This window comes from Erinaceus europaeus, chromosome 10 (genome assembly GCF_950295315.1).
Source record: "Erinaceus europaeus chromosome 10, mEriEur2.1, whole genome shotgun sequence".
Taxonomy (NCBI): domain Eukaryota; kingdom Metazoa; phylum Chordata; class Mammalia; order Eulipotyphla; family Erinaceidae; genus Erinaceus; species Erinaceus europaeus.
Window position 1 is genome coordinate 75,165,515 of NC_080171.1, and position 72,089 is coordinate 75,237,603.

The window sequence follows — 72,089 nt, forward strand, 5'->3', positions numbered from 1 at the left end:
TACGATCCCAAACAGCCAGGCTCTTTTCACAGTGCTAGATGGAATAAAGACTCGTCACCCGACCTGTGCTGGATTAGCACAGTCAACGGCCAAGCCTTTCCCGCTACGAGACAAGTTCTCAAGATCTTCCCGCACAGTCATCACCGCCCAGCTATCATCCACATTGGTCTCCAGCTCCCACTGATTCTGTGCTCGGAGAAACTAAGATGGAACTTTCGGAAAGCAAACTGGCGTCTGTTCAGTTATCTTACCAACAAATCTATTCCTGCAATTCCAATTAACTCTATCCCCTCTGAAGATTCCTACAGGTGCTTCCGCCAAGCCATCTTCAAAGCAGCTTCCCAAGCCATTCCTTGTGGGAGACGTGCTAACTATACGCCTTGTCTTGATGCTGAATGTGAGCAACTACTAAAGCAGTATGATGAGTCAGGCGACCCAGATGTGGCGGACCATCTCATTGCCTCCCTGGATGCAGCACGCCAAGCCCGCTGGCAACAACTCACGGAAAGTCTGAACTTCACCCACTCAAGTAGGAAGGCCTGGAAGCTTCTTCACAGACTGGGTGCCGGTAGCCAACCTCCTCCCGTCTCCCATCCTCCCATATCTCCAAACTCAGTGGCCAGTCACCTAACTCAAGTTGGACGTGCTAAGATCGACCGAGTCTGGAAAAGAGAAATTTCCCACGAGTGGTCATCCCACTTCCAGTTATCTTGTCCATCTCCAAAAATCTCTCCCTTTACACTGTCTGAACTGGAAGACGCTTTGAAGAGGGTTAAACCGGGAACAGCTGCTGGCTATGATAACATCACCCCAGAACTCATTCTTAACCTGGGCCCCGCCGCAAAGAAGTGGCTCGCTTCATTCCTGTCCCACATCTTGGAATCTGAGTCTATGCCCAAAGTTTGGCGTCGTGCGAAGATTATAGCGGTTTTGAAACCAAAGAAAGACCCAACACTGGCCGCCAGCTATAGACCAATTTCTCTCCTTTCCATGTGTTACAAACTCCTTGAGAGGTTGCTTCTGTCACGTATTTCTCCTCTTACAGAGAAATTCCTATCACCCGCCCAGGCTGGTTTCCGCCCAGGAAGATCTACCTGCGAACAAGCCCTGGCCCTCTCAACTTACATTGAAAATGGATTCCAGAAGAATTTAAAGACGGGTGCTGTCTTTGTTGATCTCACAGCAGCCTATGACACGGTCTGGCACCGTGGTCTCCTAGTCAAGATCTCAAGATGCCTGCCTCCATGGATGGCCAACACTATATCGTTTCTTCTCCAAAACAGAAGTTTCCGGGTACATCTGGGTGACAAGTCTAGCAGATGGAGACTTGTCTCAAGTGGCCTCCTCCAGGGCTCTGTTCTGGCTCCTACGCTATTTAATATTTACATCAATGACCTCCCAGAAACTTCTTCAAGGAAGTTCATCTACGCCGATGAAATCTGCTGTGCAACTCAGGCATCAAAGTTCGACATCCTCGAGGAAACACTCACGAAAGACATGTCTCTGATATCTGATTACTGTAAAAAATGGCGACTAATCCCTAGCACTGCAAAAACGGTATTATCTGTTTTCCATCTACACCATGCCTCGGCCTCGGGTGAGCTTAATGTGCAGCTTGGCGATACGAGAATCCGGCATGAAGCCCAGCCAGTCTATCTTGGCATTACTCTCGATCGCACTCTGTCATTTCACAAACATCTCATAAAAACTGCAGCAAAGGTGGGCGCGAGGAATAACATCATTGCAAGACTGGCCAGCTCCTCATGGGGCGCAAGCGCTTCCACACTACGATCATCATCTCTGGCATTATGCTATTCCACTGCAGAATACTGTGCCCCAGTATGGTTCCGTAGTCCCCATGTCCACTTGGTCGATTCCAAATTATATTCCTCCATGAGGATAATTTCTGGAACCATCCATTCCACCCCGGTTCCATGGCTGCCAGTTCTTAGCAACATCGCCCTGCCAGATATTCGTCGGGATGCGGCATCATCTAAGTTCATTTCCCACGTCTATGCTAGACCGGACCTGCCAATATACGTGGATATCTTCGCCCATCCTGTCCAACGCTTGATGTCTCATCACCCAATCTGGTCCCCTATGCCTACACTGAACTTCTCTGTTCCAGTCTCTTGGAAACAGAGTTGGCAGTCAGCTGAGGTAAAGAACAAACACCTCATCACAGACCCCTGCAAGCGTCAACCCGGCTTTGACCTAGCATGTTATGATTGGGCTCTCCTCAATTGCTATCGAACAGGCCAAGACCAGTGCGCCGCTATGTTCCATCGCTGGGGAGCCAGAGACGACCCGAACTGCCCCTGCAGCTCCAGACAGACTATGACCCACATAGTCAACGACTGCAACCTCTCCAGATTCAAAGGAGGTCTTGAAACTTTACATCAGGCTCAACCTGATGCTGTTGACTGGCTACGGAAGAAGGGCAAACGCTAGAAGAAGAAGGGGAAGTGAGATTACTGAGTTAGGTTCTTCAATTTCCTGCTTTTTATTCTCTATCAAGATAAAGCTCAGACCTGAGTAAGATGGCATTCAAAGGACAGTGGGCAAATTCACTGACTTCCTCAACCCAATGCTGTGTGCAGTTAGGGAAGCAAAGGCTTCTGGCTGCCTCCTCCTTGTGGGGACATGTTATATTAGTGTTATATTAATGATATTATATTATATTAGTCATTATATTAAATGATAGCTTCATATCATATGTTAGGTTCAAAATCACATTCCTGGTCATTGGTATTTTACTTGGTTTACATCTTTTTTTAAAGCTCACTACTTTATTTATTTATTATTGGATAGAAACAGAAATTGGAGGGGTGGGGGAGGTAGGGAAGGGAACAGAGAGACATCTACAGCCCTGCTTCACCACTCATGAAGCTTTTCCTCTGCAGGTTGGACCAGGGACTTGAACCTGGGTTCTTGCATGCTATAATTGTACACTTAACCAGGTGCACCACCACCTGGCTCCCCTTGTTTGCCCTATTTAGCTTAGAAGAGGGGGAGACTCAAATGAACCAGTCAAGGTCACACAGCTAGAAAAAAAATTTTTTTTAAACAAGCATGATTTGAAACTAGCAGATCTTTTGATAGCAAGTCTTCTCATGCATTAGTCCTCTCTACATTTACCTTATTTCATGTGAGATAGGGAAAGAGTTTCACAAGGAAGAGAAGCATCAGTCCTCTTTCTCTCATTTACTTTATTTTTTATTTTCTAATATTGATTTATTTCCTTTTGTTGCACTTGTTGTTTTATAGTTATAGTTATTATTGTTGTTGTTATTGATGTCATCATTGTTGGATAGGAAATGGAGAGAGGAGGGGAAGACAGAGACGGGGAGAGAAAGACAGACACCTGCAGTCCTGCTTCACTGCTTGTGAAGCGACTCCCCTGCAGGTGGGAAGTCGAACCGGTATCCTTACGCCAGTCCTTGTGCCACCTGCACTTTACCCACTGTGTTTTTGCCCCACTCCCTCATTTACCTTATTTTCAATAAGATAAAATGTTACATGTGAGAGAAGCCAAGGCACCACTTTGATATATGTAGCACCAGGGAACAAACTCAGGAGTCTCAGGTCTCAGATATGAAAGTCTTACACTCTACCAGCTGAGCTATTGCCTGACTACCTTGTCTTTTTTTTTTTTTTTTAAATAAACCACAGCACTGAAGTTTTCTTCAATGTGGGGGTCGGGCTCAAATCTGGGCTGTGCACATGGCAAAGGGAATCACTATCCAAGTGAGCTATTTCGCTGGCTCCTTGTCCTATATTTATAAAGGTCTGACAGTTATTTTTGAGTAGCTTGAGCTTTGTGCATGCTGTACATGTATGGCTTTACTGCCAGGCTGCTTTTTTTTTTTTTTCATTCAGTTGAGAGACAGGAGTGAAGGAGAAGGAGAGATGCTACAGCACTAGAGAAAGCTCTGATGTCATAGTATTTCCCAAAGCTGGACCATGTATTTCTGGAAAGGCAGGTTCTCTAGCCACTGTACTTTCTCTCCTGCCCTAAAAAATACCAAAAATTGATGGATAAATAAAATGATCAAACGGATAGCAGGATGAGTGATCTTTTTATGAAACAAGTACAATAGTTAAGGCTCAAAATGACTTTGGGGTACAACCAAAGAAGACATTTATACCTATATAAAAACTTAACACTAGAAATAGACTTCCAAACAGAAACAGAATGTGAGAAATTGCTAGTTGGTCTTTTCTCAGTAGGACATTTATGGAGAATCTGTCTTGTCTTATAAATGGTCACAGAGGAAGAGTAATGTGTGATTAAGATTCTGGAACAAGACAGCCTAAATTCCAACAATCCATTTTAAAGCTATATGACAGGGGCCTATCTTTGGTGCAAATGGTAAACTATACAAATTACCATGTACGAGGATCCAGGCTTAAATCTCCCAGTCCCCACCTGCGGGGGGCAGGAGGGGTTTTTAAGAGCTATAGAGCAGTGGCTGCAGGTGTCTCTCTTTCTCTTTTCCTCTTCCTCAACCCCTTACCCTATTTTCCTCTCTATCATAATGGAAAAAAAGAAAAAAATTGCTCCCTGGAATGGTGAATGTCTGCACTGAATTCCACTGATAACCTTGGTGGCAATAAATAATGTGCGTGCTTAACCAGGTGTGCTACCACATGCCCCCATGGTGGCAATAAATAAATAAATTCTTTAAAAAAGAAAGAAAGCTGGGGTGGAGTGGGGAGAATACAGGTCCAAGAAGGATGACAGAAGACCTAGTGGGGATTGTATTGTTATATGGAAAACTGAGAAATGTTATGCATATACAAACTACTGTATTTACTGTCAACTGTAAAACATTAATTCCCCAATAAAGAAATGAAAAAAAAGTTCAATATAAAAAGAAAGAAAGAAAGAAAGAAAGAAAGAAAGCTATATGGCCAAAGGCAAGTTACTTACCATCATTGTTCTCCAGTTTCTTTGTCCACAAAATGGGAGTAGCAATAATTATGCATAACTTACAGAGCTGGAATTTTTTAAATTAGATATATGCTTGAAAATATAATTAGATACACTAGTTGAATTAGACCAGGTACACTGTGAACTATGCATTTCGTTGACATTAGCAAAACTATCTGCTCATCCTTAGTCAACTTGCATTTATCTGTGTCTATAAGGGTTTTAGATTTTTGGCTGGTGATGGTTTTCAACCCCTCACACCACACATAGATTTGTGCCCTTAATACTCAACCGAGGGAAAGAGAAGAAGGGAATTCATACCTGCAAAGTAGATGCCCAATCCAGGCACCAGACCAAAACTATACACATGCCATCTCAATTTTTACAAGTGGAAAAACACAAGGCTCTATGATGCTAGTTGACCCTACCTAGTAACATAGCCAAGCAAGGGAAGATGGAAAATTATTCTTGAAAATTCTAGCATCCATGATAGACACTTTAGTCTTAAGAAGTTTTAATATACCTATTAGTTGGGGTGAAGAAGAAATTACAGTTTAAGTAACATTAGTGGTGAGAAAGGGACTATAGTTTAAATATCTTTTAGGGTTTAGATGAGAAGTGAATTCTAGTGTCTACTGTAGAGAAAAGAAGTACAGTTTAAATAATTATTGGTACTGGGAAGAGAACAACACTTAGTCATCAAAACACTTGGCTTCACATTTTTACATATTACTGATGCGGAGAAGCTAGGATCCTGTTTGCAAACAGAGGAGAGAAAAAATATATATATATTGGGAAGGACAAGAAGAAAGGGGAGTTTTGATTTTAGAAAGGTCTGAGTAACTAACCTCCATCTCCCCCCATCACACATACACACACATACATTCCCAGTCAATGGTTTTGTAGTTTTTCCTTTTTCATAAATTTTAACTTTTTGTTTTCCTTACCAAAAGTTGTGTGTTACTGATTATTGTTTCTGAAATATATTATTTTGGGACTCTGTTTCAATAAGTGGGGGCAAGGAATGACACTGAAGTCTTCATCTTGCCCACACCCTTAACCTTCTAGACTGTCTTCCTATTCCACATGGAGATGAGTTCTAGCCTACAAATGCAAAGCACCACCATCTGTCCTCCCCCAAATCCTGAGATCTCTCTCAATTTAGCGCCAGTTCCTAGGTGAATCCTGATGGTCTGCAGAAACACTTCTAGGGAAATGAAAGGGCAAAGGAAGATCAACCAGTCAAACCAGTCCTTTCATTCAGGAGCAAAGGTGTGTCATGTACTACAATATACAAAGCACCAGGCATGACAAGAGCACTGACCTTATAAAGTAATTTTGATGATGGAGTTATGATAGCTCTTGCCACATGGCAAATGCACTGCAACTGGCAGCTGTAAAGGGCAGTGTGACATCAGGTTTAAATCATGGACTTGGAAGTTAGACTGCTTTGTTCAAAACCTGACCATGTCATTTACTAGTGCTGTGACCTTTGGCAAGTGGTTCAACCTCTCTATACTGAGTTATCTCCAATAAACTGGAGAGGGCAACAGAACTGCCTTCAAAGACTTGGATTAAATGAGTTAACATCAGAGAAGCCTTAGAAAAGTATCTGGAATGTAGTAAAGGTTTTATTAATTGTTAAGAGAATGAAGGTTGCATTGGAGGAAAACGGGTGGTAAAATGCAAAAATGTCAGGGGAAGATGACTAGAATCCCCTGAACTCAACTCCACTGGGACCCAGAGCCTTTATGACCAGCAACCTTTGTTTCTCCCCCTCACGGAGAAGGGAGAGTACTCCTTAAGGGATATCAGAGGATTTCATGAAAAACACCAAGAAGTTTTAATAGGTGTGGGTGTGGCTTAGAAAGGAAATGAAGGCGGGCCTTAGAGGTTTATAAAAATAAGTTGCCGGAAGTCAGCCGGGCTGTAGCACAGCGGGTTAAGCGCAGGTGGCGCAAGACATAAGGACCGGCATAAGGATCCCGGTTCGAGCCCCGGCTCCCCACCTGCAGGGGAGTCGCTTCACAGGCGGTGAAGCAGGTCTGCAGGTGTCTAACTTTCTCTCCTCCTCTCTGTCTTCCCCTCCTCTCTCCATTTCTCTCTGTCCTATCCAACAATGACAACAACAATAATAACTACAACAATAAAATAACAAGGGCAACAAAGGGAATAAATAAATATTAAAATAAAAAAAATAAATAAATAAATTGCCGTTGTGGGGGTGGCCTTGCAACCTGCCTGCCTGTGCTTCCACATGTGAGCTGGTCTCTAATGACTCACATGTATTCCTATATGTGTGCTCTAACTTTTCCTGACTAAACTTTACAATTCCTGAAAAATCATGCTTTTCTCCCCAATCCTTTGTTAAATTTAAATATGATGAATCTACAACCAAGGGGCAGTCATCTCAGTTCTCTTCCCCCACATACAGAAAGGCAGACACTGTAGATACTATTGGGGGTTTCTCACTGATGGTGACTTGAAAACATTCAATAGGATTTTACCTTTTTAAAAGATATATTTACTTATGAGAGAAAGGAGAGGGAGCCAGAGCATCCACCACAATGGAACATTCGATATTAAGGATCAAACATATAACCTCATGAATTGAGAGTCCAATACCTTATCTACTATGCCACTCCTGGGTTTCAACAACACTTTAAATGTGTCTTCTGATTCATCAATTCATTGCCAAGTATGTATACCAGCACTACTAGCTATATATGTGTGGTATGGAAAATAACTGGGGGTAAGAGAGAAAACTAACTCTAAAAACATCCAAAACCTAGGAAATACCATTTTAAATGGAAAAAAATATTTTAAGTCCATTAAGACCAGGATTAGTACACTATTGTTGTTTTCAAGCAACAGTATATTAAGGATGAAGTTTATATTAAGAAAAGAAAAATCAGTGAGCCATTAAATGAATAAAAGATGGCTGTCAGGGCCAGGGGGTAGTGCACCTGGTTACACACATTATAGTGCACAATGACCCAGGTTCAAACCCCTGGTCCCCACCTGAATGAGGAAAGCTTCATGAGTGGTGAAGCAGGGGTGCAGATGTCTCTGTCTCTCTCCTCTATCACCCCTCCTCCTCCCTTCTCAATTCCTCTCTGTCTCTATCCAATAACAAATAAATTAAAAAAATTAAAGAACTGAAGTTTATCTTTTAAAAAGATGGCTGTCAACACAAAACCCAATAAAGTCTTAGAAACCTTAGTATTATTGAATAGTAGCAACATACAGGAAATATTATTGTTGAAAAGATTTAATTATGTATCAACCTTATCCTAAATCATACCAAAATGGACTGACTTAAAACAAACTATTCTTACCTTGTGCTAGGGATCTGGAAGTGGCTTGACAGAAGGTCTAGATCACAGCTCTCATGAGGTATCTGTCATGGGTGACAGCCAGATGCTGACTGAACTTAGTGTCCACACCCCTTGGGACAGGCTGCAGGCCTCAGTCTTGTTGAGTCTCTACTGGTTTCAGTCCTCCCCATGAAGTCCTCCAGAAAGATGTGTGTCTCCTGGTGGCATAGAAGCTGCCTTCCTGCAGTGGGAACAGAGAAGCCACGGTATTTCTTGGATCTTTTTTCTGCACTGCTTCTACTATTTTTTTTTTTTTCAACTTTTGTAGCAAGTCCCTTAGAGACCTACAGAACACACTCAAAAGGAGGAGAATCAAGTTTTACCTTTTAAAATACATTTATTTTTTACTTATGGAGTGTGTGGGGGAGAGATTCAGAGCATCCTTCTGGCACATACAAAGCCAGGAATCAAACCTAAGGCCTGATACTTAAGAGTCCAAAGCTTTATCCACCTTGCCAGCTCCTGGACACTAAAGATTTCACCTTCAAAAGGAAGGCATTTCAAGGACCATGCGGGTGAGGTGGCACTTTCATTCAGCTATGCAGCAAAGTTCTAAGGAGAATCTGTTAAGTGCACCCCTGATCTACACATGAGGAACAATCCAGACCTGGTACCTATTCAGATTGGAGCTGATAATGACAGTCATGGACCTCAAAGGCATATAAAACAGAAGGAAAGGTTGATCAAAGGGACCTGGGATGTCATCTATACTCACTATATATTATTATACTATTTAGCAGACTCAGGAACTAGGTATAAACAGGAGATGTGATTTGTAGTCTATATAGCAAGGGACCAGGTGGTGGCTCACCTCGTTAAGTGTACATAGTATGAAGCACAAGGATCCTGGTTCGAGTCGCGCTCCCCAGTGGTGAAGCAAGTCTGGAGGCATCTTTCTCTCTCCTTCTCGTCTCCCTCTCCCCTCTCAATTTCTCCATCTAATAAAAAAAATATTAAATTAAAATTAAAAAATGGAAACAATGCCCATCAGGAGCAGTGGATTCATAGTACTGGCACTACGCCCTAGAAATAACCCTGGAGGCAAAAAGGAAAGAAAGAAAAATAAATAAAGGGTTCCAGGTGGTAGCACACTGGGTTAAGTGCACATAGTACAAAGCACAGGACTTGCACAAGGATCCTGGTTCAAGCCCCTGCTCCCCACATACAAGGGGAGTCACTTCACAAGTGGTGAAGCAGATCTTCCAATGTCTTTCTCTCCCCATCTCCATCTTCCCCTCCTCAATTCCTCTCCATCCTATTCACAACAGCAACAAAAATATAAAGAAGAGGGGAAAAGGAGCAAATTAAGTCTACACAGCAAGTAAGTAGTCAAAGAAGGACTAGAACTCAGTTCTCTTGGTTTCATCAACACAACATTTGCCTCTCTTAGTAAAGTCTGACTATACTCTTCAGTACATGTTCTACAGAACATACTCTTCTGTGAAAGTACTGAGATTTTACAGTGTAATAATGCACACAATTAGAGGCTTCAGATTTGAGGTCAAAGTAGGCATTAGAATAGTTGTCAAGGATATGGTTGAGTGCACACATTTTCATGTGCAAGAACCTGAGTTCAAACCCCCCACCTTTGGGGGTGAAGCTTCAGGAGTGATGAATCAGTGCCACAAGTGTCTCTTGTTCTCTCTCCCTCTTTAGCTCCCACCACCTCTCAATTTCTGTTGTAATAAAATATAAATAGACAGGAAGGAAAGAAGGAAGGAAGGGAGGGATGAATGTAAAATGGCCACATGGGGAGTGATAGATTCAGAGTACTAGCAAAAACCCTTGTGGCAATTAAAAAAAAGGGGGGGGTTGTTTAACTAGTTATATTTTTTTTACTAGAGCACTTCTCAGCTCTGGCTTGTAGTGGTGCCAGGAACTGAACTTGGGACTCCAGAGTTCCAGGCATGAAATAGTGCTCTCCAATATACACAATTTTTTTTTTCTTACAAGAGTACTGCTCAGCTTGTGGTGGTGCAGGGGATTAAACCTGGGACTTTAGAGTTTCAAGCATGAGAGTATGAATTTATCCCCACCCTGCTCTCTAATATACAAAGTCAAAACAATGCCTATCAAAGTCCCACTAATTTCTTTAAAGGAATAGAACAGATGCTAGAAAAGTGCCTGGAACCAGAAAATATCCAAAAATAGCTCAAACAATTTGGAGGGGGTTGGGGAAGAGCAAGCATGGAAGCTTTCTGACTTCAAATTGTACCACAAGACTAGAGTAATCAAAAATATGTGATACTTGTCTACCCCTCACCACTGGGTTTTTACTTTGGTGCCCTACTTACAATTTGATCAGGTTCTGCTTTTAGTTTCCCTTTCAGATCTTCTTAGTCAGCTTCTGTTGATGAGTGGGATCATCCCATACTCATCTTTATCTTTCTGACTTAGTTCACTTAACATAATTCCTTCTAGCTCTGTCCAAGATGGGTCAGAGAAGGTGGGTTCATTGTTCTTGATAGCTGCATAGTATTCCATTGTGTATATATACCACAGCTTTCTCAGCCACTCATCTGTTGTTGGGCACCTGGGTTGCTTCCAGGTTTTAGCTATTATGAATTGTGCTGCTATGAACATAGGAGTACACACCTCTTTTTGGTTGGGTGTTATGGAGTCCTTGGGGTATAACCCCAGGAGAGGAATTACTGGGTCATATGGAAGGTCCATGTCTAGCCTTCTGAGAGGGATGGGTCACAGTCCTTTGGTGGTGGGAATGGTGTTTATGTACACTCCTAGCAAAATGTAGACATATAAATCAGTAGTTAATTAATATGAGAGGGGGAAATCAATTGTATGTCTCAAAGTTTCTCAAAAGACAAACTGAATCTTTTTAATATATAGGCTATGTACTTGATATGCGGACTCTCTCAAAAGCCTAGACCAAGTAGGTTAGAAGCATCCAATAGCACAGCTATATACAAGATACTGGGCACTGTACAGCAAACCATAACAAAGGGACTTTTCAAAGTTAACCCAATTAACAAATAATGTGATGATAACATTAACTATCGATTGTCTTTTTGAACCCTAAGACAGCAGGAACCTCACATCTTCACTATAGAGCCCCTACTTCCCCCAGTCCTGGAACCCTTGGATAGGGCCCACTTTCCCGTATGCATATCCCAATCCAAACCAAATAATATTGCATCCGCCGATCACAACCTAACCAAAGCAACGATTGCCACCTCAACATGCTTCGCCTCAGACTGTATCCAGAGACTTCACGTGTGGAATGACAACCCTTCAACTTCATTACTCGGGTGAGACCTTTCCTTTTATAGTACACTCTAATTTCATCTCAGGTAGTTCACTTTCTAACAAAGTCCCATAATCTAGATATACACCAGTTTCTGTGAGAGAGAGCTTATGTGCACACGTATCCATAAACTACTGCAAAATATATACCTGAAAGCAGAAGTACACTAGAGTTTGCAGTGAGTACCTCCCTAACACTTCCTCTCTACTATTCCAAGCTTGGGATCCATGATTGCTCAACAAATTGTTTGGCTTCATATGTTAACTCTCTTTTCAATCGCCAGGTTCCAGATGCCACCAGGATGCTGGCTAGGCTTCCCTGGATTGAAGACCCCACCAATGTGTCCTGGAGCTCAGCTTCCCCAGAGACACACCTTACTAGGGAAAGACAGAGGCAGACTGGGAGTATGGACCGACCAGTCAACACCCATGTTCAGCGGGGAAGCAATTACAGAAGCCAGACCTTCTACCTTCTGCAACCCTCAATGACCCTGGGTCCATGCTCCCAGAGGGCTAGAGAATGGGAAAGCTACCATGGGAGGGGGTGGGTTATGGGGATTGGGTGGTGGGAATTGTGTGGAGTTGTACCCCTCCTACCTTATGTTTTTGTTCACTAATCCTTTTTTAAATAAAAAATTTTAAAAAATGTGATACTGGAACAAAAATAAACACACAAATTCTAGGGTTAGAATTGAGAGCCTACAGACAAGAATTACTAAAGTCATGGGCCACATGGAACATACCTAAAATAGAGTTCCTAGCTTCTTGCTACACGAAGACTTAGTTTCATTTGCTCTATTCTTACCTTTGGGTTCCTGTTTATTGAACAATTTGCTTTATATCTTACCACCTCTCAGCTAATAAGTTGCAGATGCTACTATGACACCAAACCTCCTCAGGCAGAAAATCTTACCACTGTTTCCCAGAACTTCACTCCTCCAGAGCTCTACCCAACTAGGGGAAGACAGAAACAGGCTAGGAGCTGGGGCCCTATTCAGAGAGTCCTGAGATTCTCAAACAGACATGATGGGCCTAGACCTCAAATCCCTCTCGCCTTGTTACCACTCATCTCTATCAGGAACAACAAAATAGACCCCTTTGTGGGCCCCCCATAGGACCTTGCCCTCAGCTTGGATAAACAGCAGTAGAGAATAGAGCATACTCTAAGCTACACCTGAGGAAGATGGGTCGATATTGGGGCAGCTTGTATGTTAACTCTCTTTTCAGCCACCAGGTTCCAGATGCTAGCATGATGCCAACCAGACTTCCCTGGACAGACAACCCCACCAATGTTCTGGAGCTCCAATTCCCCAGAACCTCACCCCACTAGGGAAAGAGAGAGGCAGACTGGGAGTATGGATCGACCTGTCAATACCCATGTTCAGTGGGGAAGCAATTACAGAAGCCAGACCTTACACCTTCTGCATCCCACAACAACCTTGGGTCCATACTCCCAAAGGGTTAAAGAATAGGAAAGCTATCAAGGGAAGGGATGGGATACGGAGTTCTGGTGGTGGGAACTATGTGGAGTTGTACCCCTCTTATCCTATGGTTTTGTCAGTGTTTTCTTTATATAAATTAAAAAAAAAAAAGAAGTAAAAGATATAATCTCTTATAGGATCCTTATACTTTAACAATTTATTGAATTAAGGAGGGAGATTGTGTATCTAATGATTCATACCTACACTGGTAGCCATTGGCCATCTATAGCTATTAAACACATGAAGTTAAACTCATCTGATTTGAAAATCATATTTTGAAGACTTAGTCAGATCAGGTTAATGTAAAAATTATCATTAGTGCAGCTTGGAATGTTCCTAGCCATGATCACAGAATGCAAGCTAAGACCTACAGGGATGCAGAGGTTACATAGGCTCCTGTGCTGAGTATGGGCCCCAGATCAAACCAATGGGATTTACAATTAACAACATTTATATACTTTCCCCATATTTGGGAACTACTCTCTTCTCTGATCCAGCTTTCTAGTCCTTTTTCCAACTATGACACCATCTCCCCAGACAATAACTTAGGTCACCTGCATATTAGATGTCAAGCTCAGGCAGAACTTAGTAGAGTCATGGGCCCCTTGGGATACACCTAAAACAGACCTACTAGAATTTTTCCAAAATGGAGACCCCAAATCTTCATCTGCGATATTCTTGCCTTTAGGTTCTTGATTAGTCAACAATTTGTTCTACTTTATATCTTAAGTCTTTTTCAGCCACCAGGTTCCAGATGCCATCATGATGGCAACCATACTTTGCTAGGCAGACAACCCCACCAATGTGTCCTGGAGTCCCACCTCCCCAGATCCCTACCCCATTAGGGAAAGAGAGAGACAGGCTGGGAATATGGTCAATGCCCATGTTCAGTGGGGAAACAATTACAGAAGCCAGACCTCTCACCTTCTGCACCCTATGATAATCCTGGATCCATATTTCCAAAGGGATAAAGACTAGGGAAGTTATCAAGGGAGGGGATTGGATATGGAGTTCTGGTGGTGGGAATTGTGTAGAATTGTACCCTTCTTATCCTATGGTCTTGTCAATATTTCCATTTTATAAATAAAAATTTAAAAAAAATAATTTCAGCCTGGAATACTATCTTTTCTCATAGAGTACCCTCAAATCAGTTGTACTGCTTTAATATTTAACTTCTGACAGCTTAAAAACATGATTATCAGAGGCTGAGACAGCATAATGGTTATACATAAAGTCTCTTATGTCTGTGCCTCTGAGGTCACAGGTTCAATTCCCAGCACCACTATAAGCCAAAGCTACAAAATTTATTATAAAATACAAGTAAATAAAATGAATTTGAGGCTGGATGGTGATATACCCAGTACAGTATACATGTTATAGCCTGCAAGGACCTGGATTCAAGCCCCCACTCACCACCTACAGAAGGGAAGCTTTATGAGCAGTGAAGCAGTACTGTAGGTATCTCTCTGTCTCCACTTTCCTTCTCCATTTCTCTCTACTCAATAAATAAATATTTACAAGATAACATTATCACCACAAATATATTTATTTAAAGCAACTATTTACATATACACACACATGCACTAAGCTCTAACACTTCTGTTCTGACTTGATGAACAACCTTCACAATGTAGAGATGCCATTTTTGGAAGTGGCACAGAGACTCATTTGCTTACATCCCCAATTTTACCTTGATTTATAACCGCTGACCTCTACAAAGAAATACAAATGTTTGGAGAGTAAAACTATACAAGAAATCTGAATAACAGAATGGAGTTGTCATTAATCATTGGCAATCTCTTCCTTTAGCCACATTTATTAATCCTTAAAGATTCTCAGGGGATGGTTTCATTCCAATCTTCTTTATGCACCATCTGTTCTGGCACACTCCTTATATTCTTACTAGCTTCTCAGAGATGCCACCTTTTACATCAGCAAAGCTCCTTAAAAGCATCATTTGGCTCCCAGCACCCATCCTCCTGGGAGCCTCTAGTCATCACAGGATTACCAACGTCAGAACAGATGTTCCATATTCTCTGGCATATTTCCCTCTGCTTGGTAAAGCTCTTCAATGCAAATTTTGAGGTGACAAAAAACAAACAACCTTTGAGTGCAAGTGTGTTCGACAAATGTTTCCTGTCTGCATCAGACAGTGCTCAGCAGTGTGGCTTCTGCACTTCTGGAGGCCTGGCTGTTCTTTGTAGCTCTGCTCAGACCACAGGGGGCAGAACCAGGCATGGACAGGCAAAGGATAGAGCAGGCACTGGGGAGCAAGGAGAACTTGTCACAATGCTGCATAAAGGGGGTAAGGCTGTGGACTGCGGAAGGATGGACTGTGTCCTTCACAGTGAGAAAGAGGCAAGGTCTGGGGTGTCAGGAAATTGTGCAGATGTGGTTGAGCTGGGCAAGGCTCACAAACCACCCTATTTCCATGCTAGTATGGCCCATCCCTATGTTATCTACATATCAATATTCTGCTTTGTCTTATAAATGACTGAAGGCCTCCTTCCTGATTCCTCCCAGGGTATTGCTATCCTAGCATTGGTACCTAGCAATCATTGCTGGGGAGGTGCCTTTCTCCGCCCCTCTCCTAAATACTTATGGGATTGTAAAGCCACTTCTTGTTTCTGTCTTGTCTCTTCCATGTCCCTACTGGAAGAAGGGCAGACATGCAGACCTGGAGGTGGATGTGGGCTATTGCAGTTAGCGCCACGTGGCTTAACCAGGTGTGCTGACTCCTGGCTCTGGGGTGCCCACATGAATAAAGATTTGTATTGCTACTGCCACAAGCTTGGTTCCTGGGTCATCTTTATCTCCTGCGCCCCTGAGTGAGTAGCAGCCCAGGCTGGCTCCCGTCAAGTTCTCTCCAACCCAGAGAGTATGTGCCCAGGGAAGAAGCACCACCATGCTAGCCCGGCACTGGGGCAGGCAGAAGGGAATGTGCTTTCAGGTCTGTGATAGAATACTACTCTGCAAGCAAAAACGGATGGATGATATTGTGTCCTTTGGGACAAAATGGATGGAACTGGAGATGATTATGCTTAGTGAAATAAGTAAGGAGATGAAAGACAACTACTGGATGGTTTCATTCATGTGTGAAATCTAGAGATCTGATCCACATGAATTTGAAGAAAAAGAAAAAAAAGACAGAACCAAGAAAACTGTTTCTAAGACTTGTGAGAACTATGGAGATTATTTTTCTTTTAATTTTTATTTATAAAAAGGAAACACTGACAAGACCATAGGATAAGAGAATACAACTCCATACAGTTCCCACCACCAGAACTCTGTATCCCATGCCCTCCCCTGATAGTTTTCCTATTCTTTATCCCTCTGGGAGTATGGACCCAGGGTCATTATGGGATGCAGAAAGTGGAAGGTCTGCCTTCTGTAATTGCTTCCCCACGGAACGTGGGGATTGATAGGTCGATCCATACTTCCAGTCTGTCTCTCTCTTTCCCTAGTGGGGCGGGGTTCTGGGGAAACAGGACTCCAGGACACATTGGTGGAGTCCTTTGCCCAGGGAAGTCCAGTTGGCATCATGTTAACATCTGGAACCTGGTGGCTGAAAAAAAAGTTAACATATAAAGCTGAACAAATTGTTGACTAATCATGAAACGAAAGGCGGGAATATTGAGATGGAGCTAGAAGGAATTATGCTAAGTGAGATAAGTTAGAAAGACAAAGACGAGTATGAGATGATTCCACTCATAAACAGAAGTTGAGGTGCTTATTTTTGGGTGGTTGGTGGTGGGTGTGGTGTGGAATTATACCCTGTAATCTTGCAATCTTGTAACCTATTATTAATCAGAAATACAAAAATAAAATATGATCCTGACCTCCCTGGGCAGATAACCTCACCAATGCTTCCTGGAACCTTTCCTCTCCAGAGCCCTACCCAACTAGGGAAAGACAGAAACAGACTGGGGGTATGGATCTACCTGTCAACACCCATGTCCAATGGAGAAGAAATCAGAGGAGCCAAAACTCCAGTCCCTTAGTATGAGAGTTCTTAAACAAATAAAAATGGAAATATCTCGTTCTCATTTTTTTTTTAAGAGACAGTTCTTTTTTTTAAGAGACAGTTCTTTTTTTTAAGAGACAGTTTTTTTTTAAGAGAGCAGTTCTCATTTTTTTTTTAAGAGACAGAGAAGCCAGAGAGAGAATGGAAAAGACCTAAGCACCAAAGCTTCTTTCAATACAGTGGGATCTGGGTTCGAACACAGGTCACACACATGGCAAATGAAATAGAGCTGTAGGAAAACTCATGATGTATTTCTCTATGCAAAAATGCATCATGACTTCCTGACAACCCAATATTTCTCATATCTCAGAAATTCTACTCTTAGGCATTTATCCAAAAGTCATGAAAACAGGAATTCAAAGGAACATACAGACCCTTATGTTCATAGCTACATTATTCATAATAGGTGAAATATGAAAGTAACCTCAATGTCTGTCAACGTATGACAGGATAGTGAAGTTCTGGGCTGTCCTGCCCTGACACTCAAAAAAAGACTGGTTCTGACCTTGCCCTCAATGTGGATCAATAACGGTAGGGACTATTACATTCTCTGAAGGGAGGCTGGACAACATACTCTACCTAGTAACTGAGGAAGATGGGTCCTGAAATTAGTGTAGCCTGGAATGTTCCTAGCCATGATCACAGAATGCAAGCTAAGACCTACAGGGATGCAGAGGTTACATAGGCTCCTGTGCTGAGTATGGGCCCCAGATCAAACCAATGGGATTTACAATTAACAACATTTATATACTTTCCCCATATTTGGGAACTACTCTCTTCTCTGATCCAGCTTTCTAGTCCTTTTTCCAACTATGACACCATCTCCCCAGACAATAACTTAGGTCACCTGCATATTAGATGTCAAGCTCAGGCAGAACTTAGTAGAGTCATGGGCCCCTTGGGATACACCTAAAACAGACCTACTAGAATTTTTCCAAAATGGAGACCCCAAATCTTCATCTGCGATATTCTTGCCTTTAGGTTCTTGATTAGTCAACAATTTGTTCTACTTTATATCTTAAGTCTTTTTCAGCCACCAGGTTCCAGATGCCATCATGATGGCAACCATACTTCGCTAGGCAGACAACCCCACCAATGTGTCCTGGAGCCCCACCTCCCCAGATCCCTACCCCACTAGGGAAAGAGAGAGACAGGCTGGGGGTATGGATCGACCTGCCAACAGCCATGTTCAGTGGAGAAGCAATTGTAGAAGCCAGACCTTCTACTTTCTGCACCCCATAATGATCCTGGGTTCATACTCCCAGAGGGATAAAGAATAGGGAAGTTATCAAGGGAAGGGATTGGATATGGAGTTCTGGTGGTAGGAATTGTGTAGAAATATACCCCTCTTACACTATAGTCGTGTCAATATTTCCATTTTATAAATAAAAATTTTTTAAAAAGACTGATCCCATGATCCAGGAGGTGGCACAGTGGATAAAGCACTGAACTCTCAAGCGTGAGGTCCTGAGTTTAAGCCCCGGCAGCACATGTACCAGAGTAATGTCTGGTTCTTTCTCTCCTCCTATCTTTCTCATCAATAAATAAATAAAATCTTTGAAAAAAAAAAAAAGACTGATCCTGAAATGAGTGCAGCCTCCAATAATCCTCAGATGTGACCATGAGCTATAAGCTCAGACTCATAGAGGTTACACAGGCTCTGATGCTAAATATAAATATATGTATATATATGGGCCCTGGAGCAGGTGGATGGAGGTAAATAGTTAATTTTAGCCACAAAAAATTTTTTTTCAAGAACAGAAATTATTCCCTGCCCTAATCCAACTTTCTAGCCCTTTTTCTCTACTCTGACATGATTCTCTCAGACAATATTCTTTTTTATTATTTATTTATTTATTCCCTTTTGTTGCCCTTGTTATTTTATTGTTGTCATTGTTGGATAGGACAGAGAGAAATGGAGAGAGGAGGGGAAGACAGAGAGGGGGAGAGAAAGATAGGAACCTGCAGACTTGCTTCACCACCTGTGAAGCAACTCCCCTGCAGGTGGGGAGGCAGGGGGCTGAAAGGGGGAGCCTTACACCGGTCGGTCCTTGCACTTTGTGCCACCTGTGCTTAACCCACTGCACTACCACCCAACTCCCTCAGACAATATTCTTTTCCAACCTCAGACAAGCTACCAAACTCAAGCAAAAGTACCATAGTTGTGTGCCCTCAGGAACATGCCTAAAACGGTTTTCCTAGCTTTCTTCTACCCTAAAATCCCTAATCTCATCTGCTCTGATCCTACTTTTTGGTTCCTGTCCATTAACCATTTTGTATCAATTTAGGTCATGTCACCTTCCAGACACCAAGTTACAGATGCTACCATGACTCTATCAGACTTCTCTGGGCAGACGACCTCACCAATGTGTCCTGGACCCCCAACATTTCATCTGTACTATTCCAGCCTTTGGGTCCATAACTGTTCAACAATTTGTTTGGCTGTGTATGTTAACTCTCTTTTCAGCAACCAGATTCCGGGTGCCAGCATGATGCCGACCAGACTTCCCTGGACTGACGACCCCACCAATGTGTCCTGGAGCTCCGCTTCCCCAGAGACCCACCCTACTAGGGAAAGAGAAAGGCAGACTGGGAGTACGGATCGACCAGTCAATGCCCATGTTCAGTGGGAAAGCAATTACAGAAGCCAGACCTCCCACCTTCTGCAACCCACAAGGACCCTGGATCCATACTCCCAGAGAGATAAGAGAATGGGAAAGCTATCAGGGGAGGGGATGGGATATGGAGATCAGGTTGTGGGAATTGTGTGGAGCTGTACCCCTCTTATCCTATGGTTTTGTTAATGTCTCCTTTCTTAAATAAATAAAATAAATAAATAAAAAGAAAAGTGTCCTAATTCCAAAGTCTGTAGCCAGCTCTACCAGCCACTCACCCAACAACAACAGGCCTGGAATCCCACATCTTTGAGTCTCTGCTTCTTCACCTTTAAAAAAAGGAATTAGAGAGTATGCATGTGCTTTTGGAAAGTGAGTGTAGCTTTCAGATGTAGGTCTGATTACAAAACATCAATGAAAAGAGCATTTAGTTATAACTCTCTCTCCTCCCTATCAATCACACTTCCTTTCTCCAACCTCACAGTCACCTCTAATTTGACCCACAAGAATTTCAACTAAGATATTTTACAATCAATCGATGTTTGCATTCATTCCACATTTCAATGATGAGACATGTGAACTTAAAGGAAAGGAGGTAAAAATACACCTAAATAATTCAATTATTGGGTGAAGTTCACCAAGCTTAGCAAGAACTTTCTTTAAAAAGAAATGAGGGGGCTGGGCAGTAGTGCAGTGGGTTAAGCACACATGGTATGAAGCACAGGGACGGCAATAAGGACCATGGTTCCTGCCCCCTGCTCATCACCTGCAGGGGGTGGGGAGGTGGGAGTGAGTCACTTCTTCACAAGAGGTGAAGGAGGTCTGCAAGTGTCTATCTCTGTCTTCTCCTCCTCTCTCCATTTCTCTCTGTCCTATCTGACAACAACAGCAAGCAGCAACAACAATAAATAATAAAGGCAACAAAAATGGAAAAAATAGCCTCCAGGAGCAGTGGATTCCTAGTGTAGTCACTGAGCCCCAGCTATAAGCCTGGAGGCAAAAAAAATTTTTTGAGATATTATTGACTTTTAGAATTTGTTACTGATGGTCAACAATTTGTTTGGCTTTGTATGTTAACTCTCCAGGTTCCAGATGTTAGCAGGATGCCAACCAGACTTCCCTGGACAAACAACCCCACCAATGTGTCCTGGAGCTCCGCTTCCCCAGAGCCTTTCCCCACTAGGGAAAGAGAGAGACAGGTTGGGAATACGGATCAGCCTGTCAATGCCTATGTTCAGCGAGGAAGCAATTACAGAAGCCAGACCTTCAACCTTCTGCATCCCACAATGATCTTGGGTCCATACTCCTAGAGGGTTAAAGAATAGAAAAGCTATCATAAGGGGAGGGGATGAGATGCAGAGTTCTGGTGGTGGAAATTGTGCAAAATTATACTCCTCCTCTCTTATGGTTTTGTCAGTGTTTCCTATTTATAAAAAATATATATAAAAAGTAGAAAAAAAGAATTTGTTATTCTTTGGCTATTAAAAAAAAGTGTTAACTTTTGTTTTCTTTTTATTTCCATGGGGGTTATTATAGAGGCTTGGTGCCAGCACAATGAATCTACCACTCCCAGAATCTTTTATTATTTCTTTATTTCTTTTTAAAAAATATTTATTTATTTATTCCCTTTTGTTACCCTTGTTGTTTCATTGCTGTAGTTATTATTGATGTCATGGTTGTTGGATAGGACAGAGAGAAATGGAGAGAGGAGGGGAAGACAGAGGTGGGAGAGAAAGATAGACACCTGCAGACCTGCTTCACTGCTTGTAAAGTTACTCCCCTGCAGGTGAGGAGCCGGGGGCTCAAACCAGGATCCTTACGCTGGTCCTTGCTTTGTGCCACCTGCACTTAACCCCACCTGCACTTAACCCACTGTGCTACTGCCTGACTCCCATTTCTTCATTTCTTCTATAGACAGAGAGGAATTGAAAGGGAATAGGGGTATAAATGAAGAGATAGATCCAGAGACACCTGCAGTACTGCTTCACCACGTGTAAAGCTTTCCCCCTGTAGATGGGGACCGGGAGCTTGAACCTGGGTCCTTGTGCACTGTAACATGTGCACTCAGCCAGGTGTGCCACCACCTAGTCCCTATTCTTTAATCATTTAAATTTTTCCCCTTTTATTGGAGGCTTGAACCTGGGTCCTTGCTCATTGTAATGTACACACTCTACTGGGTGCACCACCAATCCCTGATGGACATTTAAAATGATACTAAGTAAATTTTAAGTGTTGGAATTTTTTTTAAATTACCTCCAACTTTATTAGTAGAACTGAGTGCTCAATGAATGAACCACTCACAGAAGTCATTATTTTCCTTTTACTTTTTAACTTATATTTTTAACAGAATAGAGAGAAATTAGTGGGGGGGAGTAGAGAGGGAGAGAGATAGAAAGACATCTGCAGCACTGCTTCACCACTAGGGGAGTGGGGGCTTGAACTCAGGTCCTTGTGTATAATAACCAGGTGTCAGTGAAATAGACAAACAACAAAAACCTATAACCATCACCATGTGAAATGTGTATGTATAACTGGATAGAAGGAGAAAGGAAACAGGTTAAAATATTAACAGTGCATACACACACAAACACATCAAGAAAGCCAATGAATAATATAGGGTAAGAGGCCACCCCATCATCTGGGGCTCTAGTCAGAGAATCCTTGGATTCCCACAGATATTTTGGGCCTAGACCTTTAACATATCCCTCTCTCTCCACCATCACTGGTCACTTCCATCAAGAACACCATCATAAGTCCTCTTGTGGGACTCTCCAAAATCTTGCTCTCAGTGTAGAACAATGGTAAGGATTGCCCCACTCTCCAAAGGAAGGCTGAATCAACATAACTCTGCCACTCAAGGAAGACTGGACCTGAAATGAGTGTAGCCTAGAATGTCCTTAGCTATGACCATGGACTGCGAACTCTGACTGACAGGGATACAGGGGTTACACAGGTTCCTGTGATAAATATGAACAGATATGGGCCCTAGGGCAGGTTTATGAAGTTTACAGTTAACAGTATTTATATACTTTCCTCATATTCTGGTGCTACTCTTTGCCCTTATCTAGCTTTCTACTCCTATTTCTACTCCTATTTTCAACTCTGACACCATCTGCCCAGACTTTTAGCCCACCCACATGTTGGCTGTCAGACTTGGGCAAAAATTAAGTCATGGGCCCCTTGAAATATACTGAAAATAGACTTCCTAGCTTCTATCTACTCAAAGACCCTTAGTTCCATCTGCTCTATTCTTACCTGTAGATTCCTGACTATTAAACAATTTGTCCTTCTTTATATCTTACAGCTTTTCAGCCACCAAGTTGCTGGCAGGGAGAAACAAAGCCATTAGAACTGAAATCAACTTGAAGACAAGAGTAACCTGAAGATCAGAGTGGACTCCAGAACAGTGCTGTGAAAACAATCTTGAGATTTTAAATAACTTGATAGGCTTATATACCTATGTTCATAGCAGCACAATTTGCGAAAGCCAAAACCTGGAAGCAACCCAGGTGTCCAACAACAGATAAGTGTCTGAGAAAGTTGTGGTCTATATACACAATGGAATACTACTCAGCTATTAGAAATGATGAATTCACTTTCTTCACCTCCGCCTTCATGGAGCTTGAAGTAATCATGTTAAGTGAGCTAAGCCAGAAAGAGAAGCATGGATATGAAATGATCTCACTCATAGACAGAAATTGAGAAATAAGAACAGAAGGGAAAACACCAAGCTTGAACTATGTTTGATGAACTGAACCAAAGTAAAGGACTCTTGTGGGAAAGGGCGTTTCAGGTCCTGGTACAAGATGATGGATGAGGACCTAAGCTGGGGGTGGGAATGTTTTGCAAAAAAACTGAGAAATTTCACACATGTACCTACAACTGTATTTACTATAAACCATTAACCCACCCCCAAAATCTGTATCTATATATCTATATCTACGTCAACAGGCAAACTCACTTCTCGGGAAGTGCACTGCCAGCAGTGTGTCTGCAGGACTTCTAAACAGTGTGTTCACTGGGGCAGAGGCTCCCCTCTCAACAGCCAAGCCTCAAGGCATAAACACCCATGTCACAAAGCAAATCCAGTTCCCACCTCAACACTTCTAAGAGCAGCAGGGTTACTTGGACTGGAGTTGGTATACTGCACCAAAGTAAAAGAATCTGAGGTGGGTGGTTCAGGTTCTAGAAGAGGATGGCAGAGGACCTAGTGGGGGTTGTATTGTTATGTGGAAAACTAGGAAATCTTATGCATATACAAACTATTGTATTTACGTTCGACTATAAAACATCCCCCAATAAAGAAATCAAAGAAAAAAGAGCAGCAGGGTTGGCCATAATTCTTATTAGCAGCCATCTCTGCCTTGTCCTGATTATCTGCTGATTTGAGGTCACAGTAATCAGCCTGAAAGACACACAGTTGAGGAGGGGGGAGGGGCAGGGTGAAAAGAAGGCTAAGAGGCTCTAATTCCCTGCTAACACTGTGTCTTCCCAATCTGAAGATCACAGCCTCTGGTTTCAACCCATGTAGGACACTGGGAGCTTGCTGGCCATGAACACCTGTGCCCTGGGGTATTCAGGTCCAGGCTGGGACCCTGCTCCATCTTGCCAGTAACCAGGGTGTCTAGGCAGCCAGGAAGGACACAGTCCATTGTGCCTAGCCATGTTGAAGCCCAGTGAGAGGCGACGGTCCTGGGGCTACCAGTGCTGGGCAGCTGCTGAGGGCAGCGAGGCCTTGTCACAGCCAGCGGATAGCCAGCCTCGTGGCAGCATCTGCTCAGTAAGTGCCCGATCCGGCTCGCAGGCCAGCATCCCAGCCTGGACGGAGGGCAGCTACAACTACTACATCGAGGACGAGGAGGACGACGATGAGGAGGAGGAAAGGGGCGGCAAAGAGGGCTGGCAAGAGCTAGACAAGGAGGAGGCAGAGGAAGAAGCAGAGGAAGAGGACAGGAGGGAAGAGGAGGAGGAGGAAGATGCCCTAAGAGCTCAGTCCTCGGTACTGCGGGTAAACGTGGGTGGCCAGGCCTACCTGCTGGCCTCTGCCCTGCTGGCCTGTTACCCCCGGACCCGCCTGGGTCGCTTGGCCCTGGCCCCCAGCCGTGGTCGCCGCCTGGGCCTGTGCGATGACTTCGAGGAGCGCACTGGCGAGTACTTCTTCGACCGCGACCCGGCAGTGTTCCAGCAGGTGCACGGCTTCTACTTGTCCGGGGTGCTGGCGCTGCGCGGGGGGGCGTGCCCACGGGCCTACCTGCAGGAGCTGGGCTACTGGGGGGTGCGGCTGCGCCATGCCCCACGCTGCTGCCGGCTGGGTTTTGAGGAGCGAAGGGACGAGCTCCGGGAGCAGCTCAAAATCCAGGGGGAACTGAGGGCCCAGGCCCAGGCCGAGGCAGCTGACGTGCTCTTCCACCACATGCGCTGCCTCGGGCCGCAGCGCCAGCGCCTCTGGAACCTCATGGAGAAGCCCTTCTCATCGGTGGCAGCCAAGGTCATCGGCGTGGCATCCAGCTTCTTCGTTCTGGTGTCCGTGGTGGCTCTGGCCCTGAACACGGTGGAGGAGATGCACCCTCAGCATCCTCTGCAGCATCATCAGCATCCCCAGCATCAGCATCCTCATGGGCCGCTAGAGCAGGTGGAGGCTCTGTGCATGGCCTTCTTCACCCTCGAGTTCCTGCTGCGCCTCGTGTCCACGCCCGACCTGCGGCGCTTCGCCAGCAGCGCCCTCAACCTGGTGGACCTGGTGGCCATTTTACCCCTCTACCTGCAGCTGCTGCTCGAGGGCCTGGGTGGGGCGGGCTGGGCAGCGGGACCCGGAGGCGGAGAGACCTCCCCCGGACGCGAGCAGGAGCTGGAGACGGTGGGCCGCGTGGGCCAGGTGGGCCAGGTGCTACGCCTCATGCGGCTGTTGCGCATCTTCCGCATCCTCAAGCTAGCACGCCACTCCACCGGGCTGCGTGCCTTCGGCTTCACGCTGCGCCAGTGCTACCAGCAGGTGGGCTGCCTGCTGCTCTTCATTACCATGGGCATCTTCGCCTTCTCAGCCGCCGCCTACTCTGTGGAACACGACGTGCCCGGTACCAACTTCACTAGCATCCCCCACGCCTGGTGGTGGGCCGCGGTGAGTGAAAGGCCCTCCTCCCCTTACCCCTATTGGGCTACTGTTTGGAGGCTGGGGGGGGGGGGGCGCTTGCCCTGCCTCCCTCACTTCCTCCTTCTCTACCCAGTCGTTCTCCCTCTCTTCCTCTTCCTCTGTCTGATCGCTCTCTCCTCCTCCCCCTCCTCCTCCCCCCTCCCCCTCCCCCCTCCCCCTCCCCCTCCTCCTCCTCCGCCCAATCCACCCCCTCGTATCTTTATATATTTATTATGGATAGAGACAGAGAGAAATTGGCAGGGGAGGGGGAGATAGAAAGGGAGAGAGGGGGATCCTTCGGTAGCGCAGCGAGTTAAGCTCAAGTGGTGCGAAGCACAAGGACCAGCATCCTGGTTTCCCAGCTCCCCACCTGCAGAGGAGTCGCTTCACAGGTGGTGAAGCAGGTCTGCAGGTGTCTCTCCTTCTCGTCCCCTCTCTGGCTTCCCTTCCTCTCTCCATTTCTTTCTGTCCTATCTAACAATGATGACATCAATAAATACAACAACAGTAAAAAAACAACAAGGGCAACAAAAGGGAAATAAATTAAAAAGGGAGAGACAAACCAGAATTCCTACCTCCTGCACCCCAAAAATAATTTTTGGTCCAGGGGAAGAAATATTAAGGGAAGATAACCAGAGAGCTCTGAACTCCATCTCCATCAGAAGTCTGAAAGAAAAGAGGAATAAAGGAAGGACACTGAGAAGTAGTTAGTCATAGGTGTCGGTATAAAGGAAGACAAAGGAGGACCACAGGGGGAAAAAAAGAGAATGAATATAGGATGATCTCACTCACAGGCAGAAGTCAAAAAACAAGATCAGAAGGGAAAACACTAAGCAGAACTTGGACTAAAGTTGGAGTATTACACCAAAGTAAAAGACTCTGAGGTGAAGGGGAGGGTTCAGGTCCTGGGACATAATGGCAGAGGAGGACCTGGTGGGAGTTAAATTGTTATGTGGAAAAATGGGAAATGTTATGTATGTACAAACTATTGTATTTTACTGTCAACTGTAAACCATTAATGCCCCAATAAGTAAAAAAAAAAAAAAAGAAAGAAGGAAAAGAAAAAATGGGCAAGTATATATACATAAATAAAGATAGATCGTTATAGAAATAACAGTCAACCCATATCTCTGACCTTGGAAGAACTACTGTAGTTTCCAGCCTAGATCCTTCAATGAAGTTTCCAATGGAGGGGAACTCTGGTGGTAGGAACAGTATGGAGTTATACCCCTGTTGTCTTATAATTTTGTAAATCAGTATTTTGCAAAACACTAATTAAAAAAGGAGAAAGATACACAATGGAGTACTACTTGGCTATTAGAAAGGATGAATTCACCTTCTTCACCTCATCTTGGATAGAGCTTAAAGGAATCATGTGAAGTGAGATAAGGCAGAAAGAGAAGGATGAATATGGACAGCAGTTGAGAAATAAGAACTCCTAGGGGAAATATAAAGCAGAACTTGGACTGGGTTTGGTATACTGCACTAAAATAAAGGACTCTGGGAGGAAGAAGGCTTTCAGGTCCTGGAGCATGATGGTGGAGGAGGACCCAGGCTGGGGATGAGAGTGTTTAGCAGAAAACTGAGAAATTTTACATGAGGGGCCAGGTGGTGATGCAACTGGTTGAGCGCACGTTACAGTGTGCAAGGACCTGGGTTTGAGCCCCTGTTCCCCACCTACAGGAGGAAAGCTTTTCAAGTGGTAAAGCAGTGTTTTTGGTGTCTCTCTGCCTCTCTTTCTCTCTATCACCCCCTACTATCTAGATTTATCGCTGTCTCATCCAATAAATAAAGATAATTTTTAAAGTATTTTAAAAATTAATTTTACACATGTATCAACAACTATATTTACTGTAAACTATTAATTGCCTCAAAAAAAGAAATAAAAAATAAAAATAAAATGAAAGGGAGACAGAAAAAAAGAGAGAGAGAGACATTTGCAGACCTGCTTCATCACTCATGAAGCTTACCCCCCTGCAGGTAAAGACCGGGTTCTTGTGCACTGTAGTGTGTGTGTTCAACCAGATGTGTCACTGCCCACCCCCTTTTTCTTCTTATAAAGACAAAGAAATAGAGGAGGATAGAGGGGAAGGAAGAAGAAGAAAGAGGGAAAGAGAAGGAAAGACACCTTTAGCACTGCTTCAATGCTCATGAACCTCTCTGCTACAGGTGGAGAGCAGGGACTTGAACTTAGATCCTTGCACATGGTAACATATGTGCTCAACCCAGTGCACCACCATCCAGCCTGCTCAACAGAGCATCACTCTGGCACAAGTGATGACACCGAGTGATGCTCTGATCTTACATGATGCACTGATGACCAGCTTGCAAAAGCAGATGGACCAGCCCAGGGGGTGGTACTGTGAATAGACTCTCAAGGAGGAGGGTCTGAGTTCAACTTTCTGTGCCAGAGTGATGCTCTGGTTCTCTTTCTCCATCTCTCTCAAAAAATAATTAATTATTTTTGAGACAATTTATTTAATTAATTTATTTTTTTAGCTTTTTTTTTTTCCTCCAGGGTTATGGTGCCAACTCCAAGAGGCCATTTTGTTGCCCTTGGTTATCATTGTTGTTATTATTGCTGTCACTGTTGTTGGATAGGACAGAGAGAAATAGAGAGAGGAGGGGAAGACAGAGGAGCGAAAGATAGACACCTGCAGACCTGCTTCACCACTTGTGAAGAGACCCCCCCCCACAGGTGGGGAGCTAGGGGCTCGAACTGGGGTCCTTACGCCTGTCCTTGCGCTTTGCACCAAGGGCGCTTAACCCTCTGCACTACCACCTGAACCCCTCCCTTTTTAATTTAATTATTTATTTAAGAAAGGGGACATTAACAAAACCGTAGGATCGGAGGGGTACAACTCCACACAATTCCTACTACCCGATCTCCATATCCCATCACCTCCCCTGATAGCTTTCCCATTCTCTATCCCTCTGGAAGTATGAACCCAGGGTCTTTGTAGGTTGCAGAAGGTAGATGGTCTGGCTTCTGTAATTGCTTCCCCGCTGAACATGGGTGTTGACTGGTTGATCCATACTCCCAGTCTGCCTCTCTCTTTCCTTATTAAGGTGGATCTCAGGAGAAGCAGAGCTTCAGGACACATTGGTGGCTGACTCCCCCTTTCAAAGCTTTTTTAAATGTTTATTTCTTTTTATTTATTTATTTTTTTTTTATAGAGACAGAGAAATTGAGAGGGGAGAGAGAGATAGAGAGGGATAGAAAAAGATATTTGCAGCACTGTTTCACCACTTGGGAACATTTCCCCCTGCAAGTGGGGAAAAGGAGCTTCAACCCCGTCCTTATGCATGATAATATGATACAGGCTCAAACAGCTGTGACACCATGTGATTCCCAATTTTTTTAAAACCATTTGACCACACGATTAAGGTGCTACTAGATCCCTGACTCATGGAAATCCTATAAGTGAGTGAGTGAGTGAGTGTGTGTGTGTGTGTGTGTGTGTGTGTGTGTGTGTTATCATTGACACTTTACCACTCCAGGATAACTGGCTTTTTCCAGATAGAGGGAAACAGAGATAAAGAGTAGAGAGGGGGAATGGGGGGAGAGAGAGAACTGTCATCGAAGCTTCCTCCAATATGGTGAGCGCTAAGCTTAAACCTGGGTCAAGCACATGACAAAGCTGCACACTATCCAAGTGAGCTGTTTTTGCTGACTCATAATATGTGTTGTTTTAAGCTGTTAAAAAAAGTACATTCATTATAAAAAAGTATAAATATCATAATATATATATATATAAATTATTTTAAAGTAGTTCATTATAAAATAGTAGATAATTACTGCAACAAGTATGCAGTTTTCTGAGCTTCCTACACCAGGATTCAGAATAATAACATGATACACATAGAAATTAAAGAACAAGAGTTGAAGAGACAGCATGGTGATTGTGAGAAAGACTTTCATGCCTGAGCCTCTAAAGTCCCAGGTTCAATCCCCACCATAAGCCAGAGCTGAGCCATGCAATAGATAGATAGATAGATAGATAGATAGATAGATAGATAGATAGACAGACAGACAGACAATGAAGTGACAGTTCTAAGGTAAAAGAAATTACCTGGAGAAAAAGGACATCAGTTTTCCAAGAGAAAGTAGAGTTTGAACTTCATGATTTATTCACATACACTGAACCAACATAAGTGAGACTTAAGAAAAAAGGCAAGAGAAGATACACTGTGAAACATTAACACACATCTGGTCACCTTCTCAAGAAGGAGGCAGGAATGAGTTCAAAGGGAGTTGGGAGTCCCATGTCCTATGGTAGAGGGAGATGACATTTTGGTGGCAGATAAGATAGAAAACTATATCCTTGTGACAACATTTTTTTTTCAGTTAAAATCATTACTAAAAACTTAAAAATCAGATGAGTTTTTTAAATTTTTTATTATCTTTATTTATTGGATAGAGACAGCCAGAAATTGAGAGGAGATTGGGGAGATAGAGACAGAGAGACACTGTCTTTGCAGCACTGCTTCACCACTTGCAAAGCTTTCCCCCTGCAGGTGGGGACCAGGGGCTCGAACCCGGGTCCTTGTGCACTGTAATATGTGCACTCAACCAGGTGCGCCACCATCCAGCCCCAAGATGAGTTTTTTGAGTAGGAAAGGTGTAGACTGTGTCATCCAAGAAGTAATTGAATTTAACTTGGTCCTAGGAACCCCCAATCTACATTCATTTTAAAGCCCTTGACAGGCAAATTCTGAAATGAATTCATTGCTGGTGTTTATGGGGAACTTCATCCTCGTCATTCTTGTTACCTGCCACTGAACACCCATTTGCTTTAAGCCATTTGTAACATTCATCTTGTTTCATCTTATTTGTCTTTTGAGTGGTTTGTAAAGTTCATCTTATTCAGCACCATTTAAAAAAAAAGGAGGAAAAGTAAAAAATAACTTCATTTTTTTTTAAGGGAACTATAAGATTTATGCAAGGAAAAAACCAAGATCTGAGGGCTAGGCAATGGCACACCTGACTGAATGCACACATTATCATACTCAAGGATCTGGGTTAAAGGTCCTGGTCCCCAGTCCCCACCTGCAAGAGAGATGCTTTACAATTTTATTAATTGACTATTGAATGGAGTGAGTGAGAGACACAGAAAGAAACCAAAGCACGACTCTGATACATGTGGTGCCTGGGATTGAACTAGAGACATCATGCTTGGGAAGCCAATGTGTTACCCACAGTACTACAAAAATAGGTATTTTCAACATTAACACTGAATAATTTAGAACCCACAGGCTTGTTTGTTGTAATTCTGATACAAACCAAATCAGGGTTACTAATGGTGTGGTGTAGTGTGATATGAGTGTTTGGCAGCTACCTATCATGGAGAGATGAGAAATTGTACCCATATGTCCACAACTGTACTGTAACTCATTAACTCCCCCCCATAAAATGATAAAAAAATAAATTAAAGATTTCGATTCTCACCTCAGCTCCACTAATAATGAATACTGACCCTAAACAGTTAGCTGTAAAGCCTCATTCCTTCCTTCCTGACACCACTTCCTTATCTCTAAATGGGGAGGAGGTACAACATTATAGCTCAGTGATTCTTCTGTCCATGGGAAGCAGAGCACTCATTTGTACTACAGAATTTACAAGTTTTCTCTAGTACCAGGTCATTGTTAAGCTCCTATGAAAGTTATCCAAATGCCACTACTCCAGGTGATGAAAGAGCTGATAGAGAATGATCTGTCCCCAACAGCTGACATTTATTTTGGAGGTGTGTATAGCAGAAAGGAAAAGCAGCAAAGCCATGTGCTAAGGATTTATGGCATCAAGCTTTAGAGAGGCAAGTTTTCATTCATCCATATAACAAAGAAGGCTACTGAATATATGCTGGGTCTAGTAGATATGAAATATCCACTAAGTGTACACTTTTTGATTGTGGATATACACTTTGTCTGAATATTAATGACTAAAGTCATTATATGACTGAAGTTATGCTACTCAGTATCAGCATTTTCTGTCAGTTTTACAAGAAGTACCAAATCACCATTCAGTTCTTCTCTATATCAAATTTACCAACTACTACTTTGGCCAGACAATGTGGGTTTTCTTTTGTGCTCATTATCTTCTACAAGTACTATTCTCACAGGCCAAAGTGTGCATAATTCAATCTTACTTTTAAACCAGCCTTTACCTTTACCAATGGCATTTGCCCATTTTATTCTTTTTTGAATTATATATACCAGTAAATCTTAAAATGAGTTAAAGAAAAGAGTGGTGATGGGTCTTTGTTCCTGAACTAATCTACGAAAACAATAGTAGCAATGCCCATCCCCACCCCTACCTCTGAATATTTTAAAACTATTCTGGTTCCCAGGATTAACTGATTATTAGCCCAGTTTTTCTGTACTCTGATGACTTTGGATATTATTTGTTAAAGGTTTTTTTTTTCTCAGTACAGAGAAAAGAAGGATGACAATATGAAGCAGATAAAAATGTCTTGTTTCTTTATGCAGATGTAAAATACTAGGACTCATGTAACCTACCTATAAAAATCTGTCTCACTCATTCACTATATATTAGCACAACCAGTATGCCAAGTAGTATTCTAAACATCAGTGATACTGAGTGATAGGGGAGAAAAGTAGACAACAACAAGCCTGTAAATCAACATTTCCTCAGCAAAGTGATAAGAAGTTGGGGGGAAAAAAAAAGGTGAAAATTATCTCCATAGTAGAGTTACATGCTAATGTAGACAGAAAATAAGCAGTTTCATTGTGTGTCTTATATGGGATACTAGGAGATTGATTCAGATGTCAGAATATATATTTGATGGAAGTATCAGAGAAACTCTCTTGAAGAGAACATTGAGCTAAAATTGGAATGATGAGAAGAACTGAAATACACCTGACTAAAATAAATAAATACACCTGACTAAACAGACATGAGAATCTGGGTTGTAGAATCCTTAGAATAACTCTCACCCAGTGGTCTCCATGCATTTCTTATTTCTTCTGATCTCATGATTTTAAATCAGTTGTGCACACAGCCATGACAAATCTGTATTCACTGATTATCAGGCACTTATTTCCACAATAACGATGCATCATAAACCACTATAAAACTCAGTGGTTTAAAACACCAAGTGTTTGTCTAGCTCATGAACTTGCAAGTTAGCAATTTAGGCCAGATTCAACTAGAAGCTTCTCCTCATTTGGTCTGGTGTCAGTCATCTACATGTATGAGAGTTAACTGGCTTAAAGAAGTGAACATGGTCATGTCTTTTCACAGGCATGCATCTGAGACCAAAGTGAAGGGTGAGACAGAGTGTAATCCCAGTCACTTAAGTGCTGCTGAAGATTCTGCTCACATCCCCTGTAACAGCTATTGGCTAAAGCAGGGTGTGAATTACAGAATTAAGGGGTGGAACTGGAGGTGACTGTGCTTAGTGAGATAAGATGAAAGCCAACTACGGGATGGTTTCACTCCTATGAGAACTGGAATACATGACCCTGAAAAACAAGCAAACAAATTATTTCTAGGACTTTATGAGAACTATAGTAGTTATCTTTGGGAGGGTGAGGGCATAGAATTTTGGTGGTGATTGTAGTGTGGAACTTCGCCCTGTAACCCTACAGTTTTGCAACCAATTATTAAATAGGTTGGATAAATAAATAAATAATTTTTTTAAAAAAAGGGTTAGCCTGACCACTGTAGCATAGTTCTGCAAAGCTATATAGCAAAGAGTTTGAATTCAAGAAGGTGAAAATAAGGTCCAGGGCTAGGGAGACCAGCACAGTGATTCTGCAAAAGACTTCCATGCCTAAGGCCCCAAGGCCCCAGGTTCAGTCTTCAGCACCATCATCAGTCAGAGCTGAGCAGTATTATGGTGGCAAACGCTAGAAGAAGAAGTATTATGGTATTTCTCTTTGTCTCTCATTAAAATAAATAAAGCATTTTTACTTAGGTCTAGCAGGAGGTGGTGCAGTTCATAAGGTATTGGACTTACAATCATGAGGTACCAAGTTTGCTCCCTGGCAGAGAATGTATCAGAGTCATGTTCTGGTGCTCCTTCTTTCTCTCACGACCTCTCATTAATTAGTAAGTGAGATCTTGCTTAAAATTAGGTCTAATAACACAGCCACTGCACTTCAGTAAGACATTACTGTTCAATTAACACATTGGAAAGCAAACACACTGGACCTTTTAAGGTGTGGTAAAGAAAAATATGATGGGGGAGATGGGCATGGCATAATCAGTTAAGCTCATACATACCATGAAGAAGGACCAGGGTTCCAGTTCCCAACCCCCACCTGCAGGGGGGAATCTTCATGAGCAATGAAGTAAGTCTGCAAGTGTCTCTCTCCCTCTATCTCCCCTCCTTTCTCAATTTTTCTTTGTTCTAAGAAATGAAGTAGAAAGAAAAAAAGAGAAAAATACAATTGATACCTTCTTCTGTTGTTCCAGTGTTGTACTTACATGGTATTTTTACCCTTAGAGATAAATTCTCTAATCCATTCATCTCTAAGTTTTTAGTGAGCTTAAAGAGATTCACCAAATTGGACTAGATTTTAATAGCTTTTCCTCTCTCAACACCACAGATCCTGGAACCTTCTTCTATAATTTCACTCAGGGTTTTAAGAGCAACATGGTGATGTTCATTACTGCAGATTCACCTTCCACCGCAAAGCAAATCCCAGGTGGATACTCATGTCTGCAAGTGCTCATGCTTTAGGATAAAAAATAGACCCGTCCCACTCATCTATCAGCTGGAGGATATCTGTAAGCGCTGAAATAATGGGAAACACATGTGAAGTGCTAGCCTACCTGCCCCTGTCATACAAAGAAGCTACCCTATCTGATTAGCTGATAGTCTCTAACACATGGAAGCAATAACCTTTGTGTCCAAATTCATTTTGGAGGAAAATAAAACAAAAGGGAATTTTCCCCACTGGGGGGAAACAAGACTAGGGAACATACAAAAGGGTCTGCTGATCTATGTTAGGTGAACTTCTGAATGTCCAAGTAAACAGGTCCACTCCTGGCACCACTCCAGCCCTGCTAGAGCTCTGGGGATTTCCCTGTGTGGGCAGTGCCTGGTACAGCTCGACAAGAGCTCTAAGCTCTTGGATGAAGCAGTGACCATTCACCTCCAGTGCCACTATGGCTTTCAGCCAAATGGTGTGATTGGGCTGTTTAGAAACGGTTTACTTCTGAGCATTGTACAGCAGGTTAGAGCTGCTGAAACCAAATGGGAAACTGTATAATATATTCCTTCAAAACCTAACTCTTCAAAAAGAAAATTCACCTCCAACTGAGGTGTCAGGTCTTTGTGCTCTATGTCTGTGCTCCTAAAAGATGTTACTACTGTAACAACATTACTTTTTCCATAAATAAGTTATTTAATTATTTCTTATTTATGAGAGAGAGAGAGACATCAGAGTACTGGCTCTAGCTAATGGCAGTGCTAGGAATTGAACTAGAGACCTCAGAGCCTCAGGCATGAAAGTCTTTGGCACAGCCATTATGCTGTCTCCCCAGCCCTCCTAAATAAGTTCTAATAGTTTTCTAACAGATGTTTATTATTATTATTATTATTATTATTTTTACCTGCTTCACCACCTGTGAAACGACTCCCCTGCAGGTGGGGAGTCGGGGTTCGAACCGGGATCCTTATGCCGGTCCTTGTGCTTTGCGCCACCTGCGCTTAACCCGCTGCGCTACAGCCCGACTCCCCAGATGTTATTATTCTTAAAGGATGTTAGTGGAGCTTAGAAAATCATGGAGATTTTATTTTTCTTAATTGTTTGCTTGCTTTCTATCTCTGAAGAGAAGACTGATCTGGAAGATCAGTCAAGTTCAACCAGGAAAACAGAAAACAAAGTGGGAATTGTAAACAGGGGGACTTTATATAGGAATGGGATGCATGTGTGTTAAAGACTAGGGGGAGAAAGGACAAACTGGGCTAACCCAAAGATTAGTGACTGCAGGAAATACCCTAGAACTGGGAACTGAGGGAGGAAAGCAGAAGCAAGCAAAGCTGGCACAACCTAGGAGGAGAGAGATGGGCCCCTAAGATAGCATCCTGAGAGCAAGCCCATGAGTATAGAAAGATACCCAAGGCACAGCATTTGTGATTACTGGAAGATGCTAACAGAAATCAAAAGTCCATCTCACCTTCCAATATGCCCGTAGTGTATCTCATTGGCAGAACACAACAAGAAACTGTGAGGTGGCACAGTGTATAAAGCCTTAGACTCTCAAGCATGAAGTCCCAACTCTGATCCCTGACATCACATATGCCAGAGTAGTATTCTGATTCTCTTTCTCCTCCTCTCATTAATATTTTTTAAATGTTTAAAGAATATAATCAGAAGGTAGCAGTCATCAGGGAGATGTGGTTTGCAGATTTCTGGCTATAGAATTATAGAAAAGAATGCAAAAAAGGATCTGGAGCTTGATACTGAGAGACAACAGGTGTTCAACAGGTAAGAGGTGTTCAGTTCTGCTAGCTTTTTCAGAAAGTAGCATGAGATATGAATTGGGAAATGGCTATTAGGGACTCTTAAGATTTGTGGTTCTGTGAGCCCCTGATTTGGGGCATTCCCCAGTTATCTCTTTAAAATGTGCTCCTCATAGGGAGTCAGGCAGTAGCGCAGAAGGTTAAGCACAGCAGGTTAAGTCCAGGTGGCACAAAGTGTAAGGACTGGCGTAAGGATCCCAGTTCAAGCCCCCGGCTCCCCACCTGCAGGGGAGTTGCTTCACAGGCAGTGAAGCAGGTCTGCAGGTGTCTATCTTTCTCTCCTCCTCCTCTCTGTCTTCCCCTCCTCTCTCCATTTCTCTCTGTCCTATCCAGAAACAATGACATCAATAACTACAACAATAAAACAATAAGGGGAACAAAAGGGAATAAATAAATAAATCTTTAAAAATAAAATAAAATGTGCTCCTCGTTTAGCTCTCATAACCTGTGTGGACTCTGACAGAGCTATAGAGGGCAAGGAGAAAACCAAGTAGGCAGAAGAAGATTATGATTATGATTATGATAGATGCTGGACTTTTCTATGAATAGATTACTAGGTCTCCAGATTGCATTAGCTTTGCTATTCCTCCTCCTCTTCCTGTATATCTTATGTACATGTTGGCCCTTTGATATACAGTTGAGGAGGGCTGTTCAAGGTGACTAGCCCTAACTTTAATCTCACAGTGCTCCCTTCTACCTATCAAAATATTCTTTGAATTCCACTCAGGAATTATCTTCAGGATCTGTGACCTGTCCATTTGCTTCTTCCTAATGGTGCTAAGTCTTTACATTGTTTAAGAGTTAGTTGATTTATTATTTTAAAACAGTCCAGACCTCTAAGTGTGTCACCTAAAATTAACCTTCAAGTAAGTTCAGACCACTTGTTTCAAAGTCTTACCACTGAATCCTGTACAGATCATAATCTAAAAGAAGAATTCCTAAGATATTTGTAGCAATAGCAGTGTGGTTAACAATAGTTTGAAACTAAATCCTGTGAAGAACAACTTGCACTGAGGTATGTGATTATTTTATGCAGAGCACATTCATCTTTACCACTTGAAATACTCTGGCTAAATTAAGAAGAGATGTTATTTTGAGAAAAAATAAATTTTATTTCCTGGCATCATGAATAACCCATGCCTAATTCTTAGGTACATGGATTCCTGTATACCAGAATTTAATCTATATCTAGTTCATTATGAAAGAAAAAAAAAACCTTACTGAAAAGGAAATTCAAGGAAACAAAAGGGAATAAATAAATATAAAAAATATTAAAAAGAAATTTTAAAAAGATAAGGAAATTCATACAGAACTATTTTAAAGTTCTCAAGAGATATCGTATACTTGCTTCTCTCAAATATTTAGCATTCCTGAACTTGCTGATTAGTTAGTTGTCTTCTGGGGAAGATCATAGTCTGCCATTTGGGGCCTAAAGGTTAGGGGAAAACATGTCAGTTTTCAACAAAATGCTAAGTTTCCAGTTTCCAGAGCAGTTGAGCCAACCTGTTTCTTTAGGATATCTAGACAGATTACAACAGTTTTGGTCACATTTCCAAACTCAGCTCTTGCTAATCTGAGAAGTCCCTCTGTGAGGTCACTTGGGTCAGTCTGGGACTTGCAGTTTCTTAATATGCATCCTGGGAGCAGTAGTTTGACTGTGGAATATGGAGAAAGATGTTTCTCAAAGCCAAAGAGTCTGGACTTACTCTTGACAGCAAGGAACAAAAGGTAGAGCACTGGTTGAGTCAAGTTATCTACTAAACAATACATAAAATAGCTTTGCATTTTGAGTTATTTCTTTGGGACCAACAAGACAGAGCCTCCTAACAGAAGAGATCTTTCTCTAAAAACAGACACTCAAGATAAACAAAGATGTTTACACCATATTGTGCACATCAGATATGTAATCTTCCTCAAGCTAATTCTCCTTGTTTGTAATGTTTCCACACACAACTCAGTCAAAGTAATAAAAATTAAAATTGATATAAGTAATGATGATGATGATGATGAAGTTTAAACTGGGAATGAGGCCAAAGTCAGTAAGAAGATTGACCAGAAGTTTAAAATACATTCTCTCCTTTTTCATGTGCATGAGCCACCTTCAAGTCCAGTGTCTACCACAGTGGAGGAAGTTTTGGTGCTATAATCTCTCTCTGTGTGTCTCTATCTCTATGTCTCTCTCTCATCATTCTCTGTTTCTATCTTTAAAAAGATACTGTCTCTCCATTATTTTGCTTTGTCTTTATTCCCTTTCCTGGACCCCTTAAATGTGAGCTTATACCAAAGACTGTTTTGATCTCTCATGGATATTTCATATGATAAAACAACCCCTTCCTGTCTTTCACCTCTATATCCAAACTTCCTATAGGCCTTATCCAGGGAAAGGACAGACCATCATTGAACACTGGAGAGGTAGGACTATCAAGTACCCTACAACCCCTCCACCCAAACATGGACAGTTGTAGACTCATGTCAAACATTTGGTTTCTGGGCTGAGAAGATAGAAAGCTTGTCTTGAGACCTCAGAGGATCCAAGCTCATTAGCTGACAGCACCATATGCCAGAGAAGAGTAATGATCTTGTTTCTCTCTCTCATTAAAATAAACAAATCTTAAAAAAATAAAAGAAAAAAGAAAATAAAAAGCTTTGATGCACTAAAATAAAAGTAGTTATAGCCCACTGTCGACAGGAAACCTCACCAATAATATAAACCGTGCCTTACATGCTACATTTTTACAATAAACTGGAGAAATGAAAATCTTAATAAAATCATAATGAAGAGCAGATACATTTATAAGACCTTACTGCACTGACCAGTGAAGTAAGTTTATGTCATCTGTTTACAAGAATGTATACATGAGGCAGCAGAATTTTCATCATACTGTTTTTAGGATCAAATATCAACCAAGTAAATGTCCATACAGAAATAGGAAATTACAGTGTGTTGTATGCTTTACATTGGGTTGTTCTAGCTCTCCCCCGCCAAGAAAATTGGATCACTCCTGCTAATTTCGCTGGCCCGCTTGGCCCCGCCCCAAGGAACCCTGAGAGGGTTCCAGAGTTCCAGAGTTCGAGAGTTGGAGAGTTGCAGAGTTAGAGAGTGCTTGGCGCCATCGCGGGGCAAAGAGGCAGCAGAGTTCTGTTTGGTGATTAGTTTGGGTTAGTTTATGAATCGTTGTTCCTGAATAAAGAAATACAGCTTCCCTGCCCAGCCGTATGTCTCTGGTCATCTCTGTTACCCGCCCGTGAAGCTAGCCCGGCCAGCTAGAGCATCCGAATTTTAACAACAACAGTGTTTGTGAGACATGGAAGCTACTGTTCAGTCCACCCATATACCTGGACATGGACCTGAGTCAAGTTCTTTTACTTTTGGAGTGGCCAGTGAAAAGAAACACACTCAGGATGCACCTGCATATGTGGTACACCTGCTACAGTGCACACATTATCATGCACAATTTCTCAGGTTCAAGTCCCTGCTCCTTACCTGCAGGGGGAAGCATCATGAGCGTTGAAGCAGGTCTGCAGGTATCTCTCTCCCTCTTTCTTTCGCCTTCTTTCTCTTCCTCTCTCTCCCCTATTTCTTTCTGCCTCTATCATACTAAAGATTTATTTTTAATTTTAAAAAAAGGGAAAGAAGGGGCTAGGTGGCACACCCAGTTAAATATACACATTATCTACCATTTGCAAGGATCTGAGTTCTAGCCTTTACTCCCCACCTGCAGGGTGGGACTCAAGTGGTGAAGCAGGTTTGCAGATGTCTCTCTCCTATTCTATCTCCCCCTCCCTTTTCAATTTCTCCTTGACCTATCCAATAAAAAAAATAGGGGGGAAATGGCTGCCAGGAGTGGTGGATTTGTAATGCTGACACTAAGCCCCAGTGTTAACCCTGGTGGCAATTAAAAAAAAAAAAGGGAGAAGAAGAAGAAGAAGAAAGAAAAGAAAAGAAAAGAAAAGAAAAGAAAAGAAAAGAAAAAAGAAAAATGGAAAGGAAGAAGGGCATGCATAGAGCCCACTCTCCACCATCACTCGTCACTGCCATCAGGAACATCATCATAATCCCTCTTGTGGGCCTCTAGAGGACCTTGCCCTCACTGTAGAGCAGCAATGATAGGGACCACCCCACTCTCTGAAGGGAGCTGCGTCAACCTCTGCCATGAGGAAGACTGGTCCTAAAATGAGTGGCGCCTAGAATGCAGGCATACTCCGCTACCGATCCCCCATCTCACCTTTTCACTTTCTCTTGTCACCTTTGGTCCAGAAGGTAGGAAAAGATATTTTTAAAAAATTTTAAATTATTTTTATTTGATAGGACAGAGTAATTGAGAGTAGTGGAAAGTAAAGAGGGAAAGAGAAACATATGCAGCGCTGCTTCATTGTTTGTGAAGCTTCCCTCTTGCAGGTGGAGACTAGGACCTCAAACCCAGATCCTTATGCTTGTTAACATGTGCACTCAAACACATGCACCACCACCAAGCCCCCATATGAGATTTTTAAAATTTTATTATATTTATTTATTTTTCCTTTTGTTGCCCTTGTTGTTTTTATTGTTGCTATTGTTATTGATGTCATTGTTGTTGGATAGGTCAGAGAGAAATGGAGAGAGGAGGGGAAGACAGAGAGGGGGAGAGAAAGACAAACACCTACAGACCTGCTTCACCACCTGTGAAGGGACTCCCCTACAGGTGGAGAGCTGAGGGCTGGAACCCGGATCCTTACTCAGGTCCTTGGCTTTGAGCCACGTGCGCTTAACCTGCTGCGCTACTGCCCGACTCCTGAGATTTTTTTTTTTTTTAATGAACTGGAGCCTCAGGCATGCATGACTACGCTACTTTTGGGCCACTTTTTCATTCAGATAGCGAAATGGAGAGAAAGGGAGAGGGAGCACCAGAACTGCCTCCAGTGCTGTGACATTACTGTGCTGTGGTGTCAGGATTTGAACCAGGGATGTGCATATCACAGTGCAGGTGCTCCATCCAGTGAGCTCCTCCTCCAGCCCAGGAGCCTCTTTCCTGGAGCATAGGCACTTCCCACCCCACTCTTCCTCACATAGCATTCAGCCAGAGCCAAAGAGAAGCCTGAGTCAGAACCCAGGGGTCTAAAGAGGGTGAGAACTAGAGACACACTCTGTCAGTTCCCATAGCAGCCCTGATAGGGGGGCTGCTGCTACTCTCCTGACATTTCAGAGCCAGAAACAAGCAAAGAGCAGTTAGGTGACTTGCTCTGGTCATAGAGCCAAGGGTGAGTTCAGACCGAAGTAACCTACACCACCTGCCCCTACCCTACAGCTTCCTGCTGAGTCCTCTCACACTTTGTAAGAGCAGGTGAGAGCGACAGTGTCAGTGTCCTTCAGCACAAAGAGGGAGTACACCCTTCCCCTTTGGGTTGGGGTGGGTTGAAGCTGTGGGGGTGAGTTGAAGCTGTGCTTCTGATCAGCCACCAGGCTGCCCTGGCTGGTTCTTGGCACTGATGCTTTAAATCATGCGTCACACTTAAAACTAATGCTCTGATATGTTCTCACAGCAACAAGGCTCACATGCTTATGCTTGGGCCTAAAAGGAGGCCAGCTCAGTGCAGGCTCACAGGACAGAAGGACTATGGCCAGTGAGCAAAGCTCACTGAGGCAAAGAGTACCCCTTGGAGTTGTGCATGAGAACTGTTTCTTTTTCAACCAGAAAGCACTGCTCCGCTCTAGTTTATGGTGGTATGAAGCATTGAACCTAGGACTTGGGAGGCTCAGACATGAGAGTTTCATTATATAACTATTATGCTACTGACTCCCACCTATGAACTCTTTGTATATTCAATTATCAGCAACAGCCTGACTCCAAGGGCTTCTGGGGATTTCCCCAGAAGTCTGAGATGCAAAGGAAGTCTCAGTACATAACAAATTTAAAATAAATAAATAAATAATAAATAAAAAACAATCAGACCCTAAGAGAGTTGCCTGGGTTTTTCTCTGGTTCTGCTCAAAGCTAACTATTATAGTCCCATGGGGATCTGCATTTTAAAACAGAAGCTTGTTAACCTGAATAATTCTGTAATTAGTGGGATTTAAAGCCATGTGGCAAGAGTGATGGGTAGCCTAGCATGCAGAGTGAACATATTGTGGTGATATATCTTTGAAAAGGCCCTTTGTGGATGGGGGTAGATAGCATAATGGTTATACAAAGACTCTCATGCCTGAGGCTCTAAAGTGCCAATTTCAGTCCCCAGTCCTTCACACCACCATAAGCCAGAGCTGAGCAGTGCTATGGTAAAAAAAAAAAAAAAAAAAAAAAAAGAGAGAGAAAGAAAGAGAAAGAAACAAAGAAAGAAAGAAAGAAAGAAAGAAAGAAAGAAAGAAAGGAAAGAAAGAAAGAAAACTCCCTTTGCAAAATACAAAGTAGAAGCCAGGAGATGGTGCACCAGCTAGAGCACAAACTTTGCCATGTAGTGGACCTGGGTCTGAGCCCCCAGCCACCACACAAGAGCACCTACACAGAAGCAGCTTTCCATGTGGTGTAGCACTGTGATGTCTCTCCTTCTCTCTGTGTCCCTTATCTCTCTGTCTCCTGTCTCCGTATCTTTCACTTTCTACCTGGGTGGGGAAGGATTAGGGGTGTATGCCAGGAGCAGTGGAATTGTACAGGTGCTAAGTCCCAGTGAATTCCTGGCAAAAATATAATAGCGATAAGAGAAAGGGGAAAGGAGGAAAAGGAGAGGAAGAAGAGGAGGAGAAGTGAAGGAGACTTCTGCAGACATTTGCAATCAAAGCTCATCCATAGGCAATACCTCATTTGACTACATAAATTTCTGACTCTTGGCTACATAGAATATTTTCAAATGTCCATTTAAAAGACGAGAAAACAACAACAGAGAGCTTGTTTAATATCTTTTTTGTGCTGACACTGTGCTAAGTGCATTATATTCCTTTTCTTATTAAATCAGGAGAATCCCAAGAATTAGTTATCATCCCATTTCAGATGATGGAACCAAAGCCTGGAGACCCTGAATGTTTTGTCCAGTACCACTCACCTGGGAAGGATCAATGTGAATACTTGAACCCAGATCTCAGTGAACTGAAGCCCATACTGTTCCTAGTATAGCTACTGAATGGACAAGCACAAAGATACCCCTCTTAAAGGTGACCTAAGCTGAATGGAGGCCAAGTCTCAGAAATTTACATATGTAAACTAAATACTTGTCAGACAACTCTTTAAAGTAGGTATTATCTAAACCACACTAGATCAAAAAGTAACAAGTGATAGGATCTAAAGCCTACAGTTTCCACTCAAGAACCTGTGTTCTTTCTGTGACAGGGGGTGTGCAGGCCAACCTCCTAAAGCTGACTCCACAGGGACCTGTTACAGGAGCTGACTGTACCTCCAGGGAGACAGGATTCTCCTCTCTCTCTCTTTCTCTCTTTCTCTCTCTCTCTCTCTCTCTCTCTGTGTGTCTCTCTCTCTGTCTCTCTATTTTCTAGTGATTTATAAAATTATAAGGCAATAGGATAATTCCACACCATTCCCCCCACCACAGTTCTGTTTCCCCATCCCCCTCCAGCAGAAACTGCAATAGTTCTCCTCAGGTCACAGATATTTCCATTTTTATTCACTTCTATGGCCCTACCTTCACTTCCCTTACAATCACCTTAATAGGTGATTACCCCTACACCTATTATTACTTCCTTTTGTCCTTCCTTTTTCCTCTTCTCTCTCAGATAAGCAAAACTTATCTCTCAGATAAATGCCTGACTTTCTCTGGCATTTTCCAGATTCACTTCCATTTCAGTGACTAAAAATAAATAAATAAGGCCAGGCAGTGGCACACCTGGTTAAGCGCACACATTACAGTGTGCAAGGACCAGAGTTCAAGTCCCTGGTTGCCACCTGTGGGGGGTGAGGGTGGAAGGAGGAAAGCTTCACAAGTGGTGTCTGTGTCTTTCCCTCTCTATTGATTCCTACCCTCTCAATTTCTGTCTATGCAATAATAAATAATAAAAACAATATTCTTGGATACAAATGTTTTGGGTCCTAGTGAAAAGGAAGGTCAGAGCCTTCTGGTTGTTATCTTTCCCTAACATTTGCCCCCTCTGGGAGTATGGACCAAAACTCTTTTGGGGGTGCAGAAGGAAGAAGTTCTGCCTTCTGTAATTGTTTCTCTGCTGAACGTGGACATTGGCTGACAGATCCATACTCCTAGCCAAAACAGGATTCTTCTCGAGTCTTCCCCTCCCTCTCCCTATCCAATGCTGTTATGGTATTGTAATAATAATAAATAAGTAAATAAATAAATACTTTCACTGGGCTTTCTTTCACTTAGGGTTTATCAAAACGTGGCAGGATTATTAGATACATAAAAACCATGATGGGAAAATAAGAAAAAATGGCAAGCAAGACATGTGGTAGGGATCCATGAGCCCATTAAACTTAGTTCACCAGCGTTCAGCTACAACATGTGCAGGTCCCATAAGAAAGGTATCACACAGTTCTGGGGAGAAGAACAGACAGGAACAGCAAAAGTGAAAGAGAGCTGAGGGAGTGAAAAGAGCTGAACTTCTGTCAGATGCTGGCTTAAGTAACCTCCCATATCCACAATCCTTTGTGAGTTTATGAGCTCTGCTATAGGTCATGACATCAGCGGTATGCTAATTACATACATATCCTGTAACTCCTTTGTGCTCACTGTCAGTAAAATGGTGTTCTCAACACTAAAGCTATGCTCTTGCTTTCCCTCCCGTGCAGGTGAGCATCTCCACCGTGGGCTATGGAGACATGTACCCAGAGACTCACCTAGGCAGACTCTTCGCCTTTCTCTGCATTGCGTTTGGGATCATCCTCAATGGGATGCCCATCTCCATCCTCTACAACAAGTTCTCTGATTACTACAGCAAACTCAAGGCTTACGAGTACACTGCCATCCGTAAGGAGAGGGGCAATGTGGAATTCTTGCAGAGAGCCAGAAAGAAGATGGCTGAGTGTCTGGCTGGCAGCAACACACAGCCCAGCCCAAAATAAGAGGAGTAAGATTATTTTCTCGAATTTGCAATGGACAGAGCTTATGAACGTAAAGTTTTAATTTCTCCTCCCCTCCACCCCCTTTTATTTTAAAAACATTTTTTCTTCTTTCTTTGTTAGGACAGAGAGAAGTTGGGGAGGGAGAAAGAAAAAAAGAGACACCTGCAGACCCGCTTCACCATTTGTGAAGCTTCCCACTTGCAGGTATGGAGTAGGGGGCTTAAACATAGAACCTGGCTTAAACATACATGGTAATGTATGCACTCAGCCAGGTGCACTGACACCCAACCCCTTCCCTCTATTATTCTGCTTTAATTTTATTATTTTATTTTATTTGACAGAGACAGAAATCAAGAAGGAAAGGAGGGAATTGGGCAGTAACACAGCAGGTCAAGCACACGTGGTGTGAAGTGAAAGGACAGGGTTAAGGATTATGGTTCGAGCCCCCAGCTCCCACCTGCAAGAGAGTCACTTCACAGGTGGTGAAGCAGGTCTGCAAGTGTCTATCTTTCTCTCCCCCTCTCTGTTTTCCCCTCCACTCTCCATTTCTCTCTGTCCTATCCAACAATGACGATATCAATAACTACAACAATAAAACAACAAGGGCAATAAATAAATAAATAAGAAAGGAGAGGTAGAGAGAGAAAGATAGACACTTGTAGCACTGCTTCACTGCTTGTGAAGCTTCCTCCCTACAGGTAGGGACCAGGGACTTAAACATGGGACCAAAAAAAAAAAAAAAACATGGGACCTTGTGCATGGTAATGTATGCACACCATCACCCAGCCCCTTCCCTCCTGTTTAAAAGCTAAGGTTGAGTGCTTGCTTCAGCAGAATATAACTGTCATTGAATGATACAGTAAAGATCAGCATGGTCCTTGCACAAGGATGACACACAAATTCATGAAATGTTCCATATTTTTAGAGAGTTCAATGTGCTTGAAATGGCTCATTTCCATAAATTATTCTTTCAATTTAATTAAAAACATAGCATCTTTTCAAGAAACTCAAAGGATACTGAGCTTTATGCAGAAGAGTGAAGTTCAAAACATGTACAAGTATGATAACTGTTTGGTTGAGGATGAAATGTACTAATACTGATCTTAGTGAAATGTAGAAATGTACTCTTGTGATAACAAAAATCCTGTAAGTCAACATTTTCTCAAACAGTGATGTTGGAGTTGAAAAAAAATAACATGTGAAGGTGAATATAGATATTATTTTTAACCTATTTCAAGGACATTTTTTAATAAGAATAAGACTGTAAACCTAATAAGACAAGTAAACCTAATAAAATAACTCATGAATGATACAAAAAATAGATAAACTGTTAGCAGAGATTCAACTAAAAAAAAAAAATAGGATTGACAGCAAATGGGCACATGAATCAGACACGCATCCAGATCATTTAGTTCACAAAGTTCCACGTCTGGAAACGTTCTCTTTGACCCAAACTTGGATTTCATCATAGTGCTCTTTAACTGTGTTCTATACAAGTCTGACCTTCTCCATGACACTGAGACTTAAACTTCCTTAAGAGGACCAACACCTTGAATTTTTCTTGAGAATATCATGACTTTTTAATCCATCTTTTTGGACTTGAGCTGACTGAGAAGAAAGAATTTCTTGGGGGGGGGCAGGTGGTGGTATACCTGGTTAAGCACACATATCATAGTGCACAAGGACCCAGGTTCAAGCCCATGGTCTCCACCTGCAGGGAGAAAGCTTCATGAGTGGTGAAGCAGGGCTTCAGGTGTCTCTGTCTCTCTCCCTCTCTATCTCCCCTCCCCGTCTCAATTTCTCTCTGTCTCTTTCTAATAAGAAATAAAATACATTTTTAAAAAAGAAAAGAATTTATTTGCTTGAAGGAAAAATAAAATCCTGGGGTAGATAGCCTAACGGTTAACGGTTATGGAAAAGACTTTCGTGCTTGAGGATCCAAGGTCTTAGGTTCAATCCCCTGCACCACCATAAATCATAACTGAGCAGTGCTCTAGTAAAAAAGAAAAAAAAAAGAAGGAGGAGGAGGAGGAGAAGGAGAAAATAAAATCAAATCTTCATCTTCCAGAGAGAGGATATAAGACAGCAAGAACTAGCTGAGCTTTGGAGTCAGACTACCCTTGGTAAAAATCCAGATCTACCAGCTGTCTGATTTGGAACAAGTTTCTTTATCTACTTTAATTTAATTTCTTCCACTGTAAAATATAGGTTATAAGACTGTTACCTTAAATACTACTCTGCAATCAAAAAAGGATGATATTGTGTCTGTGCTGTGGAACAAAACAGATGTAATTGGAGGTGGCTATGCTTAGCAAAATAAAGAAATAAAAGATAAGTACCATACGTTTCACTCATATGTGGAGTCTAGAGAACTGATGATACACAAGAAGTTACAAAAAAAAAAAATGCTGTATTACACCAAAGTAAAAGACTTTGAGGTGGGTGGGGGGAATATTGATCCTGAAAAAGGATGACAGAGGAGCTAGTGGGGGTTGTATTGTTATGTGGAAAACCAAGAAATGTTATGCATGTACAAACTATTATATTTACTGTCGAATATAAAACATTAATCCCCCAATAAAGGAAAAACAAAAGCAACTGTATAGCCTGTAACCTTACAATCAAGTAAACCATTAATAATCACAAATTTAAAAAAAAATGGCTAGGGCTAAGTGATGTACCTGGTTGGGCATACATGTTACAATATACAAGGACCTGGGTTCCAGTCCCCACCTGAAGGGGGAAAGCTTTGAGAGTGGTGAAGCAGTGTTGCAGGTGACTTGCTTTTTAAAAAAAATTTTTAAATGGTCGTTTATTTATTGGATAGAGGTAGCCAGAAATCAAGAGGGGAGAGAGAGAGATAGAGAGATAGAGAGACAGATAGAGAGACAGAGAGACATCTACAGCACTGCTTCACCACTATCAAAGCTTTCCCCCTGCAGGTGGGGATCATGGGCTTGAACCCAGGTCCCTGCACATTATAACATGTGTGGCCCCTATCTTTCTGCTTCTCTATCACCCCCTTCCCTCTTAGTGTCTGGCTGTCACTATCCAATAAATAAATGAAGATAATGAAAAGAAATTTTTTTAAATGGTTTAAAATAATAACAACAAAAGAATAGTACCTTATAGCATGAGTCTGGTGACCAGAGGTATTACATGTCAGTGCTCAATGAATGGTAGCTATCAGAAGTGTTTGAGCAACCCGGGAGGTAGCACAGAGGATAAAGTACTAGACTCTCAAGCATGAGGTCTCAAGTTCCCAGCACTGTATGTGCCAGAGTGATGCTCTGGTTCTTTTTTTCTCCCCTTAACAAATAAATATTTAAATAATAATAATAAAGTGCTTGAATGTTGTCTAGCAGATTCTCTAGACCACTGTTTCCCTAATGAAGAAGACTGTGTCTCCCTTCCTCTTCACTGTACCCTGGGACACTGGACAATGTCTAGAGGTGTTTTAGGTTGTCACCACTGTTAGAATAAGAGGTAGAGTCTTAAACAGGTACTGGACAGTCCCATAAAAAGGAATGGCACAGTTGATGAACGCTGGCCTATACAAGGTGGGAGTCCCCAGACTCAACCCTGAGACATGCCCAGAGGAAGCCCCACACAGTCTTATCCCTCAGACTTCCTTTCTAGAAACCCTACCTTCTGGACAATAATTCTGAGCTAAAACATTAATCAAAGGGAATTAAATTGACTCAGACCTATAGTTTGCACTTACTCTGTGATTAGAAAAACAATTCCCATAGGACACCAACACTGATCTTTCTCTCCCTGCTCTGCTCCTCTTAAGTCCCCTCTCCTTTCCTCAGACTTCTGGGAAGTTCTCAAGATTAAAGATGCTCCTGAACTAGCAAACAGAGACTGCTCTGCAGCCAGTTACTTTGCTGGCCATCTAATTCACCTCAGGACATACCTGGACCCATAATTGTGTCTCACAAATAAAATAACCATTTTTTGTGTTCAGGAAAATTCAGACCAAGTTGACACAGCTAGTGGATGGTGAGACCAGGCCTCAAACTCAGGTCTGTCAGATCTCTACAACACTTGTTCACAGTCTCAACTGGGCTTCTCAAACTGCAGTTACGACATCTTGAAGTTGTTTAAACACATGTCTAGGCAATGTCCACCAAGTGCCAGGTGATGCCTCTGCTACTGAGCCAGGGATCACACTTTGAGAACTATGAGCAAGATCATTTCGCTCTGTACCTCCCATGAGGGGTATGAATATGAGACTAGGATTATTCTCTCCTCCTCTTCCTACTTATGAAAGAGAGAGAGAAAGAGACAGTGGGGGAGAGAGAGAGAGCCATAGAGAGAGACCATAATACTAAAGCTTCCTTCAATGTAATGGGGGCCAGGCTTGAACCTGGGTTACACACAGGGCAAAGCAGTACACTATCCCAGTAAGCTATTTCACCGGCCTACCCCATTACTCTTAATGTCATGATAAAAGGCCTGGCATCAAAAGGATAATGATGTGGCACAAAGCGCAAGGACCAGCGTAAGGATCCCGGTTCGAGCCCCTGGCTCCCCACCTGCAGGGGAGTCTCTTTGCAGGCTATGAAGCAGGTCTGCAGGTGTCTATCTTTCTCTCCCCCTCTCTGTCTTCCCCTCTTCTCTCCATTTCTCTCTGTCCTATCTAACAATGACAACATCAGTTACAACAACAACTATAACAATAAAACAACAAGGGCAACAAAAGGGTATAAATAAATAAATATTTTAAAAAATTAAAAGAAAAGTAAAGGGCTAATAATGCAAAAAAAAAAAAAAGATGAACAGGAGTCCCACTGTTGTAGGGTTTGCTAAACCAAATTTAGGGTGACCACATCTATTTGACTTTCAGATCAACCATAAGTAATTTTTTTTCCAGCAGAAGTTACATCATCTGCTGAAAATATTCTGTGGTATATCTGCAGTTTGGATTTAACTGGGTGTCTTGCAATTTCATTTGCTGAAATCTCTAACTTTACATTCAAGTTGGGGGATAAAACATTTCATTTATATGGAAATTGCTCCCTGTGTCTTAGAACTACACCCCAAGAGTAGGCCCCACAGTCAAAAGGGGGTGTGGTGTGTGTGTGTGTGTGTGTGTGTGTGTGTGTGTGTGTGTGTGTGTGTGTAGGAGAGGGTTGTCAGGGCATATCCTCACTCTTGCCAGATAGAAGGAGGAATTTCAGTTAGAGCCCTTGCCAGAAGCAGTTGTGAAAATAGAGTCATAACTGACCAAAGGTTGGGGATGCAAATTGGACCCACCCTATCAGTTACCTCCAACCCTCCTGCCCATCTCTGCCCTCCAGGGGAGGGTGTGGTGTTGAAATGTATCTAGTGGGTGGGGGGAATGAACAACCCCCTCTGCTGGAGACTGGCCCAGCAGAAGAGCCTCACTGAGAGGAGTGGAGAGGCAGGGTGGAGAGCATGACCATTTTTTTTTTTCTCCTCCAGGGTTATTGCTGGGCTCAGTGCCTGCACCATGAATCCACCACTCCTGGAGGCCATTTTTCCCCCTTTTTGTTGCCCTTGTTGTTATAGCCTCATTGTGGTTATTATTATTGCCATTGTTGATGTTGTTCGTTGTTGGATAGGACAGAGAGAAATGGAGAGAGGAGGGGAAGACAGAGGGGGGAGAGAAAGATAGACACCTGCAGACCTGCTTCACCGCCTGTGAAGTGACACCCCTGTAGGTGGGGAGCCAGGGGCTCGAACCAGGATCCTTACGCTGGTCCTTGCACTTTGCGCCACATGCGCTTAACCCACTGTGCCACCGCCCGACCCCCAAGAGTGTGACCTTTTACAGGTGTCTGGGAGGAGATGTGGTAAATGGCAGGAGCCCCTCCTCCCAATCTCAATAGCTACATCTGCTTAGACAGCTGGGCTCTGCAATAACCCCCACCCCCTACCCCAAGAGAGCAAGGCTGACAGACACAAGGGAGCTAACATTTAAAGAACTCATACCCCACAAACCATCACTCCCCACACACCCACCCTCACCCCAGTTTACCAGTTGCAGCACCCACATTATTTGATTTGGTCCAAGGTTGTAACTTCCTCAAGTGTGGCCACACTGACTTGGCCAGTCTTCCCATTGTTTTGTTTTGTTGCTATTCCACTCAAGTCTCATACCTTAATACCCTTAGTGTCTCTGAGCCTCAGTTTCTGTGTCCCTAAAATGGTGATGAGACTAGCATCTTCCTTGTGGTAATAATTAAATGACATAATTTGTTATAAGCCCTTAGGAATTGCTTGGCACACATGTGAAGAACTAAATAATGAGGACTAAAATTATCATCATTACTAGCTGGCTGCCAAAGCCAGAAAGCTCTCCAAATCCAGAAAGAGTCATTTTCATCAGAGCAAGTTTTCAGTGGGTAAAGACAGCTTTGGAATCCACTGGTCACTCCCCATCCACTTCCCACCTCCTCACTGCCCCAGACAAGACTCATAGTCAGAGATCTAGAACAGTCTGCCTATGGAACTCTGCAATGTGGAAAAAGCCGTACATACACAGCCTCACGTGTCATGACTTGTAGTTCCCAAATCGCCTCTGAAAGGATGGGGTATGTTTTCCTGAAAGTCACATCTCCCTAGCCTATCACTCAGACTCTGAAACACAGCCCCTGGGTTTACAGGATGACAAAAGGCATGTCCAACTCACAGATATGTGATGGGGCAGTGATGAGCTGTACCTATAAGTGCCAACAAATGATTCATCCCTCCTGTCAAAGACCTCCAGCTCTCTCTTCCTTAGGAGCCACTGCCAGTGATTTAATCTGTTGTGCTCCCTTCCCCACCCCATCCATGTTAACAGGTTTTCAGGACTGCATGATGGAGCAGAGAGCATCAAATAAATTGGATTAGGTACACCTAGGGACAGGAGCTTTGGTGTCCTCAGAGAACATCAGGAAATCACCACGGCCAGGTTCTGACCTTCACTCACGTAAGCTTGTGTTAACCTACTTCTGAAGTGATACAATTGAAGCCCAGAGACATTAAGAAGAATGCTTGGAGATATGAGAACATACTGCCACCCCACTTCCCCTCTCCATGCAGACATTGTTACTCAATCACAGTCCTTACCCTTCCCATCCCCACAGCAGACACTGTTAATCACATCCCTCTTTCCCAGTGGAAAGTTCTCCAGAAGCCAACACAAATCTGTCAAGAGTCTGTTTGCCATCCTGGCATATGTTTAGAGACTTTAAAAATTAGACCCTAGGGGCTGGGTTGTAGTGCATCTGGTTGAGCACACAGTACAATGTGCAAGGACCCAGGTTCAAGCCCCCGACCCCCACCTGCAGGGAGAAAGCTTTGCGAGTAGTGAAGCAGGGCTGCAGGTGTCTGTCTCTCTCCCTCTCTATCACCACCTTCTCTCTCAATTTCTGACTGTCTCTATCCAATAAATAAAGATAATTTTAAAAAACTTAAAATTAAACTCTAGACATACATGTCTGTAGGCTCCTAACACTCTGTTACTCTTGAAGGATTTCCCTATAATATTTGAAAACCTGCGCAGGTTACGTTCATGTTATTCTTAATAACCATGAAGTCATTGGACATGAACTTTCCTGGGTCTCTGTTTCTTTTTTAAAAAAAAATTTATTTATAAAATGGAAAGACTGGTAAGACCATAGGATAAGAGGGGTACAATTCCCCACAATTCCTCTATTTCTACATTATAAGATGGAGATTAATTAAGAATACCTTGAGGGGCCAGGTTTGAGTAGTGAAACAATGCTGCAAGTGTCTTTTCTCCCCCACTCTCTCCACATATATAACATATATTACATCATATATATATATATATATATATATATATATATATATACATATATACATATATATATTCACCACCATCTGTAAAAAAAAAAATAATAATAGCTACTAGGAACAGTGGAGTCATGCCAATACCAATAACCCTGGGGGCAAAAAAATCAAAACTAAAAACCAAAAAACAAAAACAACTACTTGTGGTGCCGGGTAGTAGTGCACCTGGTTGGGCGCACATGTTACAATGCACAAAGACCCAGATTCAAGCCCCCAGTCCCCACCTGCAGGGGGAAAGCTTCACAAGTGGTAAAGCAGAGCTGCAAGTGTCTGTCTCTCTTCTGCTCTATCTCCCCCTTCCCTCTCTCAGTTTCAGACTGTCCCTATCCAATAAATAAAGATGATAAAAAAAAAACTACTTGGGAGGATTAACTGATATATAAATGCAAAATACCTAACATGATGCTCAGTTTGGGGAAGCTCTTATCATTACGTACGGGGGGGGGGTGGGTGGGGGGAAGGCTTTATTGGCTAAAAGGCAGACTAAGTTGGGAAGAGTGTCTAGCCAGCACAGGCTACAGAGGAAGCTTCAGAAAAATGAGATGAGGGAGACTCTTAATGGGAGAGACTAGAGGGCACAGAAACAAATCCACATGCATATATGGATTTGAATATGCAACAAAGGTGCAAAAACCATTCAATGAGGGAAAAGAAGGCCTCTCTTCAGCAAATGGTATTGGCAAAACTAGACCACATATACAGAAACTGCTAGAGAAACATCAAAAAAAAGTCATATCTAATGGCAGAAAAAAGTGACTATAAGTCCATGTAGACTCCACTGTGTAGCTTCCATACCAAGTTTTCACCTGGCATCTGGAGTCGTATCAGTACAAAGGCACTGTAAGGCTCTGAATGTAATCAAATTGAAAGGAATGTAACAATGGCTGCTCCCAGGGAGGAGAGATCACACCATCCGAGCTACAAACCTTGGTCACCAAACCTGTTTGTGTTGCTTTCACTCTAGAAAGCCTGTCCACATTTTGACAAGGAGACAGTACTCTGATTATTTGAAGGGGTACGGAGCTGTTAAGGAATAAGGTCAAGGTTTCAGAGGTAGAACTACTGCAGGGAAGAGTTAAGCCTAAGTTTGCCTGAAACAAAAGATCATGTCCTCTCCTATTCTCCATGCCCTACTCAAAGAGGACAGCCCACGTACCAGGCACTTGACTGTGCCATTTCCTCTATGCCCGCCATCACAGCCATCTTTCTGGTCTACCATATGTGGCAATTGTAGGTGAGATTAACTGACAAGGAAGAGAAACCAGGTTCCTCTAGGACAACATGGAAATTAAAGCTCAGGATTCAAGAAGAGAATTCCATTTTTCTTTTTTCCCCCAGAGCACTGAGAAGCTCTGGTTTATGGTGGTGCAGGGGACTGAACCTGGGATATTAGAGCCTCAAGCTCCAATGAGAGTCTCTTTGCATAACCATTATGCTATCTACCTCTGCCCCGGGATTTTTTTTTTTTTTTAAGCTTCAAAATTCACTATCCAGAGGGGTTTCTTCCTCCTTCCACTGTCAAATGTCTTCAACATCTCTAGACTGTCATTTATTTCTAGTTCACAACTAACACAGGACAAGGGAGAAGTGATACATCCCCTAAACAACATACCTCTGCAGTTCTGGAAAAGAGAGAGAAAGAGGGAGCCTGGGACTTCCACTCGTGCGTGAGGGCGAGCGGAGCCTGAGACGAGAAAGAGAGAGAGGGAGAGAGCGCGAGAGCGAGCAGAGAGGCCTGACAAGATGGCCAGGCTGCCCCGCAGGATCATCAAGGAAACCCAGCGTTTGCTGGCAGAACCTGTTCCTGGTATTAAAGCAGAACCAGATAAGAGCAACGCCCACTATTTTCATGTGGTCATTGCTGGCCTTCAGGATTCCCCCTTTGAGGGAGGGACTTTTAAACTTGAACTATTCCTTCCGGAAGAATACCCAATGGCAGCCCCTAAAGTACGTTTCTTGACCAAAATTTATCATCCTAATGTAGACAAGTTGGGAAGAATATGTTTAGATATTTTGAAAGATAAAGGGTCCCCAGCACTGCAGATCTGCACAGTTCTGCTATCGATCCAGGCTTTGTTAAGTGCTCCCAACCCAGACGATCCACTAGCAAATGACGTAGCGGAGCAGTGGAAGACGAACGAAGCCCAAGCCATAGAGATAGCTAGAGCACGGACTAGGCTATATGCCATGAATAATATTTAAATGGATCTGATCATCACATGTGCATCACTTCTCCTGTTTTGCCAAGACTTCTTCGGGTTTTTTTTTTTTTTTTTTTTTTTGCATTTAATGGACAGTCTTAAGACACATTACAAAATTTAAAAAGCCCAGATATCTTCAGTCCTTTGGTGATTAAATACACATTAGCAAATCTGTGTCTTGTCCTGATTCACTGTTAAGCATGAACAGAGGCTAGAAGCATCACCTGGATTGTTGCGAAACGTTTAAGAGCAGTGGTCCCTCTCTGCTTTTACTCATTTCCCCATCATGGTTTAAGTATAAGGCACTGTGAATGAAGGTAGTCGTCAGGGTTAGCTGCAGGGTTTTTTTTTTTTTTTTCCTTTGAGGAGGGATGTTTTATATTTTACAGGCTCCTTACTCCCACTTTATGGTGATCTAATTGCATTGGTTAAAGCAGCTACCCAGTTTTTTAGAATATGCTCTCTAGCCAAGTCTAACTTTTCTTTAGACACTGTAGATGGACAAGCTTTATTGTTTGAACCAAAATGGGAACATTAAGCAAACATCACAGCCCTCACTAATAACATTGTGACTTTGCTGTCAAGTGTAGAATCCTCCCTTCAAGAAAAAGCGTGTGACCATTTTGTATGGCTTGTCTGGGAACTTCTGTAAATCCTTTAAGTTTTAGTAAAATATTTTTTGTTATTCTAAAAAAAAAAAAAGAGAGAGAGAGAGAAAGAGAAAGAACCCAAACACAGACAGAGCTGCCACCAACCTCCACTCACCATGGCTTCCTCCAGGCCATTTATTTCATTAAAACACAGGATGCTCATGGGAACCTCAGGAAAAGGGACAATTTCATTCTTCCCACACCTGGAAAATTAAGACTGTTTTTGAAAAACAATTTGCTTTGTTCTTTGAGAGTGCTGAGGGGAGGAGAAAGAAGGTCAAGGAGTGAGATGGAAGAAAGTGAGAAGGGGAGAAAGAAAGAGAGAGAGAGAGAGAGAGAGAAAGAAAGAAAGAAAGAAAGAAAGGAGAAAAATTCTAGAAATTTAAGTAGTGCTACACTGCCAAATATAACTATGGTGCTTTAAGGAACTCTGTCTCAATACACACACACACAAACACACACACACACACACACACACACACACAACAAGCCACACTCTCAGAAAAGGCCCTGACTCAGTGGCTCCAGAAGTCTACCTTGTAACTAACTGGCCCATCTTGAAAGGACATGGTGTAATGGGGAGGAGGGTATTTCTAGTCTGACTGGCCTGGGTTCCAAAATGTGGCATAAGAACAATTCTTCATTCAGCCAATCTTCAGTGATAACCACATATGTGCTAAGCATGGTTTTCAACACTAGGTTAGAGAAAGTAAAACCCTATACCCTTGTACAGCTTCCACCCCAGAGGAATATTTGCCTTCATGGCATGAACAATGGAGAGAAACAGACCCTATGAGGGCCAGGAGTACAATAGGTCTTTGAATTTATTTTAGGGGCCAGGCAGCATAGCACTGAGTTAAGCTTGCACATTACACTTTAAACAATATATATTCATTAAAAATAAAACAGCATGTCTCTCGTGTTCTGGACTCCCTTATCTCAGAGAATTAGTAACTTTTTCTCTATAATGATTTAGTTGTTTATCAATAGAGACTGAAGGAGAGAGAACCAGAGCATCACTCCAGTGCAAGTGATGTCACGAATTGAACTCGGGACTCCACACTTACAGGTCCAAAGCTCCAGTCACAGCGCAATCTCCAGGGCAGTAGAATGAATTCATAGAGTGAGTATAGGAAGTTTGCAGAGCTGCTACTCAGGCCTTTGGATGGCAGGAGCACATGCAAAAGGGCAACATATGAGTGTACTCACCGGGAGAGTAACAGAGAATTGAACTTGGAGTTGGCATTGACCCATAAGGAGCCCAAACTCAGGAACAGAGAAAGAAAATCTCTGAAACAGGAGAGGAAGAGGTCTGACACCTGCAAGGAAAAAGCAGAGTCCTAGGTGGCACCCCGAAATACACAGGCAAGGAGGTGGAGACTGCATGTTGGGACAGCAGGTTCAAATCTCTGCTTTTCTCCTCAGTGACACCCCATCCACAGCCTAGAAGTCAAGGGCAGCAGCCAGGTGTCAAAGAAGCACATTGTTTTTCTCCCACTGTGCTACTGGCTCAGAATTTAGTCCACCTGCCCAGGACAAGGTCAGAAAACTGGTGAGTCATGGCCATCCTGGGCACAGGTGCCCATGTGTTGAAGAATTTTCTGATGGCAGACTTCCTGATACTTGTTATTAGAAATCCTACTGATTGTTACCACTGTATCTATGTTTGCAAAATATATGTTGTTTATCTGTCAGGTACATTCTCTTGTCTAACTACACGATAAGGCTTGTTTTTCAGGCTGTGTCCTATTACTACAAGAATCCTACTCTAGGGCAAAGTCTGGAGATGGCAGAGAATTTTATGGCCCACAGGCTAGAGAGTGGTGTACTGGGGGGGTCAAGCAGTGTTACACCTGGTGAAGTGCACATATTGTCAAGCACAAGGACCCAGGTTCAAGACCCTGCTCTCCACCTACATGGGGGATGCTTCACAAGCAATGAAGCAGGTCTGCAGGTGTCTCTCTCTCCCCACTCCTCTCTCAATTTCTTTCTGCTCTTTCTATTATTAGTAATAATAATAAAGTCAGAAAGAAATAAATTAAAAAAAAACAAGGAAAAACCAAGGAAACATGGCTGCCAGGAGTGGTAGCTTCATAGTTCTGGCACTGAGCCTGAGATAACCCTGGTGGCAATAAATTAGAGAGAGGTGGATTGCCACATGCAGTTACCCATAACTCTAATGTCTAGCTGCTGCCCTGAGGGTCTGGAGATTGTGCTTGGGATAACTGGAGTAAACTCAATAACCATGGAGGTCACCTCCCCCTCCTGCCCAGGTTGAGAGCAGCTGCTCGAATAGCAGCCTTTCCCAAGCCCATGGGCAGTCAGGAAGAAGTCACACTGTGTTGGCATGTCCTCTGCCCAACCTCCAAACTTCAGCCTTTCCCCCACACACACTAGTTAGGGCTGATCATTCAAGAAAAACTCCCTGGGAGTTACTTTGTTTTCCTCTCATAGACTGGGAACAAATACCATCCACAGCCTGAGATTCTGTGAGAGGTGTGAATGAAGACAGTTCATGGGCAGAGATTACTCTAAATTGCACCGAGTGGCAGAGGTACTGGTGGCAGAATGAGTGGTACTGACAGCAGCAGTGCCATTTAGACAAGGGCTGAGGCTGTGGCTGTTACCCCAGAAAGAAAGCACATTGACTCAACAGTCTGACAACAGAAGTCTGCTCCCCGCTTTGCTAGAGACTGACCTGGTGAAAGTGGGTTAACTCCCCCAACTCTCAGTCTTTGAGTCTGTCAAAGGGGCCAGTTCCTTCCACTTTACAAATAATTATAGTAGGGGCCTGGGAGGTGGTACAGTGGGTAGAGCCCTGGACTTACAGGTAGGAGGTGCCATATTTGATCCCCAGTGCCAGAGCAATGGTGCTGGGCCAGAGTGAGGCTTTGGTTCTCTTTCCTCTTTACTTCATTACTAGTAACTGCACCTTAAAAAAAAAAGATTAAAAAAAGATAAGATAAAATGAAAACTTTACATTTGACACAAATCTTCCTCCTTTACACCCCATTTTTAAGAGTTAAAAGTGAATGTCATGAATGTAAGGTGTACAAAGTTCTAGAACAGGGCCTTGCACACAGTAAAAGAGCTAACAACATGCAATTTTACCCCAGTGGGGCCTAAGGTATGTTTTGAATTAAGGCCTCTTAATGTTTTGAATTAAGGTCCCCTCTCCTGTGGCATTTAAAATCTAAATAAGCTTTTTCCAAGTTGAGAGAATAGGAACAATTCAGAACCAAATCAGTGAAAAACTCACAGGCTTAAGACATTCATAAGTGCAGAAACTAGTAGTCAACTTCTAGTCATCCTAACATCAAAAGAAAAGACTTCTACACCTGGCAATTGAAAAGGATAGAAATCTTGGCACCAGGGCTACTAGTGACACATTCCTCCCCCTGCTTTCACATAAAGCCCAATTTCAATTGTAGATCTAGGGCCAGTGCACTCCTGCCCAGCAGTGAGCAGTTGGCTCTCTCCTTGCCTACAGGCCTTCCTCTGTCTCACCTATGAGGTAGGTGTCTCCTTTGTACTGTCTGCTCTGCTTTGCTCTTAGTGACTATTTCTTAACATGTTTATTTCACTAAACTTTCCACAACCTTTGTGCATGTTGCCTTGTTCTCTCCCAGATCCCCAGACACCAGGCCCCAGATCCCAGCACCTAGGAACATGACTCACCCAGAGGAAGCTGTCAGCCTCTGCAGCTCTGCTAAGCCCTGGAGCACAGTGCTAGGGCCTTCAACTCTATAACTTCCTTTCTCTAGGATGTGAGGAGGCTGGGGCCCCTGAAGGCTTGAGGTAGAGAGATAAGGAACTAGAAGACTAACAAGGCAGGAAAAGAAATACAAAGGTTTCTTTCATCCCTTGGCCTGGGGCCTGATTTACATCTCCAACTCTGAAATAAATCAGACAAGGCAATTCAACAACTCAGCAAAAAAGGTGGGCTTCTCTCAAAAGCTGGAGCTCAGGTCTGTTGCAAGCTGAACTGTCTCCTTACCTCCTTATCACTGCCATTACCACCACTCCCAAAAAAATGGAAGAAGATCCTTACTCTTGGAGTCTATGAATATGAGTAAAAGATCAAGATGAAGTCATGGGCTAGGCAGGCAGCTTAACTGCAAAGGAGCCTCCTTCTTTGCTTGTGCAAAATTCACACCCTTCAGGTGGCAAAAAGCACAAGGACCAGCATAAGGATTCCGGTTCGAGCTCCCGGCTCCCCACCTGCAGGGGGGTTGATTCACAAGCAGTGAAGCAGGTCTGCAAGTGTCTATCTTTCTCTCCCCTCTCTGTCTTCCCCTCCTCTCTCCATTTCTCTCTGACCTATCCAACAACGATGACATCAATAACAAAAACAATAATAGGATGGACAAAAACTGTATTTAGTCACATCAGCTGAAATTTCAGAAGATCTGTTCTAAGAATTTTGCTAAGAGGGTCTAGAAAAATAGCTCACTTGGATAGTGCACTTGCTTTGCCCTGTGTTCAACCCAGATTTAAGCCTGGCTATTACTACATTGCTGGAAGCTTTGGTACTAGGGTGCCTTTTCTCTCTCTTACCTTTCTCTATCTGGAAAAGTCAGCCCTTTCGGGTATGTTAACCTGCCAATGTCCATAATTAGTGGAGAAGCAGTTACAGAAGCCAGAACTTCTACCTTCTGCACTCCAAAAAAAATTTTGGTCGATAAGGGAAGTAAATCAGAGGGCTCTGAACCCCAATTCCAGCAGGATGCAAAGCATTTGTCACCAGGAATCTTTATTTTGTACCATCACAGAAAAGAAAGTAAATCTGGAAACACCATAGGAAGTCAGGTACTATTTCTCTTATCTAAGAGAGCAAGAGAGAAAAAAAAAAAAAAAGACACTTGGAAGTAGTAACAGGTGTAGGTAGTATAGGTGTGACTTAGAAAGGAAGTGAAGGCAGAACCACAGGAAAAAATGGCAAATATCGATAGTTATAGAACTGAGAGTCTATCCATATCTGTAACCTTGGGAGAACTACTGCAGTTACCAATGGAGGGAATGGGAATGTGGAACTCTGGTGGTGGGAACAGTGGGGAATTATACCCCCGTTATCTTATAATTTTATAAATCAATATCAAACCAGTAATAAAAATAAAATAAAAAATTCAAAAAGAAAAGCCAGTGAGGCCAGATGGTGGCACCCCTTGTTAAGCACTCACATTACAGCACAAGGACCTGGGTTCAAGCCCCCAATCCCCACCTGAAGGGGGAAAGCTTCACAAGTGATGAAGCAAGACTGCAGGTGTCTCTCTGTCTCTCTTCCTCTCTATCTCCCCCTCTCCTATCCATTTCTCTCTGTCTCTATCTAATAATAAATGAATAAATACCTTTGAAAAATAAAAAAAGAAAAGAAAAGTCAGGCCAGAGCAGTGAAGCCTAGATCACCACTGAAAGGTGGATTCGATGAGAATCACCAACTGGTCCTGGGTTTTGTCACAAATTTAATGCCTTCCTAGCACACATTCAGATGAACAATGTACACAACAAAATGAAGCTTCCCTTTAATTACTGTCTCAGTGAGCTTAGTGGAAACACCTGCATCTGAATTCTTGTCCTTCTGCCTCATCCTAAAAATGTCGCCTTTATCCTCAGTGGCCTGAGAAAATATCATGACATGGTGAGTGGGGGCAGCATGGGTGTCTGGCCTGAGATGGGGTATGGCTCAACCTGTCAATACTCATAACTGGCAGAGAAACAATTATAGAAGTCAGAACTCCCACTTTCTGCACCCCAAAAGGTATTTTGGTACATATTCACAGAGAAGGTTCAGAAATGTTAGAGGATAACCAGAGGGCTCTGAACCACAATTTCATCAGCACCCAGAGAGAGAAGAGGAAAAAAGGAAGGACATTCAGAAGTAATAATAGGTGTAGGTGTGACTCAGAAAGGAAGAGAAGGCAGGACCATAAAAAAAAATAATAGATAGATAGATAGTTATAGAAAAAAATAGCCAATCTATATCTATGATCTTGGGAGAACTGCTACAGTTTCCAATGGAGAGAAGGGGGACACAGAACTCTGGTGGTGGGAATGGTGTGGAATTATACCCGTTACCTTATAATTTTGTTAACCAATATTAAATCACTAATTAAAAAAAGAAAGAAAATCACAACATGGTGGGGGGTGGTGAGGTGGTTTCTCTGTAGGTGTCCTCTGCTGATGCCACCTGAACACTCACCTCATCGCCTGAAGAACCCACTGCACAGGTGGCCTTGTCTTTGGAGAAGCTGTCTCTGGTCTGGAATGCTCCATACCTCCTTCATACCCCCCCCCCAACCCCTACAAAGCCTGGTGGACAACCCTGTCACTATGCCTTTGGTGGCTTTTTTTTTTCAAAAATTTTATTTATTCCCTTTTGTTGCCCTTGTTGTTTTATTGTTGTATTCCTTATTGTTGTTGTTATTGTTGTCGTCATTGCTGGATAGGACAGAGAGAGATGGAGAGAGAAGGGGAAGACAGAGAGGGGGAGAGGAAGATAGACACCTGCTCAAACCGGGATCTGTCTCAAGAATCTATAGTTGGGGCTGGACAGTGGTGAACCCAGAAGAGTGCTTGTATTATCACACGCAGGGACCGGGTTCAAGCCCCCAGTTGCCACCTGCAGGTGGGAAACTTCATAAGTGGTGAAGTAGTACTGTTGGTGTTTCTCTTTCTCTTCCTTTCTCAACCTCTCCATTCCTCCCGATTTTTTCTCTGCCCAACAAAATGAAAGATTATAACTGGTTGCCAGGAGCAGCAGATTCATCATGCTGGCACTGAGCCCCAGTAATAACTCTGGTGTCAATTAAAAACAAAAAAAAATGATCTATAGTATCCTTCTCTTCACTGAATTTTTTCTCAAGTATCCCCCCCAACACCCTCTCCAGATGGGCAAAGAATGCCCATCCTCCCCTTCCTGGCAGAATGCAGGTCTTAAATCATCACACATTTTCCCACTGACATACATTCAATTTTCTGAATCGTCCAGACTTGGCTTCAATCTCCTCTTTAAAGAAAAAAACCAAAAATTTCCCTTTATTGAGGAAAGGTTGATTTACATGTTGCTTCAACCCACCTCCCCACCCCACCCCCACTTTGTGTTAAGAAAAAGAGACAGACAGCAGGAAGAACAGTAAAATGAACATCTGTATTCTCATCAACGGAAGTTACCACCTGCTCCTCACATGTTTCTGTACAGGTCTTCCTTGACTGATAATGGAATTATGTCTGGATAAGCTCATTGTCAACTGAAAAGATTACACGAGAAATACATTTAATACACCTGACCTACCCAAACACTCTAATGTGGGACTAGCTGACCTTAAACATGCTCAGAACACATTATTAACTCACCACTGAGGAAAATCACCTAACATAAAGTCCATTTTATGAGTAAAATTGTCCAAATGATGTATTGAATGTTACACTGAAAATGAAAAGACAGCCTGCTGAGTCATGGCTACTTACCCTCCTGGTCACATGACTGATTTGGAGCTGTGACTTGCTATCACTACACAGCTAAACAGAAAAGCACGGGAGGCAGCACAGGGGATAAAGTGTTGAATTCTCAGGCAAGAGGTCCTGAGTTCAGACCCTGGCAGCACCTCATGTGTCAGAGTGATATTTGGTTCTCTGTTTCTATCTCCCCCTCTCTTATTAATAAATAAAGTCTTTAAAAAGAAGAAAGATAGGGAGGGATGGAGGGAGGGAGAGAAAGAGAGGTGCAAGAATAGGACTACATATTACTAGCCTGGAAAAAAAAAACCCAACACCTAAAGTATGGCATTTATTTATTTGTTTGTTTACTTGCCACCAGGGTTATATTGGGGTGGTACCTGCATGTTGACTCCATTACTCCTGATGGCCTTCTTGGTTTTGTTTTTCTTTATTTTATAGGACAGAGACAAATTGAGAGGGGAGAGAGAGATAGAGAGGGAGAGAAGCAACTAAAGTATTTGCTTCACTCATGAAGCTTCCCCCCTGCAGGTGAGTAATAGGGGTTCAAACCAGAGTCCTTGCACATGGTATCATGTGCACTTATCCAGGTGCACCACCTCCTGGTCCCAAAGTATGACTTCTATGGAATGCATGCTCCATTCACACCATTACAAAACCAACACATTATCAATCAAACCATATGGAGGCTTGGCCTGCCCCCAAAAAATGTCCAGGACAGGCCTGCCTAAAACATGTCACTTTGACATGGGGATTATTTTGAGCAAGGTCAATATCAAAGTCCCTGCAGTCTCACAAGAAACTTCTATCACTCCCTATTAAGAGTGAATACTAAGTGTATTATTCAAATTCGAATTTTTCCAGTAGTCAGCTTTCTACTGGAGACACCTCCATATATATAGCAAAGCAAACAGTTAATTGCAAAGTCCTGGTCTTTATCTGTAAGTCACCTTCTCCTTGTCATGTATGTCCCCCTCCTCTCTCTTTGAAGCCCCAGAGTCTCATCCCACTCCTTAATTTAAGGTCATATGCCCTCATTTTTCCTCATTGGCTTTAGAACCTACACACATACAGATTCTCCATACAGAGCAACTAATTTTGTTCTTTTCCACCACTAACCAATATTCTATTTAATCTAGAAGTTGAAGGGGGAAGGCAATTTCCTCTCCATTACCACACATTGTAAATTGAGAACCATCTGTATTTTTTAATTTAATAATAGTTTTGTTTCTTAGGTAGCCTTGATTACTAAATAAAGTGTTTAGTAATCTAAGTGTTTAGTAAACAAAGGTCGTCACCCCTTCCCCAAAGCCCACTGGACCATCTCCCCCAACATGCCTAGACCCCTGATCCCTTTTAATCCTGGTTCATCTGTCAAGCTTATATAGTCTTTGTTGGACCCTGCTGCCTGTCCTTCTTCCTTCCTCCTTCCCAACAGTTCTGGCATTTGGTGGTGCAAGGGGTTGAACCTGGGACTTCTGATGCCTCAGGCATGTAAGTCTTTTTGCATCACTATTATATTGTTTAAATTTCTTTATTGGGGGACTAATGTATTATATTTGACAGTAAATACAATAGTTTGTACATGCATAATATTTCTCAGTTTTCCACATAACAATACAACCCCCACTAAGTCCTCTGTCATCCTTTTTGGACCTGTACTCTTCCGCCCACCCGCCACAGAGTCTTTTACTTTGGTGCAATACACTAACTCCAGTTCAGGTTCTACTTGTGTTTTCTCTTCTGATCTTGTTTTTCAACTTCTGCCTGAGAGTGAGATCAAAGCCCCAAGCTTTGCTAATTTCCTTGACCTTGTCTTCCCACTTCATATGAGTCCTTGTGGTGTTTCTTATAGCTTTGGCTTAAAGGTAATAAATTCCTTCAGGTTGCTTATCTGAAAAGTTTTTTTTGTACCTCATTTGAACCTGACTGACAATTTAGCAGTGTAAAGTATTCTTTGATGGAAGGTTTTTTATTTTTTACTTATTTTATTTATTTATTTATTTATTTTTTAAAAGAGCACTGCTCAGCTCTGGTTTATGGTGGTGCAGGGGATTGAGCCTGGGACTTTGGAGCCTCAGGCATGAGAGTCTCTTTGTATAACTATTGTGCTATCAATAATCCCGGCCCTTTGATTGAAGTTTTCACCACAAAAAAACTTTTGAATATATCCTGCCAATCTTTTCTACTTCCATATACATACCTGCCTAAAACATGTCACTTTGATGTGGGGATTATTTTGAGTGAATACCAAGGTCCTTGGAGTCTCATGAGAAACCACTATCACTCTCTAACAGTGAATACTGGGACCGGGTAGTGGTGCACCTGGTTGAGCACACATGTTACAGTGCACAAGTACCTGGGTTTGAGCCCCCGGTACCCACCTGCAGAAGGAAAGCTTTGCAAGTGGTGAAGCAGGGCTGTAGGTGTCTCTCTTTCTCTCTCCCTGTCTATCTTCCCTGCCCTTTAGATTTCTGACTATTTCTATCCAATAAATAAATAATAAAAGACCATAAAAAATTTTTAAAAACTTGTTTTTAAAAAAAGAATGAATACTAAGTGTATTGCTCAAATTCAAATTTTACCAGTAGTCAACTTTATCCTGGAGACACCTCCATACATAGCAAGGCAAATAGTTAATTACAGGGTTTGTGAAGTATCACCCCTGCTAGAGACCGAGGGCTTGAACCTGTGTCCTTGTTCATTATAACGTGCACTAAACTCGGGTATACCACAGCCTAGCCCTTGCCAGTCTTTTTGTTGTTGTTGTAGTTAATGTTGTCACTGGGGTTTCAGTGTGCAGGTCAATTTTTTTTTCCAAAGAAAGAAACACAGAGGGAAAGACACCACAGGACTAAAGCTTCATTCCATGTGATGGGGGCGCCAGGTTCAAAGTGGACTGTGCCCATGATAAAGCAAGCACACTATCCAAGTGAGCTATCTTGCCAGCTCCCTACCAGTCCTTTCTTGCCTTTAGTATTTCTGTAGAGAAATCAGCCAAGGCTTGTGAGATTGCCCTTGTAGGTGACTCCTTCTATTTTCCCCTAGCAGCACACAGAAATATCTTTGTCTTTGATCTTTGCCATTTTAACGATGATGTGTCTTGGTGAACTTGGGCTTGGAGTCAATTCTTGGAGCCCTTCAAGCCTCCTGGGTAAGAGTTGGGGGGAGGGGTCCTATCTCCTCCTTTGAGCAATTCAGCTCAAATGTCATCAAATATAAATTCTGTCTCGAAAATTTCCGGAAGATGGTGGACTGAGAAGCTGCTAGTGGCTTGAGCTCCGACCACATCGACTGGAAACGGTAGGATTTTCTGCCTTTAGTAGGCCAGTCAATAAGGGGTCCTAGCAGTGACACCAAGGAGGTGATTATAACTTAATTTGGGTTAAAAAAAAAAAAAGAGTAAAAAGAAAGGGAAAAAATTTTTTTTTCTTTTAAATAATTATTCCCAAAGCACACCCCCTCCCCTCTAGCCCCCCAACACCAGTCCCTGGGGACCAGAGATCTGCTCCTAGCAGGCTCCCCTGCTGAGCTTCTTTCTTTACCAAGATTCCTGTCCCACCAGGGGGTGCCATTCATTCTAAGTCTATTCCTGAAACCTTTGGCCTTTTTTCTTTCTAAGTAGCCAACCAGCTGCCTCTGCTCAGGGGGCCTGAGGCAATCTGGAGCCATCCAAGCTGAAGACAGGACAGGTTTCTTACTCTGTTCTATTTTATTATTAATACAAGATAAACATGTACCCCTTTACCCCTCTCCTTCAAGTTGACCAGAATTAACTCTTAGTGTATTTTCCATTGCTAGGGGACTAGGTGTCTTATTCACTGCTAAAATAACTTGTCTCAATTTTCCTACCGCCCCTACCCATTCTCTCCCCCCCATAGCTAATTAAATAATAAAAAATAAATAAATAAATAACTTTCCTTTCACTGCTCTTTTATTACTGTTCTTTTTCTTATCTTTTTCTTTTTTCCCTCTCTTTCTTTTTTTTTTCTTCTTTTTCTCATTCTTGTCATCCTTTCTTCCTTCCTCCTTCAGCTTTCTGAATTCACTGATAGACATTTGGGAATTATTTTGGGGAAGAAATCTGACTCAGAGTGGACTCTCTTGACATGTATCTCTGCTCAACTTCCCTTTCTCCTTTAGCTACCCCTAGAATATACAGTGGATAGTAGATTTGCATAACTGTCTATTCTTGCTATCCCTTCTTTCCTTTCTCTTTCTTCTTCACTTGGACTTTGTTGCTATTTTTTCACGGGCTGGAGACAGTGTTTAGCTAACTGGTAGTGATTAAACTGCTTCAATACTTGCGTCAGTTGCTATTGTAATTCCTGAGGTTGGTGATTGCATTTGTCATAAAGGTATTTAGTACAGTGTTGCTTGTACTTAAGACGCAACAACTGAGGAACAACAGAGCATAAAAATAGGAAACACATAAATCAAAAAAATGGGTAGATCAAAAACAAATAAAACTGCTACTCCAATGAAAGAAGACAAGAACCCAGAAGAAACAAATCAGCCAGAAGTAACCATAGATAAGAAAAGTATGCAAGCAATAGTAAACACCCATCAAAAGGCACAGAGTGGGGGGATGGATCAGAAAATATAACACAACCATATGCTGCTTGCAAGAATCCCATCTGTCACAACAAGATAAACACAGACTTAAAGTGAAAGGATGGAAAACTATCATACAGTTATTAGGCAATATAGCAAGATATCAGGATACAAAATCAATGTACAAAAATCAGTGGCATTTCTTTATGCAAACACTAAATATGAAGAAGAAGACATCCAGAAATCACTCCCATTTACTGTTTCAGCAAAATCAATCAAATACCCAGGAATAAAGTTGACCAAAGAAGTGAAAGACTTGTATACTGAAAACTATGAGTCGCTACTCAAGGAAATAGAAACTGATACCAAGAAATGGAAAGATATCCCATGCTCATGGATAGGAAGAATAAATATCATCAAAATGAATATTCTCCCAAGAGCCACATACAAATTTAATGCAATACCCATCAAAGTTCCACCAAGCTTCTTTAAGAGAATAGAACAAACACTACAATAATTTATCTGGAACCTAAAAACACCTAGAATTGCCAAAACCATCTTGAGGAAAAGAAACAGAAATGGAGGCATCACACTCCCAGATCTCAAACTATATTATAAAGCCATCATCATCAAAACAGTATGGTACTGGAACAAAAATGGGTACACAGACCAGTGGAACATAATTGAAAGCCCAGAAGTAAATCCCCACACCTATGGACATATAATCTTTGATAAGGGGGCCCAAAGCATTAAATGGAAGAAGGAGGCTCTCTTCAATAAATGGTGCTGGGAAAACTGGGTTGAAACATGCAGAAGAATGAAATTGAACCACTTTATCTCACCAGAAAAAAAAGCAACTCCAAATGGATCAAAGACCTGGATGTTAGACCACAAACAATCAAATACTTAGAGGAAAACATTTGTAAAACACCTTCCCACCTATACCTCAAGGACATCTTTGATGAATCAAATCCAATTGCAAGGAAGACTAAAGCAGAAAAAAACTAATGGGACTACATCAAATTGAAAAGCTTCTGCACATCCAAAGAAACTACTAAACAAACAAAGAGACCCCTCACAGAATGGGAGAAGTTCTTTACATGCCATACATCAGACAAGAAACTAATCACCAAAATATATAAAGAGCTCAGCAAACTTAGCACCAAAAAAGCAAATGACCCCACCCAAAAATGGGCAGAGGATACGAACAAAACATTCACCTCAGAGGAGATCCAAAAGGCTAACAAACATATGAAAAACTGCTCTAGGTCACTGATTGTCAGAGAAATGCAAATTAAGACAACATTAAGATACCACCTCACTCCTGTTAAGAATGGCATACATCAGAAAGGACAACAGCAACAAATGCTGGAGACATTGTGGGGACAGAGGAACCCTTTTGCATTGCTGGTGGGAATGTAAATTGGTACAGCCTCTAAGGAGAGCAGTCTGGAAAACTCTCACAAGGCTAGACATGGACCTTCCATATGATCCAGTAATTCCTCTCCTGGGGTTATACCCCAAGGACTCCGTAACACCCAACCAAAAAGAGGTGTGTACTCCTATGTTCATAGCAGCACAATTCATAATAGCTAAAACCTGGATGCAACCCAGGTGCCCAACAACAGATGAGTGGCTGAGAAAGCTGTGGTATATATACACAATAGAGTACTACACAGCTATCAAGAACAATGAACCCACCTTCTCTGACCCATCTTGGACAGAGCTAGAAGGAATTATGTTAAGTGAGATAAGTCAGAAAGATAAAGATGAGTATGGGATGATCTCACTCATCAACAGAAGTTGAGTAAGAAGATCTGAAAGGGAAACTAAAAGCAGGACCTGACTAAATTACAGCAGGAACCTCACATCTCCACTATAGAGCCTCTACTTTCCCCAGTCCTGGAACCTTTGGATAGGGCGCACTTTCCCATATGCCTCTCCCAATCCATATCAAATAATATTGCATCTGCTGATTGCAACCTAATCAACACAACAATTGCCACCTCAACATGCTTCAGCTCAGACTGTGTCCAGAGACTTCACGTGTGGAATGACAACCCTTCAGCTTCATTACTCAGGTGAGACCTTTCCTTTCATAGTATTCTCTAATTCCATCCCAGGTGGTTCACTTTCTAACAAAGTCCCAAAACCTAGATATACACCAGTTTCTGTGAGAGAGAGCATATGTTCACACGTATCCATAAACTACTGCAAAATATATACCTGAAAGCAGAAGTACACTAGAGTTTGCAGTGACTACCCCCCTAACACTTCCTCTCCACTATTCCAAGCTTTGGGTCCATGACTGCTCAACAATTTGTTTGGCTTTGTATGTTAACTCTCTTTTCAGTCACCAGGTTCCAGATGTCATCAGGATGCCGGCCAGGCTTCCCTGGACTGAAAACCCCACCAATACGTCCTGGAGCTCTGCTTCCCCAGAGACACACCCTACTAGGGAAAGAGAGAGGCAGACTGGGAGTACGGACCGACCAGTCAATGTCCATGTTCAGTGGGGAAGCAATTACAGAAGCCAGACCTTCCACCTTCTGCAACCCACAACGACCCTGGGTCCATGCTCCCAGAGGGATAGAGAATGGGAAAGCTATCAGGGGAGGGGGTGGGATATGGAGATTGGGTGGTGGGAATTGTGTGGAGTTGTACCCCTCCTACCCTATGGATTTGTTAATTTATCCTTTCTTAAATAAATAAATAAATAAATAATAAAATAAATAAATTCTGTCTCTATCTCTCTCTTGTACTCCTTGTCTGGGAGGTCGGGTGGGAAAGTCCAATAGCAGTAGTGGCATTGCACATATATGAAGCACCAGTGGCAAATAAACAAACATTTCTATATATTTGGAAGAGTGATAATATGAAGAAATGAAATCATCCAGTTAACTTTACAGAACAGAAAGGGGCCATAGTCTATATAACATGAGTATATCTGAATCTCGTCTGTAAAGGAATTTTTTGGGCTAAGAAAGCAGACTAAAAGAGAATTGTAAGTATTTCCTCCCTGTGTCAACTTAATGGATGAGACTTCTCCCCAAATGGGATAACCCAACCTGGAATAAATCAGCAGCAATCAGACAGAAAAAGGGACATACTGCAACATAACTTCACCAAGTAGGAATGAAGAAAATGACTCCATGTGAAGCAATTCAAAAGAGCATAAGTTTTAAAGACCTATTTATGAGAGAGAGAGGGAGAGAGAGAGAGAGAGATCACCAGAGAACCACTCTGACATGTGTGGTGGCAAGTCTCGAACTCAGGACCTCTCACCACCTCTGGACCACATTGAGAGCCATAGAAGAGCATAGCATTTAACACAACCCTTGATATTCTAAAAATTGTCTGGCAAATTAATGAAATACCATGAATTTTCACAAGTACCCAAAAATCTAGAAAGAAACAAGTAAGTGGCATATTTGTTTCTGATTCCTTCTGAGGAACCATCATGAACTAGGTGACTGAGAGCAAAATAAATGTATTACCTTACTCTGCTTCAGGTCAGAATTTGAAATGGATCTCACCAAACTCTAATCTAGTCTGCAAAGAGATATGCATGCCACCCCCACACTCCCCAGCCCTGAGACTGGAGAAGAAACTCTACTTCCTCACTTTTATTTGGTAAATAAACCTTCATATGTTGTTGTTCATTTATTTATCTATGCAAGAGTCCAAAAAATGAGATTCTGAAATGGAGAATAACAACAGAAAGGCAGGCTACAGGAACAAGGCATAAGTCAATAAATGCCTTAGGAAGGAAACCAGCTGCAGAAGTAAATGCATTAAGAACAGGCAGGAAATGAGCAGACAACACTGGGAATGGGAGAAAAGGCTTGATATAATCATAACAAACAAGTGCTTTATTAAATAAAAGGGTATTAAATTAATTGGAGAGAAGCTAATGATATTAAGGCAGAAAAAGGTGATTCAACATTAGGCTGATCAGAAATTCAATATATGGAACAGCAGAAATAAATTAAATTGAATTTTCACATCAATGCAGCATGCTGTAATTAAGGAAATGCTGGACTGAATCCACTTCAGCCACTGAACATCAAAACTTAAGAAGGTAAGCAG

General features: G+C 42.5%; 2 protein-coding genes and 1 non-coding gene across 3 annotated transcripts; all 3 read left to right on the forward strand.

The window, feature by feature from the left end:
• The first annotated feature begins 24,354 nt into the window (after positions 1–24,354).
• KCNV2 (potassium voltage-gated channel modifier subfamily V member 2) lies at positions 24,355–45,310 on the forward strand. The gene is made up of 2 exons (XM_007534390.2): positions 24,355–25,809; positions 45,038–45,310. Exons 1-2 carry the CDS (start codon positions 24,355–24,357, stop codon positions 45,308–45,310), a joined length of 1,728 nt encoding a protein of 575 aa, XP_007534452.2.
• Positions 45,311–46,131: 821 nt separating this feature from the next.
• Positions 46,132–46,233, forward strand: LOC132541050 (U6 spliceosomal RNA). The gene has a single exon (XR_009552240.1). It is a non-coding gene; the product is annotated as a U6 spliceosomal RNA (small nuclear RNA).
• An 8,536-nt stretch (positions 46,234–54,769) lies between these two features.
• On the forward strand, positions 54,770–55,442 carry LOC103123730 (ubiquitin-conjugating enzyme E2 N-like). Its single transcript, XM_007534389.3, has one exon. The coding sequence runs from the start codon at positions 54,884–54,886 to the stop codon at positions 55,340–55,342; it is 459 nt and encodes a 152-aa protein (XP_007534451.1). The 5' UTR covers positions 54,770–54,883; the 3' UTR covers positions 55,343–55,442.
• Positions 55,443–72,089: the final 16,647 nt, after the last annotated feature.

Excerpts from the sequence above, each read along its gene's own strand:
- KCNV2 (XM_007534390.2), top strand. The coding sequence starts at position 24,355 with ATGTTGAAGCCCAGTGAGAGGCGACGGTCCTGGGGCTACCAGTGCTGG. Across the intron at positions 25,810-45,037 it reads ACGCCTGGTGGTGGGCCGCG|GTGAGCATCTCCACCGTGGG; the intron begins GTGAGTGAAAGG and ends CCTCCCGTGCAG.
- LOC103123730 (XM_007534389.3), top strand. The coding sequence starts at position 54,884 with ATGGCCAGGCTGCCCCGCAGGATCATCAAGGAAACCCAGCGTTTGCTG.